Source organism: Ochotona princeps, chromosome 20, assembly GCF_030435755.1.
Source record: "Ochotona princeps isolate mOchPri1 chromosome 20, mOchPri1.hap1, whole genome shotgun sequence".
NCBI lineage: Eukaryota > Metazoa > Chordata > Mammalia > Lagomorpha > Ochotonidae > Ochotona > Ochotona princeps.
Genome location: NC_080851.1, coordinates 37261531 through 37333619, shown reverse-complemented (window position 1 = coordinate 37333619; position 72089 = coordinate 37261531). Strand labels below are relative to the sequence as shown.

Genomic DNA, 72089 nt, shown 5'->3' with positions numbered 1-72089 from the left:
ATTAATACCTCATCCTTGATTTTACTTGAGTGTACTGTTCAATTTTTACTTAACTATTCCACTGAGTCCTGACTTTCAGCGTCAGAATAAGGTGGTCTTGGTTTTTGTTTTGTCAAGCCAATGTCCACTATTAATGACTCTTCCAAAATTCTTCTCAGGGCTAATTAATTCTCAGGCTCCGTCCCTGAGTTTAAACAGTTAAATGACAAGACCTATGTAGTCAGTTTCCTTTACACCCCTCTTGTTTCTTTCAGTCTGATAAGAAATGCTTTAAAAATAACACTTTTGATCTTGCTCAACTTTCATCAGAGTTCGTGGCTTCCTGGTGGACAAATCCACCCCATCTCTTAGCCCTGCCCTCTGTGGTGCTGTCCACAGAACCATCATGGAAGTCCGGCACAGCGCAAGGTTGAGGTTCAGTTGCCAAGCTCTTTGAAAAACATCTGTCCCTTTCTTTTGCTTTCTCACGCTCTTCATCTCTGTCACAAATAAAAACTTGATTTCAGTTCGGACTTACTATGTCCAATGCACCTTCCGCTGCAAAAGCGGCTCAAAAATCAGTGACACAATAGAGAAGCAGTTGTGTATTGGCTAATGTTCCAAGTCAATCGTATGACAAGAAAAAAAAAGAAGTCCTGATATGTAATGTTTACTGGTTTTCCTGGTTGGATAACTCTCACTATGGCCAATGTCTCACTGAATGGGAATTTACAATCAGGTGTGCACCACTGGCACACCTGAGAGAAGCCGGGTCATGCTGTTGTACCTCAATCTCATGTGCATGTTTTCCAAGCAGCAGGTGGCCGTGGGAAACACGCCAGCATGCGCTTCCACCATCCCTACAATCCCGAAACAGCACATTTTCTTGCTGCACAGTTAGGAATGAGGTTTTTCAAACTCCTTAAAGTCTCCTTTTTTTCAAGTCTCCTTAAACTGTGGCAGTTAGTTATATGCTAATTTAACATGTGGTAACTTCGAGAAAATCAAATTTTATAACCAGTAGATATCCTACATGTTAAAACTGATGTATTTATTGATGTTTGTCCAAATGTAAAATTTATGTATTGGAAACATTGTAGGATTTTTTTTCACTGATAAGAGCTATTGGAATTACATGAAATGCTTCTGTGAATATAAAGTCGCTGAGAAACATGAGCTTCTAATATTGTATCAATACCTTTTTCAATTTGAAGCATTTATTAATCATTTGTGCGCTGAATTATTTTGTTGGGAAATGATTTGTGGCTTGCTGCTTTATATTGCAATGCTGTGTCTATAAAATTCAGCACCTGTTAACACTGATAGGGAGAATATCAGAACTTGAATTAAATTTGAATGGAAGCTTGGATGCAGTTTGAGATCTTTAGTTTATTACTATAAGTGTATATATTCCTGGTACGGAGGCAATTTCCATTGTACAGACCAAAATGGCAACTTCTTTTTGCAGCTTTTATAGAAATTTTCCAGTTGCAATATGTTCTGGTTTAAATTTCCCTGACTCAAATAAATATAGACACAAGTGCAGTGAAATATAAGATTCCAGAAATGTGAACTTGCTTGCTCTCCAGTGGAAAGTTACACACAGATGCGGAATAGATTCTCTGCCTTTAGGCTTCCATCCTTAATAAATTAATAGGTAATATAAATAAATAGCATGTAAAAGCTTAGATTGCACACCACGGAAAGTTACGATTTCATCAATTTAAAAAGGCAAATGAATAAAACTGTAAATGTTCAAAAACTTCACATGAGGATTTAAGGTTTAAAGCTTGATTACTGTGTTTTCTTTTATCATAGTTTAGAGTAAATGAATAAATAGTTGTGAAATTTTTCATAGACAATAAGTCACATAATATCCCTAAAACATAAAAATAACCTACCACTTATTTAATATAGTATTAAAGATCCAGGTCTTGATAAAACAGTATAAAACATAGTTAATTAGCAACAAAAATGTGTACATACTAAGTCCTAAACGCTACTCAATTTAAACAAAAGCTATTACTAATGAACTGATGTTTGTTCATATTGTGAAAAATCTTCATATTATCAGAAGTAACTGCATTAAAATAATATAATTTCTAAAACATATTAGCACATTAGAATTTTATCTAGTTTGCTTAATACTTTGTATTATCATATTCAGAAATACTGATGTCATCTTAAATGACCTTCTACCAAATAAGAAACATGAAAGAGACAAAGTGGAAAATGTCCAGTGTAAATTTTAAAGCTTAATGTCAATCTACTTTAAACTCTTTGATAAATTCACAAAAGGCAAATTCTTCATTTTCTTTCTCGTTCCCACTCATCACCAACTTGACTTCCATGCCAGGACTGTGAGCACATCACACTTATCAGTTGCTAAAGCTGCAGAGGAAAAAGACTGGCCCTTTGTATCAGCTGTAGCCGGGAGTTTGCTTAATGTTCACAGTGAAGACCGCCAACTCCTATAATCTGGTGGCTCCTTCCAACTCTCCTAGCAATTTTCTCCCACATTTAGTGCCCATAAGCCTCATCAACCAACTGTGGTCTTTACTCAAACAAGCTAGAATCTTTGGGCGTGTTTTCATATTCAAATTTTAGGAATAAAGAATATACCACAAGATAAATTGTTCAGGAAGGAAAGTGGTATAGAATCTGTCCATCGCATTCATGACTCCTCTTACTCTGTACGCAGCTTGGTAAGTACAATGTTATTGTTTCCAACTTAGAGACAAAGATCTAGGTTCACGGACACTTTCTAATAATGAAGCAATATTTTATCACTATGCATCTTCCTTAGAGGGTTAAAAACAGAGGTCATTTGGTTCCTGATTGTGCCTTTTCTGCACTTACAAACAGCCAAGCATCACTATAGAAGAATCATAATTTTAAAAAATTATGGATCTGAATACTAGGTTCAAATATTTGGTGTCATCCCACATGTTTATTGATTTCATAATATAACTCTCCCAATAATTTCTAGTAAAAGATAAAAATATTACATATAAAAGTTTTAGTACATCAGAAGTACATTTCAAGCATATTATTTTAAAAGAGTTATCTATTTTACATAAATGGAGAATTAAAGAGGAAGGGACACAGAGAAAGAATCTTCCATCACTGGTTCACTCCCCAACTAGCCACAGGTCCGGAACTGTGTTGGTTGGAAGACAGGAACCAGGAGCTTCTTCTGTGTGCAGGTCCCAAGGACCTTTTCCAGGCCATTATCATGGAGCTAGATTGGAAGTGTAGCAGTTGGACACAGACCAGTTCCCACATGGGATGCAAGTGTGATGGGCAGATGATTAGCCACCATGTCAGCACAAGGCATGTTATTATTTTTTCAATTTTTCATGATACATTTGCGCAGGCTCAGGGATTTCCCCTCCCACCCACCGTATCCCCATTCTCCCCATCATCTCTCCTCCTCTACTGTTTGCCAACATATTGTTACAATAGCACAGTCATTGAACAACAGTCATAAGCACATTAGTCTGCTGTGCAGGTGTATCCTGACATTGTACGTATAGACAATGGTAGAAAGTCCAGCATCCCATTGTCAAGATATAGTTGACTCATTGGGAGTAGAGATGTACTACCCTGTATTAATCTTCACTTCTTGGTATAGTAGTATCCTTTATGCAGATCCTCTAGATAAATATATGTATATATATGTATCCCTACGTATATGTTGACCCTGTATTTTGCATGAAGATTGCCTTTTATCAGAGAGAACATATATTTGTTCGTTTGGGATTAGCTTATTTCACTGATCATAATGATTTTCAGTTGGGACCATGTTGTTACAAATGGTAGAATTTTCATTCTTTTAATTCTTTTCATTCTTTTAATGGCTGAGTTGTAATCTGTAGTGTAGATGTAGCACAGTTTCTTTATCCATTCCTCTTTGCTATAGTAGATTGTGCTGCTATAAAAACAGGATTATAGATTATTTTCTCATACACATTTTATTTTCTTTGAATGAGTTACCAGGAGTGCAATAGCTGGGTCACACAGCAGGTCAATTTTAAGCTGTCTTAGCACTCTCCATACTGACTTCCATAGTGGTGGTCTAGGCTACATTCCTACAAAGATTGAAGTAAGGTACCCTTCTCCCCACATCCATGTCAGCAGGTGTTACTAGTGGAGTTCTGAATGAAGGCAAATCTCACTGGAGTTAGGTAGAATCTCAATGCAGTTTTTATTGTGTTTTCCTGATAGCTAGGGAGCCTCAGCATTTTGTCATGCCTATTAGCCACTTGAATTGGTTCTTTTGAAAACTGCTCATTTCTTTGTCCATTTCTTCACAGGATTGTTTGCTTTGCTCTCATTGAGTTTCTGAAGCTCTTTGGATGTACTGGATATTAGTCCTCCATCTTTTTGTAGTATGAGAAGTTTCTCTCCCACTCTGTCACTTGCTTCTTCACTTTGTTAACTTTGCTGTACCGAAGCTCCCTCGATTGATGTATTCCTCCTCCCAACCTTGCTCATCCTCTTCACCTTCTTTAATCACATGATGTTTTGGAGAAAATAATCATGTATGTAACAATAAACTACTAATTTATTAAGTTCTGTTCATCATTGCTCTGTTTGCTCTATCAGCATAAAAAATTCATGATATCATTTTCCTGCTAGAAGAGCGTATTTTGAATATATCCAAAGATCTTTAATGGCTTTGAGAGACATTTTTAATTTTATGACTTGTGATGGGAAGCAGTCTTGCACCCACACACCAGCAACCCATATAAGAAGCAGTTTGAGTCCCAGCTGCTCTGCTTCTGATCCAGCACCCTCTTAGTGCAGCTGAGAAAGCAGCAGAGGCCAGCCCAAGCACTTTTGCTGATCCCTGCATCCCCATAGACCTACTGGAAGAAGTTCCCTTCTGCCTTATGACATGCCCAGGCCTGGACTTGGCAGCCATTTTGGAATTAAGCCAGTGCTAAATTAAGCATTGTGTTAATCTTTAACTTTATGCCTAATCCTGGTGATGTTTGAACAATACACAAAATAGAATCGTAGGTGATTATATTCTTTGTGAGTGGCTTATTTTCTCCAACTTCAGTTTGTGGTTTCCATTCACACCATATGGTACTTCATTAGTATATAGAACTCCATCATGTAAATATAAATATCACCATTGACTTCCCCACGCTATGTAATGGCTGTGTTGTTCAAAGTTTGGGATGTTTTGCCAATACTTTGTGCATTGTCTCATATTTTAGTGTCCTATCAGCACATTTATAACAAGTGAAATTGTTGTAATGTATATCAGTCCTGCAAACAAAGCAGAATTTTCCATTGAGTTTAAAGTGTACATGTACTGGTCAGTGCTTCTTGATTACCTGTGAGTGCAAAGAGTTAAAGGCACCATAAACAATGATGTGAACCCTCATCAGGGTACTCCTAGGAGCTGAAAAACAACAGCTGCAGAAATTATCCTTTCCCCAGAACCTGGCAAGTCTGCTGGAAAGCGGAGTGGGATGACGTCAGAGGGGGTAGTGTCAGGGACCACTCCACTTCATGTTGAAGGGCCAATAACTGCGCCATGCTGACTTTAGATTCTGTAGTTTTGTGTTAATGATAGGTGGGAAATTGCAAAAAAAAATAAATAAATAATAAGGCGCTAAGACACTGGATGGCAAACACCACACATTGAAGCATTTCCTGCTAATGCCCACTCTGGAAAGCAGTAACTGGTGTCTTAGTTTTCTGTGTCGTGTCTTCCGGCATGGGAGCCGCACACTGAGTTCCTGATGTCAAGCTGCAGGTGGGCTGGATGTGTCAGTCATGCAAGGAATGACCCAGCAGATAAAAAGTATTTCTCTCTCTCTCTCTCTCCCTCTCCCTCTCTCTAACATACATTCTGAAACCAGCTTTCTTGAAATACACTCAGCATGCAATAGGTGAATCATATGGGAAAAGCAATTGCCATGATGAGCAAATCTCACCCTCTGCTGCCTTGATTATTTGCCATCCCTCCTGGTCAGGTCTTTCAATTTCCTTTCAATTTCTTTTCCTTGCAATTTCAGTTTCTCCTGTTCTGGTGGCTACTTTTTCTGGAAGTCCATGAATGCCATACATGGCCTGTATTTTGTTGTGACCATCTTTCTTTAATTCAGCATACTTAATGTTCATGGACATTTTTATTCTACATATATCATAAACTCCATATTATCTTGTTTTCTGTTGAAGTAATGTATTATCAAGTAATACATTTAAATATTTTCAAAACTCCGTAAATTTCCAGGGAACTGTCATTTCTTTGAATGATCTACATGTATTTTCTTTTGCGTCTGGTACTTCCTTTAATATCTCCCGTCATGCATACTGTTAATTGTGACTCTTGTCAGCTTTTTTTACTTTTGAAAACTGCCTTAGCTTTACTCTTAAGGGTATAATTGCTGAATAACAAATTGCAGATTTTCAGTGGTTTTTTTTAATTTTAGGATTTTAATGACTTTACTATTTTGAATTGTCTTCATGAGAAATTTGTTCATCTCTTATTCCTTATAATGTGTCATACGAAAGATTTAAATGCTATAATTATTTTCCCCAAACTTAGATGATCTCATTTTCATTTGTTTGGAGACTTTATTCTCATATTTTTTGTAGATTGAGCATTAAGTTTGAAAGTTTTAGAAAACTGAAATTTTTTAGCAACTGACAGCAGAACACTTCAGTTGCTTTTCTGTCACTTGTATTGTTTCTTATCTTTCCAAGAAATCTATGTATATACAATTGGAATGTTATATAACTGACATATCTCTGTTAATAGGCTTATCTGTATGTGAGTTTGGATAGCTCTTCTCACAATGTCATCTTGTTATAAATAATATCTATTATTCTTTCCTTGACTCCTTTTTGTTTCACAAATCATCATAATTTCACCTTTCCATACATAGTTTTGAATTTCTATAAAAAACCCTAGATTCATTTTGTAAGAGTGTAGTTGGAAACATTTAAGTCATTTAATGCCTTATTTTAAGAATCTTTATGAAGGCAAGAGTAGCACATGAATCGATGGTTAATTTGTTCCTTGTGATTTAGGGAACCTTCTTTACTGGCCCATCCAATAGTCCATGGGTTAAAAACGTTTTTACTTTAATTTGGCTAACAGAACCCTGTATTACTCTCGACTCTATTTAAATCCCTAGTATGGTTCCTTCTAATCTTTCTAGTGATTCTTAACTTTGGTTTTCCTCACTTGCCTACTCTGACCAGCAATACCCGAGGTGCCTTCTTACAGTCTGTGGAATCCTCCTGTGAGAGTATCTGCTCTCCCTAATCTCTGGCTCAGCCCAGAGAGCCAATAGGCTTGACCTGGATTCCTCAAGCTTAACAGTCAGCTCTGAAGAACCAAAGCAGAGGCACGCAACAAGGTTTTCTGCCCTTTACGTCAGGGATCGGTTGGGCTTCATTGTATGATGACCAACATCTTGAAAACAATTCCAGGAGGGAAATCCAGTCTTCGCTGTCACTTTATCTTGGTCATAAGCATGCCTTGGCACAACTCACACTTCAAATGTTCCATAGGTAGTTTGCATGTTGTGCTCGCACACTTTTCAGATGTCTATATATGCTGTGCCTTGGGTTGGAATCTTTCCTACAGTTAATGAAATGCTCATAGGATTTTATGAGATGACATGGTACAGGATGTATAAAGTTCCTGGACTTGTGCTTAAAATTCAGTCACCATTCAATATATATTACTTTCTGTAGCGGATCATTGAGTTTAAAAAAGCAGGTATAACTTGGCCAAACTATCTTAGGATCTGGGTGTTGGATTCCTCTGTGCTGGTAATCACATGATTTAATCTAAATCCCTGGAACTGGGATTGTGGCACCGTGAGTAAAACTACCACCTGTAGTGCCTGCATCCCATATGGACATTGCTGCAAGTCCTGACTGATCCACTTCCCAGCCAACTTCCGGATAGCACGCCTGGAGAAGCAGTGGAAGGTGACAAGCATCTGGGCCCCAGCACTCACATGGAAGAACTGCACGAAGCTCCTGGTTCCTGCCATCATCCTGGCCAGCCCTGGCCATGTCAGGAAAGTAGACCAATGTATAAGAGATTTCTCTATGTTTCTGTCTCTCTTTCTCTCTGAAACTTTGCCTTTCTAATAAATAAATAAATCTTTAAATAATAATAATAATAATAAAGCTGGCACAAAGCTAGTCTGCTTTTTTATTATTATTACATTGCACTATGTGACACAGTTTCATAGGCTCTGGGATTCCCTCAACCCCTCCCCGTACCCTCCACCCATGGTGGATTCCTCCACCTTGTTGCAGTATTGCAGTTCAAATCCAATCACGATTCTTCCATTGCAAGCATGTACCATGCATAGACTCCAGCGTCTTATTGTCCAGATAAATCCAATAGTTTCTTGGGGATACCATCTCTGGTCTGAAGGTAGAACTGGCAGAATATCATCCCAACCAATTAAAAGCTCCAACATAACATCAACGACAATTTGCAACATTATGGAATTAATTGACATGGTACTGAGTAACCAATATGTTAAAAAAAATGCAAGTTCTTAACCACATCCTGTGACTGCTTCATTGATATTTCAACTTTAGTTTATATACAACCAGTTTCTATACACCTTAAAATGGCTATAGGGTACTATTCAGATATCTCATGTCTATTTTCATTTTAGTATTTAGCAGTTTATAGTGTTGAAGCATAATTTTGTTGAACTTGGCAGATTTTAGGATAGTCTAAACTGGCTTATAACTCTGACAAGGCATATGTCAACAATTGAGGTACAGAACAGTTTTAGGAGGTAGGTGCAGAGAAATCTTCAGTACCCTAGTGAGGAGTAACTAATCTTTGTGTCCTACCTAGTAAGGTATATGTGAATCCATGCTGATCGTTTCCTGTCTGGTTCTAAGCTTTCCTTGTAATTCTCTGTCTATTCTAAATTTTTTTGTTGTTGTTTTTGTTTGCTTTTTTTTTTGGGGGGGGGGCCTCCAGCGCGAGCCTGATGGACATTACAAGAAAGGGTGGAGATTCAAAGTTGGAACCAAGCAAGGACCAGAGCAAAATCCTCTCCCTAGTCCTGAAGGAAGTTTACTGTTCTTCTGTTTCTGCAGACCGCTCAGTGCTCCTGGCTGTTGTTCCAATGACCTTGGATCCTGTGAGGAAGGATTTGGACTTCTTGCATCCCATGTGGTGGATCCAAGTGAGAGTGGATGATCTCAGAGTTCTCGGCCTCCGAAGGCACTCCAATTCCCCATGGTCTCCTTGGCAGTTGGGATGTAGTCCTTGGTGCCGTTACTATAAAATAATTTTTAAATTGTATAAATTCCTGAAGTCTTCTTTCATCAGTTCAATGCCCTACAAGGATGATACACTCACAGTCAAGTTCTCCTGAAAATTGGAACTGTTTTGTCCGCACATGATGTTCTCAATCTTTTCTGGGGGCTTTTAAATGCCCATTTTCCCCAGAATAGCCTCTTTAACATAGAAGGTCTTTGAAATGAGGCCCTAAATGGACATTCAGGGAGAGGTTTATTTATTTATTTATTATTTTTTTAATTTCACCTAGCCCAGAAAGTTTTCCCCCAAAATGCTGTTAATGGAGAAGTTCCTTAAAACAAACAAACAACAACAACAACAAAATCTAGACCAAAGTGAAATAACACTTAGCGTATCCACAGCCTGGGTTTGAATTCCAGCAGTTGAAGGAGCAGTTGGTGAGGAATTATGTAAATGGTTTTCACACGTGGAGACCAGGATTGGATTCCCAGCTCCTGTAAAATGGGAAGTGAACCTGCAGGTGGGAGATCTGTCAATCTGGCTGTGTGCATGCCTCTCCAATAAAATGTAGAGTAAAAAACTACAGTATTACAAACATGTTGATATTATAAATACAGATATAAATATTCTGAGCTATTGAAATATGCCATGTGGTTCCCATGCCTGAGACACGTTTTGTATTTTTTGTGGTGCTCGAAACAGCTTTGACTCAGAACATTTAACTCTGAAACTACGCATAAATCCCACCACTCCAGAACACAAGCTCTTTGAGCTATAACCCCAGCACTTCAGTTAACTATGGCCTTACAAAATTGCTTTGTAAATACCAGCTGCAGGTAGAGAGCCCTTAAGCCCATCTATTAGAGATGCTAAATGTCATAGTGCATAATTCATCAATGCTGATAGCCCTCAGCACAGATCTGAGGGAATTAACCTGTACAGCCAAACTATTTATCACATCACAATACATAAAATGCACTTTTAATTAATAAATGCACAATCTGTTGCTTTTGTGGATGTGGCTGATCAATCCTTTTTTATCTTCTTGCTACAGTTTGGGTCCTTTTAATGGGTTTTAATGGGTTTTCTGTACGCTAACAGCTGAGTTTATGCACGGACTTCCTGGAACAGTTTCTAAACTTTGTGACCTAATCTCATAGCCTCTCTTGCTGTTTGTTGCACAGAGATACCAGCATGGAAAGAGCATGCTTCTGGGGGCTCTGAAATGGTGTTCATTACTCTTGAGCTGACCTCGCAATCACCAACCTATCTAAAAGTCATAAAGTCTGTATAATGCAGTTCCCATCAATACCCCAAGTCTACGAAGGTCTGAGTTAATAGCGTACATGAGCAACATGCTTTAATGTTCAGTGGCTCTTCAGGGAAAGTGAAACAAACAGAGACCGCAGGAAAACGTTTATACAGATGTTACCCAAGTATCCAGGTTATTACTTAACCAATTAAGGCAACTACTAAATTGGATTGTCTGTTTACATTTGGCATCAAATCAAATTTAGCAAATTTGATCAGACTGAATGACTGCCTCTTGCAGATTTACAAATAGGATGTGTGTTGAGGAGTTTTGTTTTTTATTTTATGTATAAACTCAACACTTGACACTTCCATATCACAAATATGCCCATCTCCAATTTTAAAATGAGTTAAGATGAACATGAAATACTTATGTGAGTTACCTGTTTTTAATGCGCTATCATCCTAATAGTCTCTGAAGCATGTCTGGCTCATGATTCATAAACTTCTGGGGAAAAAAATTCAGCTTTTCCTTCCTGCAGACATCCTACATTTTACTAAAAGGGTGGACAATGAGAAGGGGAGACTCCTTCAGTCACAATCACGTTGCCAGAGGCATTTGGTTTCATAAGGAGAATATTTCTTCTCATAGTGCCCTATCATGTACTTCTGCCTCACTACTTCAGTTTTCAAATCCAAATACCAAGGAACACAGAGCATCCTGCGATGAGCTCCATTTTCCAGATTAATGCACCTGAGAAACATTTTCCCTTATTTAATATCCCTTACTCATTTCCTCTCCTGTTATAGGGCTAGCACAGCTGTTTATCTGGCAATTATCTTTGAATCTATTAGTGAAAATGTCTGAATTAATCATAAAAGACAAGAGCATCACAGAGTCACTGTGCTATGAATAAAGGCTTTGTTGTGTTCTTTCTGTCATTTTCACTGGTTCCATATGGCAGCTTTGGTTTCTTGATACTGTAAACTAAAAACTTGTTTCCAATAACGAAATCCCATATGGGTTTAATAGGATCTATCATTTGCTCCCAGTAAGCATCCCATTTACCCTAGCAATTCAAGTGTCCTTAGTTTCATATACAGAATCTTTGTAGGCAAAAATTAAATTGGGTAACTGGGAATTTGGTAACCGTGCATAATCCATCCAATATTTAGATCAGTTGTAATAAAATATATTTCATTCAATTTAGTGAATACTTGCTTGTGCCTCTTCAGTGCATGTGTTGTGGATAATAAAAAACATGAGGGGTGATGAGAGGAGATCAGACTTGCAGTTTGGCACTTAGACACATAAAAATAGGGCTGTATGTACACTGCCCAAGATAAGCATACACACTAGATTGGATCATTGGTCAAGTCATTCAACTCATGACCATCAGCATGTATGAAGTTAAATTTAGGCAAACGGCAGACACGTCTTCTAAACTTATTATATCCTTGAGAGTGAAGCATCTACTCTGTGTAACAGAAACAAAGTTGTAAATCATTCCTGGAGCTCACGTGGCATCACGGTGACAAGATCAAGTACTGTGGTACAAAACATGAGGGACCCATAACATCACCAGACCCAGCTTCATGTATACAGATAGCTTGAAATCTACTTCACCTGCTAAGGTGTAATGGGTTGACTGAAAATCAAATGAGCAGTCTCCAGTATTATCCTCTCCCAAAGAGGCAATCTAGTACCACCCCAGGGGTCCAAAAAGGAAGAGACTCACTCTTTAGACCCAATGTTGTACTTGGTCCCATCTCACTCCAAAGGCCTGAGTAGCAAGAGCAGGTTCAGGGTTGAAGAGTCTTCTATGGGCTCAACTGTTGGCAAACAGGAACTAAGCAATGGTCACCACCTGAAGGGTCCTAATGCAGAGGCAAAGTGGACAGAGACAACCACCCGTCTTCTCACATTACCTTGATTGCACATATTTGCTTTTCATAGCCACCTCAGAATCGCTCTGCTTCTATGTAGGTTTGATTGATAAATGTATCTGTGCACCTGTTGCTAACAGCAAATTTGGAATGACTTACAGATGTTAGAGTAGTTGCACTCTAGGGACTGAAGCTGACATGCAGCCCTATCCGGAGAGGACCCTGGCTGCCTTCAGGTCCATCAGTTAGCAGAGATGAAGAGTAGGACAAGCAGGACAAGAACAAGGGGCCCACACCCCCTGGGCTGGAAGGAAAGCTATGAGAGATGAGTTATTTAAAAGAGTCAGGCAAACTCGGATTCCAACATGGACTCTCACTGACCAGCTGTGTCTTTTTAAACAATTTGCTTAACCTTGCCTTTTCATTTGCAGTCAAATGAGAGCAATTTTACCTACTGTATCCAGGATTACACATACTTTTTCCAAGGATACACTCTGAGTACAAATACACTGGCATCATACTCATCCCCAAGTCATGCATTCATACTCTAAATAGTGGTTGAACACAAGATATTTGCATTCTGAATACGATGAGTGAAATATTTGCACCTTGATTTTTCTATTCATATGAAGCCATATTTTCCCAATTTGAACCAATTTACATATGTGCAACAGCTACCCGGATTCTGTGGCACTTATTTCAAGACAGACATCAGTGCCTTCAGCCTTCTGGAAACCCACCTTCACACTCAACAACTAGTGGTAGTGCCTTCCTTCTCAGCACTCCAGGATAAAGTATTCTTGTAATCTCTTCTAAACTCTAAACTTGTGATGAGGATCTGGACACCAAACTAAAAAGTTTCTGTAATTAAAAGAACAATTCGAGATAGTTTTAATGAGGTATTGAGAAGGCTTGAAACTAAAATCCCAAAGTGGCTATATAAACAAACATATCTAATAATGTAATGAATATATATAAAATCCCTCTCCTGTTGGATTAATTCTGAAGGCTGAAAGAGTCATGCTTCTCTAATGACTTCAATGGATATTAGCACAGCTGAAGACAGAATCAGGGGCTTCGTTTTCTCACCTGTGGCAGTGCATTTGGTTTAGCTAACCAGCTATGAGGTGTACGCCTTTCTAAAAGACAAGATAAAGAAACAGAATTTTATCGTAAATTTGGCTCTACACTGAATTCCAAAGACAATACACATGCAAGTCCTGAGTACAATGGAAAGTTAAATCATTTTAAGCTTCCATTGTAAATACACTTCTAAAGAAGCTATGTCCACTAAACACAATGTTCGATGGATTCAACTTCACGATGTGCTTCCTGTGAGGTGGTGTTGCTTTTCTCCGATCCAAAGAACTGCTTCATAATTCCTTCAGGAGCTGTTGCCTCGAGACTGATGATAGCCAGGTATCAATATTGACTTTGTAAATTCTATTTATTAAAAAGTGCTGTTTAAATTCCATCAAGAGAAATATATAGGTTTCAAAATTTGTTATGCCCTGGTTTTAAAGGAGTGAATTCGATTACTACAGAAGAAAATAGGTACAAACCAGAAAAGATTCATTGGAGTACGTTTCTAATCAAATTATAAATGCTTACATTATTAACTGGAAAGTGTGGATTAAGATTACTAGATGAACCCTCCCTGGTAAATCAATATGAATTAGAAATAATCACGGTCAGACAACTAAACCCAGGTCTGTACTGCTGAGAAAAGGGTTTGCCCAAGCGACAGATCAGGGCTACAACCTCTCACGCTATTGGGTGATGTTTACCATATGTCCCATGATTGATAGTCAGATTTAATGAGTTCTTACAAGCAATTAAATAATCAAGAGTTCCTGCTGTTACATGGCATAGCTTGATAGAACAGTGACAAATGAGAGAATATCTGCAACCTAATCAAAGGGACATATTTCCTTGGGAACAAAATAATATTATCCACCAGTGCAATCAAAGGACAAAAGAACACAGAAAGGACACCAAGAGAATGAGATAAATTATGTCCTCGTTTCATTATTCTGACTCATGGCTTCCATTGATTGGGGCCTAGAAAATCAGGAGGAAAATTAAGCTTGTTAAATATGCCTTATTATAATGTTGTTGGGGTGGTACCTAACTAATATATGTGTGTGTTTATACATATATATTCAGTTACACACACAAAGCCACACGTATATATATGCTAACTCCTAAAAAAGAGGTCAGTGTGAATAATCTCACAGGACAATGTGTTATTCTTCAGCTCTCCTAGGTAAACACATCAAAAATAAAGACTAACATACATGCCAGGCAGTTCAAAGCCCCCTTACTTGGTTCTCCTCAGGTCTTCAATATTGAATGTTATTGTACTATCCTGCTGGGTGCTTAAGCCAGGTAAATGCAACACAACTTTGCTTTTCTCAGTTCATCTCTAAGTGTAAAGTTACAATGAAATGATTTCTTGCCTTTGAGGATTCTCTATTTCAGTATTATTTCTCCACAGTCATTTCTCTGAAGTTTCAACCAAAACGTCGCCAATGAATATAGTATTTCATAATATAATTGCATTTTTTTCTCATACTATTCAGAAAATAGAGGTTCCTATTTTATTAACTTTCAATAAGCCACACATTTTATGTTCATTGGCGACACCCACATAGACTGTATTTTATGCTTCTCATGTTTGACTTCTTAAAAATTAAGTACGTTAAGTTAAATAATTATAGAAAATGGTTATTGCAAACTTATAAACTCATTGCTGTCAGGGTACATTTCACTACTTAATCTAAAGAAGACATTCCAAACATCTACTGTCATCCTCTTTTGGAAAACTGAGACATAAATGAGGGTGGAGAAGGGCTTGGTTACAAAGCAGAGGAGTTCCATTTGGTAAGACAATCTAAAACGAGATCTACCTCTCACCCATTCCCTGTGTGGCTCTGGGCAATAATTGCACCTCTGAGCCTCAGCTTCTCCATCCAGAAAGGAGGAGAAATGGCTTGGATGAGCAAACATTATCATCTATTGACTTATTTAAATGTGCATTGGTGTGCGGCATGTAGATTTACTGCTTAAATGAGGACTATATCTAAGTAAGTCATAGGTTAGTGAGTTGATGCCCTATCTGTATGCCTTAGCTTCAGCTAGCTAATACAAAGTGAGAAAACCAGAAACAATAACAACAAAACACACACCACACAAGGAAGGATGAGCCCTCTAAGCTGATGGTAAGACTGTTACTATGGAACCTGCTCCCAAAGCTGTTCCAGTGCACTGACATGTATGAATCAGTGAAGTCAGATTTGACTGCTGCAGGAGGAATCCTAAAGACCTCGGATGTGGGTGATGCAGTGTCCTTTCTTCTAAGAGCAGTTATCTGGGTTAGTGATTGGGTACAATGAAGGCAAAGCAGACAACAAATCCTATAAAACCAAAGATGCTAGTTCCTTCCTGAAGATGACGGAGAGCAACAGAAGACCTGTGATCTTTTCCCTTAAGAGAAAACCTCAAATTCAGTCATGCAATTAGAAGTCTCTGGCAGCGGATTCTCACTAGAGGTGGCAGGGACCTACCTAAGTACAATAGTGATGATGAAGAACAGAGATTAAAGCTTTAAGAATTGGTGTGCCATCGTGGTGCAATGGGTAAAGCTACTGCTTGCAATGCTGGAATCCCATAGGGATACCAGTTTGCATCCTGACTGCACCACTTGTAATACAGATACCTGCTGATAGTGTGTGAAAAGCAGCAGAAGACAGCTGAAGCCCCTGCTTTCCATATGGGGGATCAAAAAGAAGCTACTGGCTCCTGGCTTCAAACTGCAACCAGCATTAGTTGTTGCAGCCATTTGAAGAGTGAACCCATGGATAGAAAAGGTCTTTCTCTGTCCCCACCTTTCTCAGGAACTCTTTCAAGTAAACAAAGGAATCCTTTTTTTAAAAAATTAAGTAACAAAATATCATGCCCCCCTTCCATCCCTTACATGTAGATTGGTCAGGTTAAGTGAGTTAAGGAATTTGAGAGGAAAAAAAATCTTTAAGAGAGAAAATAATGCAAGCCTGAAAATATTGAACTTCTATGAAATCCTAGAAAACATCTAGTGAAGACTGGATGTTGGCCAATCATAGACGAGATCTCAGTCAGAGATATATGGATGTCAGATGAGCATAAGAGTAAATGTAATTGGGACTGGCACAGTGGCTCAGTAGTCAAATCCTTACTTCGCATGTGCCAGGATCCCATATGGACATTAGTTCATGTCCTAGCTGCTCCATTTCCCAGTCAGCTCCCTGCTTGTGGCCTGGCAAAGCAGTAGAAGATGACCCAAAGCCTTGGATCCTGAATCTTGTGGGAGACCCAGAGGAAGCTCCTGGTTCCTGGCTTCGGATCAGCTTGACTCCAGCCATTGTGGTCACTTGGGTAGTGAACTAGTGGATGGAAGACCTTTATGTCTGTCTCTCCTTCTCTCTGTAAATCTGCCTTTCCAATAAAAATAAATCCTTTTTTAAAAAAAAGAGCAAATGAGATTATTAGCATGAAGTAGATTTAGAAAGACAGCATGACCAACGATAAAAGTGCCACAATATTTGATTGTGAAAGAAATGGTACAAGGAATAGGCAGTCATTGGCAGGTAAGAGGAGGGTCTCGAAAGATTGATTTTCTGGAAGTCTGAGGAACAGTGAAGAGGAAACAGAAAGATGATGTCCTACAGTGAGTATTAGCCTCTTGGTTGCTTGGCCATGAGTAACTTTCCCAGTCACTGTGAAGAACCCATTGCTGTGTGACCTTTCTGTGACACTGGCATGGAGATTTTCCCCAGTAGACATGGCACCCCTAAATCTTCAGCACTCATGTGTGCACGCTTAGGTGAAAGCTCAGGGGAACTGAATGTCCCCCAGGCTCACCTTGGTATACCTAAAGCTTCGGCACACATGTGCGCACAATTAGGAGAAAGTTTGGGGGGACTGAATGTCCTCAGAGCTCACCTTGACCCATGGGAGACAGGAGCTGCTGAACACACTGTTTCCCTTTCCTCATTTTGATGAACTGCCTGGCAAACAGTGCTTTGTAAGAATTCTCAGGAGATATCATCGAGAGACTGAGCCAACAGTACTTTGTAACTGAGCAGTGGTTAGGTGAACTTTCTAGCTCTGCCTTCTCCCTAGAGCAGGTCCTAGTGATGGGGAAGGAGGAGCAACAAACCTTTGCTAGGGGGTGTGCATTACTGAGAAAGGTGGCTAAGACAAGCACATATCATTGTTATTAACAAAGGATGTGGGCCCAGCAAAATGGCTCAGGAGCTAGATATTCACCTTGTAGGCACCGGGATCCCATATGGGTTTGGTTTGTGTCTTGGCTGCTTCACTTCCCTCCAGCTCCCTCTTTGTGGCCTGGGAAAGCAGTGTGGATGACCCAAAGATCTGGACCCTGCATCCACATGGGAGTCCAGAAAGAAGCTCTTGCCTTCTGGCTTTGACCACTTGGGGAGTGAACCAGTGGTTGGAAGATCTTTTTCTCTGTCTCTCCTTACCTCTGTTAATCTGCCTTTCCAATAAAAGTACATATTAAAAAAATAACAGTGCAAGAATATAATTAGATACCACAAAATGAAGTTGTAATTACTTTTTAATGTGTATTTATTTACATTTACTAGAAAAGCAAAGATACAGAAAGAGACAGATTGGGAGAGAAATCTTACACTTATGGTTCACTACCCACATGGCTGCAACAATCAGAGTCAGGCCAGTCCAAAGCCAGGAGCCAGGAGCTCTTGGACCTCTCTTGTGGATGAATGGGTGTAAGGACTTAGATCATCCCTTGCTGATTTCCCAATCCATTAGCAGGAAGTGGAACAGTGAGACTTGAACTGGCCCCCACAAGGGATGGCAACATCATAGGCAGAGGATTAGTCTGATACACCACCATCCTTTATTTTTTAAATGAATATGAATACTATGACTCAATCAGAGTAATCACTGTACATGTGACCTACTATTTCAAAGGAATCTGAATAAATAACAGTATCATTCATAATGGTCACTCAAACGGAAAGGACAACAAGGAGGAAAATCACAACATGCTTGCTGAGATAAAACTCCAGTTTCTGTAAGGAGAGCATGCCACCACGCGTAAGTGCGTTAAGACTGAAAGGTGCTTGCCATAGCCTCTGACTTGGCAAGACCTCAGCCAAGGTTCTACACTCAAGGCTGTAGATCAAGTTCAGATGACACAGACAGAGGGGTGTTGTGCTGTTATAGGAAGAAAACAAACATAAAAATCATCCACTCTCCAGTGGGCATCTGTAGGTTTCTAGAAGGAGGATTATATGTATCAAAGCTATCTGGTTGGAACTACTTAGTCTGATTATAATGAGTAGAAGAGTTGTTAATGTTTTCTAGTACAAAGGCTTTCACAAAACCTGTAAGTATAGGAATAGGTGCTAATCAGCACTCATTTTTCTTTAAAATGGAAACCAGTAATTTTTCCATGTATAACTTAAACACATGTTTTTTCTTGTCTCAGATATTAGCTACCAGCAAGATCTTGTCACCCTAGGGAAATTTTAAAGTTAGTATGATGAGCATACAGCCATGCAGACACCAAATGGGCAGTCTGCAAACCAGAAATTGAAACCTTTCTTCTACCAATTTTACCAAATACATGAAACTTGAGTGTTACCAATATGCTAACATCAGTAATCAACATATTCACAAAATTCAAATAATCACAAAATAAAGCAAACATTCTCACCATTGTCAAGCTTGCACTGGATAAACAATATTAAATATTGGCCTTTGGTCTACTACAATAGTAGTAGTATGTGACTAATTTTAAAACTATAGGAAATACTTTTTCTAATCAAATATTTTTTTCCAAATACTTTATTGAACGTTCCACTCTGTCGGACTTCTTACAATACCAGAAGTAATAGACTGGAGTAGATTAAGTGCATATTTAAAGTACAGCAATAATCTCTTTAAATGCAAAAGCATAGAAAGACTCTCAAGAGAGAAGGTAGTGATTCTTACAGAACTAAAATAAGATCCAATGAGTCCACATAAAAATATGAGCGTTTTCAGTGAGGTCATTCCAAAGAAGATATTAGCTGAAGCTGTAAAATGCCAAGATAAAGGATTGGGAGAGCTTCAGTAAGAAGAAAAGCACCCTAAATTGCACAATCTTCCAGAGACCTTTCTCACAGTTAAAGAAGAGCAATGCAGAGATCAACAGCTGGAAATGATGAATGAAAGGCAAAAATCCTAAAGTTCAAGCGCTAAACCCTGAATCTCTCAGGATCAGAAAGTTCACAAAATCACACACCTCATTAAGTTCTACACAGATTGCAAAGCCAGCTATAATGTAAACCCAGGCAGACAGTCTGTCTCAATATTATTACAGGAAGGGTTGGTTAAATTAATAGCTTCTCATTGATTAAAAAATCTTGCATTTTGCATGTTCTTAAGTTGGTTCCCACCATTACCTTTCAATAAAAGAATGAGTCTTTGGAGAAATGTGGTTATATTGAGCTACTAAATTACAAAGGTAGGCAAAAGATGATGTTTACAATATCCTGTCATTGTTTCCTGTCATAAAATGCTAACTGCTTGAAAAGATGTTTGCTTCTATATATTCCAAGTGATTTTTTTTAATGCTTAGAATCTCCTATTGCTATAAACATAATGATTCTGTAATGATAGCTAAGCATAAACTATTATTACTCCATCATAATTTTCCAGGCAGGGCATCATCTTAGTGTTCTGACATTATATGTGACAAGGCCATTGGGACTTGGTCCCTTCGTTATCACTGTGTGTTAAGAGATGTTACCAGGCTGTCAGTCTGCTTCTCTCCCCGCAGTCACATCGTCCATTTCTGCTTCTGCTCAGTTAACGAAGCATGCTAGTTACACGAACTACACACAACAACTGTGGTATGGGTATGGGTTCCTACTCATGTCTTAATGTCTGTTCAGCAGAAACTTAAAATTTTTAATACCCACAATTACTCATTCTGCTTTTTCCCTTGAAGGTTATCAGGAAGTAATTTACCTTGGGTAGTGTCAAAAGTCTTGGAATGCCTCTCTTCCCTGTGTGCACCCAAGTTCTTTTAAATTTCAAACCACAACTGAAGAAGGAATGATCCTGCCAATGAAGCTGGTAGTACTGGTCTCTGATTAACCCCTTTGAACTAGGCAGACACAAGATCCATCTGTTGGCTTAGAAACAATATTAAATTGCATGGTTATTTTGCCACCTAGTTATTTTTAAAATAATTTTTAATATATGTCATATTACATAATTAATATGATGGCACTTAAGAGTCTATATAATTCCATTTTGCGTTTCACATCTCTATATATTTGTAAATCTTTAAACAGTTGGAAGTACAATCCTTTAAGAAACACTTAAATTTCTGTACAATATATTTCTTAATTACAACTATTGATACTCATTGCTGAAAGTTATATATGAAATATGTATTTATAAAAAGTTGTGTTTAAGTAGTTTATACTCTACTGTGATTAGAGATATTTAAATTGTGGAAAAGTCGGTAAAGAGAAAATACTTTGGTGTCACGAGGTCTGTGTATTTGTCCTTATGCACAATTATACCAGAAGTTCCGCTGCTGAAGGACTAAGCTGTTGTTACATTACAGGGAAGAACAGCGAAGGGAAGAGCGTGGCGGAGGTTGAAAGCGGAAGGTCAAACCCTGAGCCTAAGGAACTGAATCATGAAAAATAAAGAATTTATAATTTAACAATCATAAAAAAATTTAAAAAGAAACTATTGTGTTTTTCTTTTATCATTTTTTTATTAATTATTTTGCATTATGTGACAGTTTCATAGGCTCTGGGAATCCCCCTCCCCCTCCCCACGCCCCTCCCTCCTGGTGGATTCCTCCACCTTGATGCAGTATTACAGTTCAAATTCAATCAAGATTCTTTCCTTGCAAACATATACCAAGCATGGAGTCCAGCTACTTGTTGTCCAGATGGGTTGAACAGTTTCTTGGGGAGACCATTTCTGGTCCAAAGTTAGAGCTGGTAGAATATCATCCCAGTCAACTATTGTGTTTTAAACACTGTTTTTTTTTTTAGTTTAAATTTCAGAAACTATAATTGTATTTTCTAAAAATTCAGCTTCACCAGGGTCTGCACATTTGTCTGTAACTGAAAACTAGGATGTCAGAATTTCACATTTCTTCCTTTTGGAAAACTTGACCATGTGACATCTTTTCTTTTGTAGCCAAGTAATGAAAGTTTCACATGGTGAGAAAATGTATAAACTGATACCACTGGCTTACTGTGATGTCTCTGCATTTCATATTTTGGAATGAATACTGTTTCTTCAAATTTATAAAGCAATTGATGATTATGAGCAAGTATTTATTTTTCCAACCCAATAACAAAGTTTAAGGACAACTGTTACTGCTAAACAGGTGTTAGAGCACAGGCCAAACTCTACAGAACCAACAGCCTTGGGGGCCAGGTTGATTGTGTATTCAATTGGCTCTCTACAATGATGTTACGAAAATAAAAATAAAAACCGAAGAAGTCTACGAGGAGGGGGTAGACACAATTGCTCTGCCATGAACTTCAAGTCTGCTAGGTGGTACTGTTTTTCTGTTTTGATTTTTGTCAGCTTGTTTTTAGCTAAATCAAATTTTGTAGGTGGTGAACCTCGTTGTAGAACCTATTTCATGATGACATTTTCATATTGTAGAGCAAATTCAAACAAAATGCTCGAATTGGAAAAACAATGAATCCTTCAAATTTGACATTTACCAATTTAGTTTACCCAATACAGGATAAAATCAGTTGGAAGTGTTTATTACCTGCCTGCTTTAAGTCAATTGGCAAAGACAAAACGAGTAGAAAGCACCAAACACCTGATTAAGAATTACTTGATTTCTGCTTCTCCATAGTCGATTGCTGTTATGACTAAAATTATCCATGAAAGATAAAGAACTAGTGGACTACAGAAGGAAATACTGCTAGATAGATACATCTACATGTACGCATTTTTCCTTTCTGCACTACTGAATGTACGTGAGATACAAAAGCTTTCTTTAATTGGTTATTATTGACTATAATTATCAAATTAATTACTAAAAATAATATTCCGCTTTTCTCGATAGTGAATAACATTTTATATTCTCGTGCTAAGGACATCATAAGCTTGTATATTGCTATGGAAGGAATAACTCCTTCAATTAGACATGAAAATAATAGTGGATGAGTACAATATTTGTGAAAATTTCTCTCTATGCCTGTCAAAACACTTTGCTATAAATGTGATAATTAAAGCAATATAAACACTGCTTTGTGCTATAATTTGCATTGAAATAATAACAAAACAGTCACACATTAGAAGCTCACTGTGCAGTGAAAAGCACTTGCTCCTCACTAACCCAGCAGAAGCAGAAAGTGGACTACCCAAGGAGGACTGACTGAGAGATCTGCACGCAGTCACAAAGCTCACACAGGTACAAAGTGCAGCCAAACTGTGTTCTTGTTGCAAGTCAGTGCTTCGATCCTATAGAAAGAGGTATGATCAAACTCAAATGAAAAGGAAATTAAAAGGGAAAATATTCATATTGCATACAATGACAGGGAGTTATTAATATGTATTAAAGAAAGATGCAAAATCCCAATTGCAGGAAAATATATGGAATAATTAAAAGAGGGCAAGGGACATAAATAGATATTTCTCAAAAAAGATCTTAAAACAACAACAGATACATGAAAAAAAAAAGTTGAACATTGCTAACCCTCATCATGAAGGAAATACAGACCTAAACTACAGTGGGACATATTCACACACCAATCAGAATGGCTGTTACCATAATAAAGGTAAAAGTTGCAAGGATATGAAGAGAATCCTTCATATTGCTGGTGGAATTTAAACTGGTACAAACATTGTGGAAATAATGGAGGCTCAAACGAAGAGCAGAATGGACATATCATGTGGTTATCTCACCTTCAAGCATTCACCCTAAAGATTCCAAAGCAGTTCGTTGAAGACACATCTGTACTCCCATGATCATGTCAGCACTGTTTATGGCAGCTGGGTGGTGTCCATCAATATATTAATAGATAGAGAAAGGTAGCTCACGGCCTGGGGTGATGGCTCAGTTATTAAAATCCTCAGCTTGCAAGCTCCAGGATCCCATCTGGGCATCAGTTTCTGGCTGCTCCAATTCCCTTCTAGCCCCCTGTTTTTGGTCTAGGAAAGTAGTAAAGGATAGCCCAGGGCCTTAAGACCCAGTACCCACATGGGAAACCTAGAAGAAGCTCCTTGTTCCTTGCTGTCGATTGGGTCATCTTTATCCATTGCAGCCATTTGGGGAGTGAACCAGCAGATGGAAGACCTTTATATAGTTCTTATGGCTTTATATCACAAAATTCCATAGCCGTTTACTCTTGATTTGCTCATTATGCATACTACTAACGTATCAGAGTAAGTATGGGACACGAGTGTCAAATTAGTCTGATTCAGACATCAGTCGAGTCCTACCTGAAATGAGCTTGTCACATAGCAAGGGTTTCCAGGTTGAAGGGAAAATTCTTTCACTATGGAGCCACTCAACTCCATCACCACAATGCCTCTCTGTATGTAGGACACATTACCCACAGTCAGAAAGGACATGGCATGAGTTTAGTTTCATGAATTGTCTTCTGATTTTGTTTCCATTTCCAATTGTTCGCTTTGTTGGTATTTTTAAAATCCAGAAACTGAAAAAACATAAGCTGGGCTTAATTAAGGTACAATTTGTTATTTGCATATAAGTGCATATCCATGGAACCATCAGCCATCAAGTCAGTGAATGTGACTATAAAAGAGGTCTCCTAAAGCCCACTGATGGTCTCTCTACTTCCTGCAAGCCCATTCTCATTTCATCACACAGGAAATAGCTGATGTGCATAGGGTGGTTAACATTCTCTAAAAAGTCATATTTATGAACCAAAATACCACATATCATGTTGTCTGGCTCCTTTCTGATTTGTGCTTTATGTGTCAATAGTTAGTTTGGGGCTACATTTTATCCCATTGTATGAATTAAAACTGTTAAGTGTACTCACTTATTGGTAGACATTTGAGTTATTAGTCATTATTATGACAAATAAAACTGCTCTTAATATTCTTATAAAAATATTTGTCCCCAGGGTTTTTTTTTCCACTGGAGTCAACACATAGGAGTGAAATTCCTGTGTTAAATTATCAGTGTATGCTACTCTTTAATACACCATAAAAGAGTTTATAAAACATGGGTATTAGTTCACAGTCTTACCAAGGGCACTGGGCAGTTCCAGCTTTTCCACATCCTCATGCTACTAAATGTGTGGAGGTACTTCTTTGTGGTTCCAGTGGTTCTGAGCATTTTTCCTCTGTTTATTTGTCATCTGAACATCTCTGTTTAAGAACATACTTGAATGTCATGTCCATTTTGCTCTGACCTTGACTTTTTTTTATCATGGAGATATGAACATCCTTTACACCATTTGAATAAAATCCTTTCTCAAAAATGTGCAATTCTCTTCTCCCTATCTGGATCAGTTCTTGTGTTGTCCTAAATGTTTCAAATGAAAAGAAATACATCTAAAATTTGATGGATTTTCTTTTCCAGGGACTGGCACTGTGACAGCAGGCTAAGCCTCCACCTGTAGCTTTGAGCATCGCACATGGCAACCGGTCTATGTCAAGTGTGCCTGACTTCCAATCCAGCTCCTAGCTTATGGTCTAGGAAAGCAGTGGAGGATGGCTCAAGTCTTTGGGAGACTCACATGGGAGACGCAAAATAAGCCCCTGGCTCCAAGTGGCTCAGCTCCAGCTTTCGTGGCTACATGGAGAGTAAACCAGTGGAAGAGGAGATACTCTATTTCTCCCTCTCTCTCGGTCTTCTCCCTTTCTTTCTCTTCTTCTCTCCATGTCTCTCTGATTTTCAAATAAGATAAATCTTTTAAAAATGTTGATGGAGGGGGCCCAGCATGGTTGCAATAAAAATAATAAATAAAATTGGAAAAAGAAAGATGTTAATGGAGTGCAATTCTTCTATTTTTTAAAAAGATTGTGGTTTGCAAATTAATTCAAGATCAAGATCAAAATGTTTAGTTTTCTTTTTTTTTTTTAGTTTCAGATTTTGTTTAGGTCTGAGTAGTTGAATATTTGCACACTTGTGAGATTCTGGACCAAACTTTCTTTTTTTTTTAACTCAACATTAATTATTACTGAGGAGCTATCATTTCTTAAAATTGCTTGCCTTCAGTCAATAGAAAATGTATGTGTGTATCTACTTGGCATCTTACTCATGTTCAGCTTTCCTGTCTCTGCTGACACAACAATACAGTGGATATTAGAGCTTAAAAATCAAGTCTCAAATTAAATATTCAGATACTTTCTCCAAGTCTATTTTTATTCATATGTATCCATATGAAGGATAGCTTTCTTTTTATTTCTGATGATTGATTTTCTTATTAATTTTGGAAGCATCAAAGCAAAACTAAATGAAATTTAAAAAAATTACAAAAGATATGCAGAAAAGTTGACTTTGGCAAGAAAAACAAAGTTTATAAAACTCATACTAACAATAAAAAGAGGTGAAAAACTCTCAATAAGTAAAATTAGAAAAAGAGACTAAATCAATATCACTGAAGTATGAAAAGATCATAAGAACATACAACTAAAAACTACATGATAATAAACTGAGAAACCTCAAATGAATTGGTAAATTCCTTGGTCTGTGTCACCTACAAGAGGAACTGAAGACGATAGAGATGATCACGGTACACCCATAACAAACAATGAGGTTTACAGCAGTCATCTAAAGTCTTCCATCAAGGACCACTCCAGGACCTGATGGCCTTGCTTCTGAATTCTGAAAAAAAAAGGAAAAAAAATGTAAAAGGGGACTAGTTCCAACACTTTCAATCTATTGTGAAATACTGGACAGAATGGAATTCTTGCAAACTCTTTTTATGAAGCCAATATCACTCTGATACCAAAACAAAAGTACAGAAGTATTACATCTTCAATGAACAAATCTGCATAGATTCTCATTCACATACTAAAAAACCAAAACTAAAACCACACCCCAATCAAGTAGGACTTACAGACTGACAAAGGTTCTAAATCACATTGATAGGATTAAGGCATTCGCAACAGACAAAAAGCAAGCAGCTGATAAGACTTGACACAATTTCACGACAAAATAAAGAAAATCCTCCACAAACTATGTCAAGAAGCATCATTCCTTCAAAATTTATGTAGGGCATATATATCACAAGCAATACTCATATCAGCTTTCAACTTCAGCTCCTCAGATCTGGAACAAGGCAAGAATATCCATTTTCAGCATTCTTATTCAGTAGAGCTCCTTAGTTTTAGCAAGCGCACACAGGAAGGAAAAGTAAATAAAGAGCATCCAACTTGGGAAGGGCAAGTCAACTTACCAGGTCTGCATGTGCAAAAATACAGATAACCCACCAAACAGCTGCTGGGTTAACAAAATCAGTGACACAACAAACAAAAGAAGCATGCAAAAATATATGCAAAGGATGAATCCTGAAAGAGAAATCAAGAAACAAATCCCACTCAAAACAGTCACAAAAAATCATTTTAGAAACAGATATAATTGAAGAACCAAAAGATTGCCACAATGACAATTACAACATTGTTGAAAGATGTCACCAAAGACACACACACACACACACACACACACACACACAAATAGAAAGATATTCCTTGCTCACAGTTTGGAAGAATCACTATCACTCAAATATCTACATTGCTCAATGCAAATACCAATAACATTTTTACAGAATTTGGGAAACAATTCTAAAATTCATACAAAATCACACACAAAAAAACACTACAATAGTTAAAGCAACCCTGAGAGGTAAAAATCAAGCTGGAGGCATCACAAGATCTAACCTGAGAACAGCAATGCTAGCACGATTAGGTAAAAATTGACCTACAAGCACCAGGATCCAATATAGGTGCCAGTTCATGTCCCAACTGACCCACTTCCCACAGTTCCCTGCTTGTGCAGCCTGGGCAATCAATAGGGGAGGGCCCAAATCTGTGGGACCCTGCACCTGTATGCAGGACTCAGAAGAGGCTCCTGGCTCCTGGCTTTGGACCAGCTCAGCTCCAGCCGTTGCAAACAACTGAGGATTAAAAAGGTGGACAGAAGATCTGGCTCTCCTCTCTTTTAAAATCTGCCTTTCCAGTAAAACAAAAACGAAAACAAGACCCCCAAAACAAAAAAAAAAAAAACGACTTCAAAGCATACAACAGACCTGGTATTGGCATTAAAAACTGACATGCAGAATAGGGGAACAAAACCAAAAGCACAGAAAATAGTCTACATACACAAGTCAATTGATTTTGGACAAAAATGTTCAAACGACACAGCTGAATAAAGATAGCAATGCTGTCAAAATGTTGTACAAATGTAGCAGAATGAAGTAAGACTCATACTTCTCACCATATATACGTGTGTATATATACACAAAATCAACTCAAGACAGATCAAAGACCTAAATTTAAGATGTGAGACTATAAACTTATTGGAATGAAATGGAGGCCAAAACTCTCTAGGGCCTAGTGTGATGGCTTGATTGGCTAATCCTCACTTTACAAGTGCTGGGATTTCATATGGGTACCAGTTTTTGTCCTAGCTGTTCCACTTACCATCCAGCTCTCTGTATGTGGCCTGGGAAGGCAACGGAGACTGGCCAAAAGTTTTAGGTCCTATTATCCATGTGGAAGACCCTGAAGAATTTCCCAGCTCCTGGTTTCAGATCATCTCAGCTCTAGTTGTTGTGGCCACTTGGTGAATACACCTAGTGGATGGAAGATCTTTCTCTGTCTTTCCTCCTCTCCATAAAGCTGATCCATTTAATAAAAGTAAATCAATCTCATTTAAAAATTTAAAATATAAATTTAGTAAGCAAGACAAGGTAAGAAAACCTGGTGTGTGTTCTATCTTCATTGTGAGAGCTAAAATTTTTATTAAAGAAATCAAAAATAAAAACAAACAAAAATGAAAATAAGAAATGCCTATGTGGATCAGTACTGTTGCAATAACGGAGTTGTAAACTTTGGTTTATATTTTTGTTTAATCAGCGGAGCTGGTAGTGTGTTAAGACATCAACTGTGTTGCCAGCATTCCATCTGGACATTAGTTAAAAACCAGTTGCTCCACTTCTCATTCACCTTCCTGATAGGAGCCTGGGAGAACAGCAGATGGCCTAAGTGCTTGAACCCCTGCCACCTATCTCAGAGACTGAGATGAAGCTCTTGTAACCTGACTCCTGGCTTCAGCCAAACCCAGCCATTGTTGTTATGCAAAGGTAGAGAATATGCCAGCAGATGAAAGAGCTTTCTCTGTCTCTCTATGTATATATCTATCATTGTAACTCCAGCTTCCAAGTAAATAAGAACATCTTTTTAAAAATCCAGTAAACAATGTTACAGTCCTCTACTTTCAATGATCTAGGCTTACTTTCAAATTTATTAAATATGAGTGAAATGGCTGCTTTATCACTTACATTCTTTTATTAGATTTATTTATTTGAAATAGAGAGTTACAAAGAAAGAGAGACAGACATTATCCATCCATGGGCTGTACAACACGGGACTGAGTCAGACAGAAGCCAGGAGTCAAGAGCATCCTTCATGTCTTCCACAAGGATGTGGGGGTCCAATCACTTGAGCCGTTTTCTGCTGTTTTCCTAGGCACAGTGGTTGGAAACTGGATTAGAAGTGGAGCAGTGGTGAGAGAATCAAGGCGGAAGAAAAGGGTAAGTGCATGTTTAAGGAGACGGAGAAATATTAGCCAGGGGGAAGTAGAGGGAAATAGATAATAGGAGAGGACAGACTGACAGCAGAGGGGCACCTAGAGACAAATGGACATGGGAAAACAGCAGAAAAAAACGGTGTGGTGTTTCAATGACCAGGTACCCCAGCGATATCCAGCAAGCAGCAATCTGAACTACACCAGCGACCAGAATTCCACCACAATCATGTTGGAAGGGGAATTTACCGGGAGCTCAGGAGATGAATGCAGACAAAGAACTGCCTGTCCTGTTGGTCTGTTTGATTTGATCAGGAGCAGGGACAGAGCAGCAGATTCCAAATAGGCTGTGCAGAAACAGGTGCATTTCACAGCCTGGACTCGCACCAGGGTCTCATCAGATGCCATTTTGTGTAGGAAAGCAAAGATTATGCGACAGGAGCTCATCTCTGGTTCAGTGCATTGCAAGGATAAGACATCCTATAGGTTCCACCCAAAATAGGTCCAGGTATCCCCAGGACCTGAAAGGCAGTAGGTAAAAAACTCCAGCAGTGGCACATCAGGTGCCATTTTGTACAAATGTACATTTTATACATTTGTGCTAAAGATTTTTACACTCCAGGGACAACAGTGAGCTGCGCATGAGCTGAGCTGGGAGTGAACTCACTGAGCTCAGTGCATTGCACTAGTCCAACAGGAAAAAAAAAAATACCAACTTTGGCATCTTACAACTCAAAATAGATCCTAATGGCCACAGGTTCTGACAAGATCAGCACCATCAACAACCTAGCTATTTAGGACACCTGGTGTCTCCCTAATCCTGAAACTGCTCAAACGAAAGGTGGGGAAGGGTACAGACAATGGTGTAGCCACAGCAAGAGATCACAGAGGGGGAGAGTGGGGAGCCAGGAGCTGGGGTTCTGGAGACCTTGGCAGATGTCTAATGTAAGAGCCCAGATCTGAAACTCACTGGAGGGAGTGGCAAAAGTGACTGCAAACAAAGAACCACGTACCAACTACAATAAGTAGAATCAAATTATAGACCTGTGGGTGACACAGAAATCTGCTCCAAGGAGTATTTGCTATGGCACAATGAATATGACTAAATACTCCCCTGCGAGGGAGTAAAAAAAGCCTTTGCAACATCAGAGTTAATAAAGGAAGACATCGAGAAAATGGGGGATGCAGAATTCAGAAAACTCATTATAAAACTTTTTAACAGTAAGAAGCACATGCAGGAGTTCAAGGACTTAAAAGAATATGTCACACAGGAAATAGCAGCAATGAAAATCAAGTCAAACTATTGGAAATGAAGAAAGTAGTAGAGCAAATGAAAAATTTAGTGGAAAGTCTCAATAATAGAATGAAGGAGGCAGAAGAAAGAATCTCAGAATTGGAAGATATTTCCTGTCACCATGGGGAAACAATCCAAAAGCTGGAAGTGGAGCTGGGTCAAGCTAAAAAAGGTATTCAGGAATTAAGAGACACCATTAAAAGGCCAAATATAAGAGTTATGGTAGTTTCAGAAGGTGCTGGAAAAAAAGCTGGGTTGAAAATATACTTAATGAAATAACAAAGGAAAAATTCCCTAATCTGGAGGAAAAAATAGAATTGGAGCAGCTGGAAGCTGAAACAATGTCCATATGAGATGCTGGTGTTGCAAGCAGTGGCTTTATGTGCTAAGCTACAATGTATATATGAATATACATATATATGTATATATATACACATATATGTGTATTTTCTGACATAGCCAGAACCATTAGCTGAAGATGATCCCACTCTTCTAACCCAAGTACTGAAGAGAGGCAGATGGAAGACTGACAATTGCTACCCGCTGAAGGCAACACCCTAACCCTTTCCCACTCTTGCCACCTTGCCCAGTTGTAAGCAAAATGGAAGCCCAAGTGGAAGGAACAAGGGACCTGCCAATGGAAGCCATATTGGAGGAGGGGACATCAGCAGAGGCTGATGTCCCTGCCCTAGGACATCAGCAGAGGCTGGTGAGAACTTAAACATTCACCCCTTTCAACGTGCAGAGGGCTCCTGCTCTCTGGCGTAGTGTCTGAGCATATGGCTCAGAATCTTATCATAAAATACCCAGTGTCCTACAGCAATCCAGACAACAGGAAAAGCAAAACCAAATCAAAGGAACATGAGTGTGTAGACACACCCCGCTGGGACAGGTTTTGGAATTATTGCCCTGATTCTCAAGCTGTCATCCTAAGACTGCTTCAGAGAGCAAGCGAATGCCTTACCACAACACAGGGTTAGAATGACTCAACAAAAACAAAGGTTCAAGAAAAAAAATGAACACATTTTATCTTTTTTTTTTTGCACAAAAAAGCTTAATTTTTTTCTTTTTATTTAAAACATTTTGCGATGCATTAATATATAAATATATATGTACACATATGTATTCACAAGGTAGATATCTGAATATTAAACAGCATGAGATTCACAACAAAGCATGAAAACAAGATCAGAATAGTATATTACTATGTAAGAGTATAATTTGGTGAAGATAGCACTTATTACCATCTAAATGCTGACAGGGCACCCACACCACGCTGTTACAATTGAAAAGTACAACAACCAAAGTTCTTTAAAAAAAAGGGGGGGTGGGGGAGGACCAGCGGCATGACCTACCAGCTAAAGTCCTTGCCCTGAATGCGCCAGGATCCCATATGGGTGCCGGTTCTAATCCTGGCAGCTCCACTTTCCATCCAGCTCCCTGCTTGTGACCTGGGAAAGTAGTTGAGGACGGCCCAAAGCCTTGGGACCCTACACCCGCGTGGGAGACCTGGAGGAGGTTCCTGGCTCCTAGCTTTGGATCAGCACAACACCGGCCATTGCGGTTACTTGGGGAGTGAATCATCTGACGGAAGATCTTCCTCTTCGTCTCTCCTCCTCTCTGTATATCTGACTTTCCAATAAAAATAAATAAATCTTTTTTTTTTAAAAAAAAAAAAAAGCTAAATAGAAGAACGGAGCAAACGTGGGAAAGAATTGACAAATTTTCAGAGACAACACCAGAAACTGTCCAAGTCGAATAGCAAAGATGACACAGGATGGACTGGCACTGGGTTTCTCTGCAACTTCCCCCTCCAGAAAGTTTTTTCATTGAAATTATTCCTCAAAAATAAATCAGAAGAGTATTTCCTAGAAGACAGCTTCTCCAATAGTTCTTGTGAAATCACTTTTCTCCCATTCACAGACACCCTTTTACACTTGTGTGTGTGCATTCATACACATACACACACACACACACACACACACAGCCCACCCTATAAATCAGTCTAACAAACAAATAATTTCTCAGGAGTCTTAGGCAGCCAAATTACCAAGTTACAAGGAACCCAGCCCAAAGAGCACTCAAAAAGTGATGTATGCTTTGGACATTCAGAAGCCTCCATTTGGTCAACTCATACAGCATGGACTAAAGCTCTCGTGGGTACCATCAGCAACACTGGTCTCAGAGCAACAGCTCCAAACACTTCTGCCATGTTAAGATAATATACATTAGCAGAGATTAATGCATATAATAAATAAAAATATGTTGTGATAAGCGTATTTGTCATGAGTGGCTGGAGTGCCTCTTTCCCAGCAGCAGTAAATGATGGATAAAAGAAGCAAAGAGAGAACAGAAGGAGAGAAATGGCTATTATCCAGCTGGGGGAACAAGAACGAGCAATGGGGAGGCCAGGTGTGTTCCCAGTAACCTATTCTTTGCAATTGCGCTCAGAGCCAATTCGGCCAAGAATAAGTTCATTATGCAAACCAACTGCAAACACAATATCAATAAGAACTACACATGTGTTTTTGGAATTATTATGATGAAGACCTTGAGAGTAAATGCATTGGATGGTTAATCAGACAAGACCAACCAAAGAACACTGTGTAAGCTTTGCTAGACAGTCACTAGAGACTTCACTCCAAAACTGCTTGCCAAAGAATATTAGGGCATTCTCTGTCCAACTTTGCAGTTATACTAGTCAGCAAGCCAAAGATAAATACCACTTAAATATTATTTAGAAATGAAATGGCTACTAAAAAGGATATAGTTGCATGTTAAAGAGACACCAAACCATTTTGAGTCAACTAAGTTAGCTCTGGGAGCAAGAACAAATGGATGCAAATGTGAGACCTATTTTATTAGATCCATTCCTTTCACAGAGTTGTGTCTGGGAGTATGGGGAGGCCAACGGGGAGAGATGGAGCTGTCAAATTCCCTTCATAGATGTATTTCTCAATAGCACTTAAATTGGTTGATGCTGAAATACATCCAGTGAAAGAGCTTTCTAGGGTCAAAACACATGAACCCTGATTATTCATCGCAAAGGTGGATGGTCAGGGGAAGAAAACAAATGAAAGCAACAAACTTGTTGATAATAGAGCATGTGAGAGTTCAGAAGCATGAATACATTTGTTAACCCAAAAATAAGGAAGTTAATTCATGGTAGAGAAGAAGTGCCAAGAAGATACACAAATCTACGGACTGGTACATGAAATTGGCACCTTCAGTGAAAAACAAGAAAGAAGTAAATAAAAGTAGAATTTAGTATTACAATTTTTCTTCCAAAAATCCAATTAAGCTTTTAGAATGATTTAGTAAACGCATTCTAAAGTGAATTTCCTATTCATTAAGTTAGATATCTGATGCTTGGCAGCCCTGTCTTTTATTAGGGCTTTTTGGAGGGACAGAAACAATAGGATGGCTGGATGGATGAATAGACAAATGATAGATTAAACAAATGGATCACATTATCATGAAGAACGACAAGTTCCACAAGTGGCCATCTAAAAGATGGAGAAGAAGTGAAGTCGTTGGCATTGATCAGTCTGAGTACAAAGGCTTCAGGACCTGGGAAGTCGAGGGTACAATCCTCGGTCAGAGGTCTGAGAAACTGGGCTGGGGAGGGAGAAGCAGGAGGGACCTGCTTGTGCGCGTCCTCCAGTCTGAACATCTGGATTCCTATTGGCCAAGACAGAACAGGTTCTAGGGAAAAGTGGATGTGCCTTTCCTCTTGCTTCTTGTTCTACTGTCCACTCTATAGTGGGTAGAAGCAGACCTTCCTTACACTGCATATAGACTCAAATGTCAGGACTCATAATAATGTCTTATCCGCTGATCACCTCTAATGAACTAACATAATTTCACTCCTTGTGAACTTGGCACACAGAAGTTTCTCTTAAAAGAATACTTAATCTCTAAGTAGAGGCAACAATTTTACGTTTGTCTGATATGGTGCAGCTTTCCTGTATACAACTTAAAATATGAATCTCTACTCAAGGAGCGGGGGTAAGATGCTTGAAGTGAGGTTTATTCTTCTCTTGATATCCCCACATGTACACAGTATGGCATAAAAGTGACAATAATACTGATATAATTGCAGTGCATCTTACGTTGCATGATGAAAAAACCCTAAAGGAAATAAATTGATATTTTGTAATAACATAAGACAATAACTTCTACTATTCTGTATGACTTTTGGCTTCGATCAAAAACTACCAACACAGAACGCCAAGAGTCCTTGTGCTCAGGTAGCAATAAGTAAAACTGTAGAGGAGAATCAAGTTTTGTAGAGTTCCTAGAAAATCATCTACTACTTTTTTTTTTAATTGAGGTATATACAATATGCAACCATCAAACAAATGATCACTTTTCAACTCCGCTTTTCCAGCTTTTTCGGTGAAAATCATAATAGTTGTAACCTGCAGACAACCTACTGTGCTATGGGACATGAGAATTTATCTGTTTTGGGGTATTTCTGTCCAAACTTGTTCTAAGTTAAAAATCAAGATACAGCGAGAGTGCGTTGCGCAGAAAGGAAGGAAAGAGATGGATGTGAAATAAAGGACTCTGGACTGAAAATTCTCACATGAAGCATGTCAGAACGCAAGTGTATGAAAAAGAATGGCAAGAAAGGATCTAAATGACAACTGTTTTCTTAGGGATGGGTGTGTATGGATAAACTAGGTACAGGGGTATCTCCAAAATGCTCAGACAACATGGAATAAAAACGTGATGCCAAAAAATGAAACTATTGCAAGTATATAGAGATTCCTGAAAATGCTTACAGAAAAATAATACTTTTGTTTTTAAAGAATTTGGCAGATTTCACTGTTTTTACACCAGAATACTGTATTTTTATTCGATTTTCAAAGAACTTTTAGAAGTATTCTCATATTGCTATGTGACTACAGCCCTCTGCTTCTTTAGTAAAAGATCCTACATATGTATATAATTGAGCATTTCTATGGTTTATGTATTTTTAAATAGGCATATCTGTCTATGGGGTATATATTTCAAAGTGCATTTCAATATATATAAAATAAATATATGTACATGTCATATATATCTGCATATATCTGTATAGAGATCTATAGCTATGTATCTGTATCAAATATATATGCAGTATATGTGTTTATATTATATATACATGTCATATCTCTATATACACATATACACATGTATGTATGTATGTATACACAAAATATATTTATATGCATGTCATATATCTATATTGACCTATTTCTACCTATATATCTATATCAAAAAGAGTGAATGGCTATTTACTAAATTTAACTTACCAGTCTACTTCATTACCAGTAGAAGAATTTTTGAGGAAAGTGATGTAAATGGTCCTCCTTCAAGTTCAGTTCCAAAGTCTGCAGAAAACAAGCAGTGCAGCTGTACCAAAGCACTTGCCGAGGAGGAAGAGAGCAGAGTCATACGTGTTCCGATTCCTCACGCTGGATGGGCAGTGCCGCATGTTCACATGTGTGTCACCTTCCGGTTGCTCCTGGAGCCTGTGGCCTTCGTGGCGTAAGCCCAAGGGGGAAGGAGACAGGCGTATGGGGCAGATGGGAATGTGATGGCTCTCCAGGCTCCAAAATCTGTTCAATTGGCCCATTCCAAGTAAAGGCTTCTGTGATGTCATAAAGTGCACCCAAGTGAGCAAAGGGGTGGAGTAAAAGCGACACACCCCTGGGCAGTGGACATTGCTCCCCTCCTGGCGTACAATGAAGAAAAGGTGACAATTTCCACCTAACGTAACACAGGCTCTGTACTCTGTCACTGTGTTAGGATAACACGGCAAATCTTCCACATTAAAAAGACAATAAGGAATGTACGAAATTCTTTTGATCAACGTTTGTGCCATTATTATTTAGCAAGCATATGCCTGTGTGGCCAGATTTCTGATCTGACAAGTGGATAATAACACTGTGTGTGCTGGTTGGAGATGAAAGATATTTTATCACGCAGGAAGTGGCATAAATGAAGGAAAAATACTTTACACACTCATCCTTAAAGTGACTTAATGTGATTCACACGCTGTGAAGAACCTGCTAAAGATTGCAGGCTTTTGACCCTCTTGAAATCAGGCATTGTGAGGGTTTTGTTCTCCTAGCCACATTTCTTTATAGAATTACATGAGCATGCAGGTTTTACATATTTGGTTCTTTCTAAAGCTAGTTCATTCAAATATCTTCACAGAATAAATAGGAGTGATGTGTGTATTTATAAATCCATAGACACGGAAAAACATTAAAAAGTTCCTAAATCCATTCACAACCACAGCGATGAATGAAATATAATTATTTAATGCTTCCATCAAAAAATCTGAAAGTCAATAATAAAGTTAGTAGTCGCACTCATTAATTTTTAAATTTTGTCCTACTTGACAAAAATTGAGTCTCAAAAGATTTTTCTCTTCGCTACTTTCAGACAAAAATGTTTTGAGGTAGGTGTTGGAAAATCTTGAACTCTTGGAAAGCCCTGGGCCAATTTGTTAGCGTTTTCATTCCTTCTGTTACAGAAGCTCCCAGGAAAACCTTCTGACTGCATGAGGCAGTGTCAAGCTATAACCCCAGGTCTGGCTGACTCCCATCAACACTTATTCTCCCCCCACTGAGTCACGTGTTTGGCAGATGAATGGATGTTTCTTCATTTCTCCCACGTACACAGAGTTCTCATGGGTGTCCTCAGAACATTCTAGGCACGGAGCCCCCACCGACCATAGCCAACTCCAGTTGACCATTTCCTCCTTCTCCTTGCACCCCATCGCCCTACCCTCCTTATAATCAATTCCCAACGTCCCCAAGGATAGCTTTGGTCTCATTGCTTTCCCACTCCCACATTGCTACCACAACATTCCAGATCATCACAGACAAATGATTTTTTTTTTTAACATATTTTATTATTATACCTCAAATGATCTTTGCACGCTGGAGTCTGTCTCATAGTCTGTTTCTGGGGAAGTTCTAGCTTAAATCAGTACACACACACACACACACACACACACACACACACATACTTGGCAACTCTCCTTCTTCCAATTCACACCTCCCTGGTTTTCCTTGCTCAGTGCCCTGATGTGTCTTGGCATCCTTTTGGATCTTGTGAGGAACGGTGGGTTCTTGTGGTCACCCTAAGCTCTCTTTCTGTTCAAACTTGCACTCATTAGTTTAGATAGACTCTGTTGGTTGTCTCTAGAGAGTCGATCCCTGGAAATGCTCACATGATGAGCTCATGTGCTGTCACAGGACCTGGGCTGTGTTCAATGGTATAAAACTGTGACCATGAAATGTTAGTTACTTTTTAATATTTGGTGTGGAAAGTTTGGTGGTAAGATGGGATATTTAGCTTAAAGGCAAGGCATGGCTCAGGAATGATCCCTTAGTCTGCCTTTTTGCTAAACTCTATGGGATTCTGGCCCCTTCCTCTCTCACAGCAGATCACGATGGGTTTCTTGAGGCCTGAGCTTCTTCCCGGCTGAGCCCTGGCTATTGTGGCTGTTTTGGGAATAAACCAGCAGATGCAACAGCTTGCTCTCACACTGCCTCTCATGTTCGCTCTGACACTGTGCCTCTCAAATTGATAAATAAAATTTATTCTCTATTTTTAAAAAGAATTATTGATTTTAAAAAGCAAATAATGCCAGTATACATCTCAAAGATGGACTCCCAATGAAACTGATACATCTAGACAATGGGATGCTGGACTGTCTGACATTGTCTGTACCAGCAATGTCAGCGCACACTTAAATAACAGACTGATGGACTTATGACTGCCCATGAAGGACTATACCATTGTAATAATACGGGGTGGGAGTTTGGGGAGGGGGCACGGAAATCCCAGACCCTATGGAATTGTACCATTAAATTCAAACATTTTTTAAAAATATACACACTCAGACACACACACACAAAGAAATGGAGAAAGAGGAATAGTGAGTACTTTGAGGGTGTTAGTGATACTTTGCTCTTAATTTTGGTGTTGGTGATGCAGGTGACCAGATGACAAAAAGGTCACTGGTCTGAATACAATAGCACATTTATTGATATGTATACTACATTTTAATAAAATTTTTAAAACTGTTAAAAAAGCAAATAACATTTTAATTTGTGAATATCAGACCTATACATGTTATGCAATTACTATGTAATTTAGTACAATTTATACAATCAAAATTTTACCAAATTCAGTGATTTAACCACATGAAGATATTTCAGTGTACTACATATACAATGGTGATCTCACCATATCATAATACCCAATGATTTTATGGTCACTGTAATATATGTAAATTACTCCACAATGGCTATGCAGCATCGGTATCATATTTCTCACAAGTTATCTCATCAAGTGATTTTTGACTATATTGTTTTATTGGGCTTTGCTATCCTATTTCTATAGTAATATCAGAATTCGGTCTTGAATGGTTTCAGTTTTCCTTAGGTAAAATTAGTCCCCTCAGAGGACATGATCCACCATCCAGAACAATACTCATATTATTTTTTAAATGGATCACGAAAGTGTTCTTAGTTGAGTGGCCAAGAACTAGCTTCTGTGGCATATTCAGTGTGGTTAAGTGGCGGTAAAACATTGTCCCACTCCATCCGATGATCATTTGCTCAATGTGGCACAGTGCAAAGGCAGAGGATTAGACCAGGCATCGGCCTCGCTGCTGGCAGGAGAAATGCTGCTAGGTCACCAGCCTGAACTGTCCTCACCTCTCACCAGCACAGACACACATTGGAAATCACCGCAGAACTGTCAGCAGAGGGTCGGCTCCTGAAAGGCCTGGTGGAGCTCCATAAATAAAAACAGTACTTTGGGAAACTCCATGCCCTGAAAGCCAAAAGTTTCTGACACTCTCCCCCACTTCACTCTGGGCTCTTGGTCAGCTAAGTGGAAATCTACTTTCAAAACTAGGATTTGCTGTGAGTCCAAGCAGATATCATAAAGATTTTTGAGAAACCAAGCTCAAAACAGAAACAAGAGCGTTAACATAATTTACGGATCAGCAGGTTCCACCATTGAAAGTAATTTGCTGTGGCAAATGTCTTTATAAAATTAAACATGCACAAAAGGCAAATTTCACAACATTTTCTATATTCTTACTTTTGTCTCGAAGAAACTTCAGAAACTATTTCCCAGATACATTGTCCAAGCATCCTTCCTTGGTACTGGCAAATTCTCAATTATTTCCTTCTGATTATTGAGACAAAAATCAACGATCAGGGTGGGTTCTTTAGATTAAAGTCTCACTAGGATGTCTACATCCTGGATTCTCGCCTGGCTTGGCTCCCATCTCCCCTGCCATGACATTGCCTACAGAAGGAAATGGGTTGAGGACATATATCCCTCCCACCCACATGAACGTACAGATGGGGTTCCTGAACTGGGCCGCACCCAGCTGCAGCAGTTGCAGGCATTTGTGGAATGAATCACAAGATAGAAGATCTTTCTCTGTTTCTCTCTGTCCCTCTTTTCCTATCTCTTTCTGTCTATCGATCTGCCTGTGGGGCTTTTTGGCCTTTCAAATACATTTTTAAAAACAACTTTTTAAAAAGAAATCGACTACTACAGTGGATATGCAACAAGGTGGAATATTCCACATGGGGGGAGGGTGGGGGGAGGGTGGGGGGAGGGGTTGGGTGATTCCCAGTTCCAACGAAACTGTATCACATAATACAATGTAATCAATGAATAAAAAAACAATAAAAATAATAAAAAAAATGTAAATGGCTAAAAAAAAAAGAAAAGAAATCGACTACCATTTTATCAAAGGGGAGCAATGATTCACTTGGAACTCACTTTAAAGAGTTTATTCATCTGATATGTGAGTGGTGGGACATACAACGCAAATGATTACACGCACAATTTTATAGAGATAGCAAAATATGTATTATTCTACAAAGTTTTTGCTCGCTGATATCCACAGACCATTATTCTGTGATGGAAACTATTATGCGGATGGCCTGGGAGACATGTGGAAGGATTCTGTATTTCATTCCGTGTGTACCACAACTCCCCTCTCCAAACTTCCGCTGAGCTTCCAGATTCACTCCTGTAAGTCACATTTGTGAACATGCTTGTTCCTGGATCTGTGTCTTCTGAATTTTACCACTAGAATAAATTCATAGAGTTGTAAAGATTCTAAAACTATACTCATTTTACATTTGAATGCTGTGATTGAGGGTTGTCGGATAAGTTGCAACCATTTGAAGCCGTGTTAAAACCTTGACTGCAATCTTTCATATGTTTAGTTTAAAGCATTTTTCAATGCAAAAACAGAAAAATTGTAAATTTACTGTTATTCTACTTGGTACAGGTAATGTTGACACATTTCAATTTCTTATTTCTTTTTCTATGCATTCCATTTTTATGTGTTTATGCTTAATTTGTACTGGGATGTTAATCCTCTTACAAATGTTTAAAAATTGCAGGTTTGTTATAGAAACTTAAAAAATAACTAAATAAATAATTTAGAACTTTGTGTTTCAACCTTGTCAATACAATTGTATAAATAAATGCCCCTCAAAGTTTGTACACTTACACCATAATTATCAACAGCATCTGTATTTTACAGCATGTTTAGGGGAGTCATTCACACCAACTCCACAATGTTGAAAATATTCCTTAATATTTTTTCTTTCATGTTTGTTTCTACATTTCAGTTTTTACATTTAACCCCATGGTATCTGCATGAACCTGCTGCTTTTATGAAAGCAGTGAGAGCAGAGGGTGGAAATACTTAGCAAGTTGCAGAGTTGGTCTATTTCCTGAACATGATGCTTTTGCTAGGGGCTGGCATTGTGACACAACAGTTTAAGCCGCCACATGTGATGTATCCCATAGGAGCAACAATTTAAGTCCTGGCTGCTCAACTTCTAGTCCGGGTCCCCACTAACACACCTAGGAAGGCAGAAGAACGGGCTCCAGGTTTAAGCTTCTGCTACCCACTTAGGAGACCCAGAGGGAGCTCCAAGTTCTTGGCTTTTCTTTCTGTCTCACCCCGCCTGTACTCTGACACCCTGCACTTCAAGGAAATACATAATTTTTTTAAACTGTCATACTTCATCCTTGCCTCATTAATTTTAAATACTAGCCTTTTCAATTTCTAAGTTTTCATTTGTAAAAGGATCAATTGTGGCACTTCTTCACTCCAATTACTTTATGGGTTCATCCATTTTCCATTATCATACTCCTTTTCTGACTAGTTGTATGCATTATTTTTGAGGTATCTGGAAAGGCAAACTTCCTCTTATTTGCATCTGATTTCAATAATTTTAATAAGCATTACTCATTTGACATAATGGAAGGCATGATGACTCCTAGCATAAAATAACAATTTGAATATCTGATAAAATTCCATTTGTAGTTTATGAATCTTCACTCAGTAGGTGCTTTTTTAGAAATAAAATGTCTCTGAAAGATGAATTTGATTAAAATGGTTTAATTTATACTTTTGTAATTTATTTTGTAATTAAATCTCGATTGTCATTATTCAGGTATTGGCAAAATATTATTGCAAAATTATTAACAACCATACAGCTTTACAATACAAACACATTTTTCAGAATTCTTTTTCCAATTTTCTCTAAAAATCTGGCATGCTGGAAATTGATCAGCTGTGCAAATTTCCTTTCCTTTCAACAGAGTTTGAGTGTGGCTGGATGAAGCTGCCTTAGAAGAGCCATGGGGAAACTCTGCAGCACTTCAGCCTATGGCACACAGCGACAGAAGTTCTTAGGACAAAACCCGTGTGAAACAAAGCTTGCTCAGACAGACTATTTTGCCACACTCTCGAGCTGCCACATCAGAAACATTCAAAATACATGATAATGATGTGTTCAAGAAAAGGGTGGTAAAACTACTTTCCTAGTGGTCCAGGATGGTGACCACTCTTATCCAACACTAGCGGTAGGATGACACACGATCCTGTAAATAAAATGGACGAAAAATCAGAGCAACAGCATGCATGTCAAAACTGAATCCAGAGAGGAAGGAAATTGTGCTTGGGAACTTTTTTTTAAATCCAATCCACAAATATTTTGAGCATCAGAATAAATCAGAATAAATGGCTGGCCTCCCAAGGTCATTTCCTACCCAAAGACTACCTATTCTGAGAATTCATCGTTTTTTATAAAATATGAAACAGTCTCTTCTGTTACTTTCATACCCAAGAAATCTGTTTTCTAGTCTGTAACAATATGAAAACATGGCCACATTCCGATGAAATCTTCAGATTCATCTCTACCCGTCACAAGTAAAAACACATAAAAATGGCTGGTCGTTGATATGACGTGATGGCTGCATGGCAAGAATTGTCTGGTGACAAAAAGTTCCAGCTGAGTTGTTACAGGGAGGATCTGACCTCTGCTGGAAGAAGCACAGTTTGTCCTCAGGACTACTTGGGAACCTGAAAATCCCCCAGCTCTGGCGCTGCCCTCTTCGCTGTCCCTTCACTGGCTCTGCAACTGACCCATGCGATGAGAAGATACACCCTTCCTGAGACCCGGCTTCACTGTTGAGCGTTTCTGCTCTCTGGAGAGACCCTGATCTCTTGTCTATCCCAGCTTCGTCCTCACAGTGGTGGCCATGTAGTCCAGCCTGTCCCTGGGTAGACCCATGCAGCGACAGGCTGGGAGAAACTCTGTCACAAAAGAAGCAAGTCTGCCAACAGCTAACCACTTCAGAAACTGCAGGAAACTTTCACAGAAAAGTGATACTCCATGATATGGACAGGCAACACCAGTTACTCACCACGCTCTCAGCTTCAAACCTCTTACAAGCAAGGGTGAAGGGTGGAGCATAGTCTTTGAATTGAATTTTCAACCTAATGGGAGAAAAACAGCATTGGTTTAAAATGACAATTCATATCTACACAGATTTCATAAAGGATTCTAAAAATAATCTCCCACACAGTGGTTACCTGGTGCCATGTGTAACCACCCCATCAAAATGGCGAAATGAGGTATTTCCCTTATCAGTGTTGTGCAAAGAAACACATATAAGCTTTCTGAGTGTGACCATCTAATGGCTACTGCTTAAAGATGGAGAAAGCTCATAAAACTAACTGATTCTTCTATTTAAAACTTTTAAAATAGTAGATATGTGAAGAGGGCTTTTGTTTATTGGTCATAATACAAATATTACAAACATTAAGGCTGTATGAACACTTATTAAAAACTTCTTAGCCAGTGCAATAGGCTAACATCATAGAGTCCTTGATGTTTTCTTCAGTGTTGAGTGTGTAATCATTAGCGTGTCAACACATATAACAAAGACTCTTGTGCAAAGCTACTTCAAAGTAACCTCAACTCTATTTGGGGGACTCAATCCTGTCAGAGGTAAGACAGACACCTGAGAATGAGTAAGCGCGTGTCTGTCCTGAGGTGGGGCCATTGTCTTACAGGATAGACACATTGAAAGCATTTCACTGATATAGAATGCATTCTCCATACAGAGCCCTGATTTTCAGTGACCACAGTGAATTGTGCAGAAGAAACAAACGATGAGTCTATCATTCATGGTGACTGAGACTATCTTAGGGTGATGGTTCTTAAGTTAATCTGAATGTCTGGTACAATACCTTCTGATTGTGTATTCAATAAGTGAATTGGTGAGCATACACTCAATGATTATCACAATATTTATGGATGGTTTTCGAAATGTCACCTTTGTTATCCAGTATCCAAATGTGTTTTCATTTCAATATAAAAACATCAAAGAACCTGTGATAATAGATAAGCATCTCCCAAAAGACTCAATAATTACCTACAAAAGAAATGACATTGGCTCAATTTTTGTTGTTGCATTCAAATTTGATGAGATACCTAAAGGTGAATAAACTGTTTCACTGGCCACCTATGGTACCATATTACTTGGTAGTTCCAAAAGATTTTCTTCCACAAAATTCTATTTTTAGGAGTCAAAATTTTCCAGGCATGGCAAGTGGGAGTCACAAACTACACATTTTATTAACATTTGTGTTTTAGTTTCAGTTCAATTTACTTTTAGTTCAGGTGCAGTTTTATTTCACGCAATCAATGAGCTGGTATTAGCACAACATATGGATTACTTGTGCTAAAGATGAAAGTTTTGCCATAATAATTATTACAATAAAATGGTATTTTTTTAAGTAACCTAGAAGGCATGATCTAGTACCATGGAAAGGACACTATGGTGTCACTTTTCTAGCACATCAAGAAATCAACTACTTTCGTCAATCACATAAATCTTTCTGTTTTCCAAAGAGGTACCAATCGTTTTACCTTAATTTATTATTATTTATTTTTAAAATATGTCACATGGACAACAGAATTGCAGCCCTGTGCTGTTCTCTGTGAGATAAGAGGGGAAGTTGAATGAGTGAAAAGCCCCACCCTCCCTCCTGTGACTATGGGGAGGGAAGTGCAGTGGAGGATCGATGGTGCACCACTCACTCCTTGTTGCCAGGTCACAGAACACAGATGGTCCCCTGACTTTGTTCCGGGTTCCCGGATGGAGGAAGAATGTCCTGAACATGTTGACTGCATGAATAACCTCGATTGTTCTGAAATGGCGTTGGCTTCCTTGCACCACGTGTGAGGCACCACTTCCTGTACTCTCAAGCTGTCTGTGTCCATTTCAGTATGCCCATAACCTGAGATGCTTGGTGGAGAATTCGACCTATAGCATTGTTCAACTTGCTCTTCTTTCCATCTTTTGGTGAGGCACTCAAAGCAGAGAGGCTGATGTTCTGTTTTTCAAGTACATCCCAGAATGTTGTCCTTGCTTACACACTCAGCAATGGGTGAGGCCCAGTTGCACAGCATATGCTCTGAGACCAGACCAGACATTTGTGCTGTTCCCTGAGGTTAGGAGTTGGGTAGAGTAAACTCATCAATTCTTAACAACCCCTACTCAGTGGATCCCCAGACCTGGAGTGCACTAGCAGGCCCTGCAGCCTCGCTCAGATCGGCCCGCACTTAAACCCTAACTCATGTGCACTGGTGGGTGTTACAGCCTCATTAGGAAAACTTCCAAAAACCCCAACCAAGCCTTCCCCCAGACATAGTCCCCATGCCAGTAGGTGAACCCAGCCAGGCTCACCCTCAAACTCAGTCTTTATTGTGCTGGCAAGTGCAACCTAATGAGGAAGACCCCTGAGGACCTCGACCAGGCCAGCCCCCAGTCTCGGCTCTTGTTCATGCAAGAGAGTGCTTTAACCTAGACGAGGAGGCCCTCTGGCCTCTCATTTCTGATTCACCCCGTCTCAGCTCTGTTGACTAACCATGGGCACAGTGGTAGGTCTATGGAAACTTCCAGAAAGCATGGTATGTATGTGAAAAAACCCTCAGTGTTCCCCCATTCTTACACACCCCCAGTATCCAAGCCCCTAGCAATACATGCCCCCCATAAGCTTGTGGTGTCAGAGATGACAGTGAGGTGGGTGGCCGTAATTGGTGTGTGCCCATGATAGTACATTGGATACTCCCTTTCCCAGATATTTTAAAAGAAAAACAATAGACTAGTCAACTGTGCTGGTACACTAGAATGTTAACACAGAGTCCACATTAAGCAGACCCAGAATGTCTGCTGACTACTGGCAGCTTTTCTTCCGGTCGTGTAACACTTGCGTAGGTCCATAGGCAGGTGCCTATTGCTGGGGAGCAATCGTTTAGACAGATAGAGTTTAGAAATCAGGCACACTCATTTCTAAGAACTGAGATTCTGGCAATGATCCCATGAGACTCCAGTGGTCCAAGACGTTGCTAATGGTGGCTGCCTTCTTAGGTGCAAATGAAAGCCGCAGCATGAGAAAAGGACAGAAATAGTCCACCTGTCTAAACGACTCATTGAAAACCTCCTGGTTTCTCTGTTACAAACTCCAAACCGTCCATTTCTCAAAATCTTTTGCTAATGCTCTAATCCAGGCCACAAACATTTTTTTTTTAGTTTAAATATTTAAGTAGGCTACCAGCAAAGTGAATTTGTATTGTCAACCTATCAAAACAATTTTTAATGTCATTGTCAAAAACTTCAAACAATGTGTGAGAGTCCATGCCACATTGGATATTTTCCTCTCTGGAGGCCACCGATTGACCCCATTCTTGTCCTGAACATGTCACAGTCCTGCTAAGACTGGTGATAGAATCCAACACATCAGGAGAGTGTGTGAGTAAGAGCCAACCTTGAAGTAGACTTTGTGCTCCAAGCCTAGTTCCTCCACTTACTGACTGGAAAAGTTAGGCACATCAGGCAGCCCCTTAGGTACTCAGTTTCTTCATAGAGATTATAATGCATACTTGATGGAGTTTTATTAAGCTTAATAAATTAATCCCAAAAAGCACTAAAAACAATGCCAGTCAAATAGCAAGTACTTCATAATAAAATGCTTAGTAAAATAATTAAGGTTGGGGCTGGTTCTGGAGTTTGTAAGACTCAAGTCTACGGCACCAGCAGCCCATATGGGTACCAGTTCCAGTTCTAGTAGCTCTGCTTCCTGTCTAGCTCCTTGGTAATGTGCTGGGAAGCCCTGAAACATGGCCCCTAATTCTTGAGTCCATGATCCCATTTGGGAGATTGTGGGGAAGCCCTTGGTTCCTAGACTCAGACTGGTGCAGTTCCAACTGTTGCATCCATTGGGAATAAGGGGGTAGAAGATCTCTATGTGTGTCTCTCTCTTTCTCTTTCTACACATACATAAAATCTAACTATAAAAATCAATACATGAATCTCTTAAAATTAGTACTGTTTGTTACTTCTTCTAACTTTAATTTCTGTAAAACGGTGGTGAACTTCATTCATTTCCCCTTCCTCTCTCCCTTTCTCTTCTCTGTCCCTCTCATTCTGTAATGCTGTCTTTCAAATAAAGAAAGAAATATAAATCTTCCCACTCCTTTTTGGAAAAAAAAGAAACAAGAACAAACAAAAGACTCCGTAAATACATACAGAGAAGCAATTCTTTAAAAAAAAATGATTCGTGGTTATTTGCATGAAATGAGAGAGAGACAGAGATTCCTCTTGCTGGTTAATTCCCCATTGACCACAACCAGAGCTTTGCAAGGCTGAATCAGGGGCCAGGGACTCAATTAAGGCCTCCCAAGTGGAAGGTGGGGTCCAGCCATCTTCAACTTCCTTTGCAGGTGCATTGGCAAGACATTGGATCCAAGGCAGAACAGCAGGGTCTCAAAGCAGTACCACATGATGGAATGGGTTCATGCAAATGAGCTCCTTCACCCACTGCACCCTAGTGTGTTCCCCAGTACTCAGACTAGCACCTGTTTTCTGTTTCTTTACTTTGGAGGGTACATTTCCTTTGCTCCAACGCAGGAAGCCTTTTCCAACTACCAGGGCCCTCCCTTTGCAAAGCCCTGTGCCTAAATAGTTATAAAACACCTGTGTCATGCTAGTATTGAATCAAACGTTACTTTGATAGAAAGGGACCATCAGGGGGCCTGGCACCATCAGGGGACCTAGGCACAGTAGCCCAGTGGCTGAAGTCCTCACCTTGAACATGCCAGGATCCCATATGGGTGCTGGTTGTAACCCCAGTAACTCTACTGCCCATCCATCTCCCTGCTTGTGGCTTGGGAAAGCAGTGGAGGATGGCCCAAAGCCTTGAGACCCTGCACCCATGTAGGAGACCCAGAAGAAACTTTAGGCTCCTGGCTTCGGAGCAGTTTCTTGGGGAATAAATCATCGGACGGAAGGTCTTGCTATCTGCCTTTCCTCCTCTCTGTATATCTGACTTCATAATAAAAATAAATAAATGTTTTTTAAAAAGTGACCATCATACCTAAAATCGATTTCCCCTTCTTTTTCTTCCTTGATGACATTTATTACAGTCTATGATCAGTCCCTAAGTTGATTTAGTTACTTTAATATTGTATGTTTCCAGTCACTACAATAAAACCTCACAAGAGCACAGACTTTGCTTCTTCATTCTTCACTAAAATCTTGTCCAAACTTAACTTAGAGCCTGGTGCTCAGCACCCATCACATCAGCTCAATGGGATGGTGAGTGAGTTTGTTCAAACACCCGATAGCATAGCTGCTTCTCTGCTTTGAATACAAAGGAAGTGCGCAATACTTGAGTAGGTAAGAACTTACCCAAGGTCACACATATGGAGTCAAGAGCATGACCCAGGTTCATGCTGCCAAGCGTGCTACGATTAACAATTTTCTGTCAACCAGTCCACGTCTTTCAGAGGTTGACAAGTTCGGGAATCTTCCCCTCTTGCACCACTTCCCCATTTCATGTCACTTCAGGTCGTATTAGATCAGACCATCCAGGGGGAAGGCAATGACTTTCACGTTGGCTTGTTTCTGCTTTGAATTTTTGCAGACTCTGCTATGTAGTAAATGAGCAAATGGGAACTGGCAGATGAGGAAAGAGTATGCGTTCTCTGCCTTAGTTCCCGTGGGCTGGGGTTGGTCCGTACTCCCCTTCTGGAAAGAGCAAAGCTCTTTATTTTGTCTTTGAAGAGGCCCATCACTTATGCGGAGGCTCTGTTTAGATTACCAAGCGTATGCTGCCGAGAATGGGAAGAGTCAAGAATGTCAAGAACATTCTTGTTTAACATTAGGATTTCCTTATATAGACACACATTATTTTTAAAAAATTGAAACACAACAAACATAAATCTATTAGCATTTTTAAAACCAAAATAAGGGGCTGGGTGTGGTAGCCTTGCAGCTAACTTCCTCGAACTCATGCACTGGGATCCTATATAGGCACTGGTTTGTGTCCTGTGGCCCAGCTCCCCATCCTGCTCCCTCCTTGTGGCCTAGGAAAGCAATAAAGGATGGCCCAAAGCCTTGGGACCCTGCACCCATGTGGAAGACCCAGAGGAAGTTCCTGGTTCCTGGCTTCGGATCAGCTCAGCTCTGGCCATAGCAGCCACTTGGGGAGCAAATTATTGGATGGGAGATCTTTCTCTCTCTTCGGCTCTGTAAATCTGCCTTTCCAATAAAAATAAGTACATCATTTAAAAAAATAAAAACCAAAATAAATCCCATTTTGCCAGTATTATTTGAAATTCAAATGGAGTTAGTTACACATATGCACACACATTAACACAAGAAATTTTGTGGTTGCAAAACTGTGTTCTCATTTATTCAGTGGAACCAGTGTTGTGATGTAGGAGGCCAAGTTGCTGCCTGCAATGCCAGCATTCCATGTGGGCTCTGGTTAGACTTCCAGCTTCTACACTTCCAGTCCACCTTCTTGCTAATGTGCCTGGAAAAATGGCCCAATGTGCCCATCGAGGATATCTGAATGATGTTCCAGGTTCCTGAATTCAGCCTGGCCAAGCCCCAAGCATCATGGTCATTTGAGAAGTGAGCCAGCAGGTAGAAAATCTGTATCTCCCTCACTGTCGGCCTGTAAGTCTGCTTTTCAAATCAATGAAGTGTGTCTTTTGGGAGAATTTTTTTATTTGAATGGCAGGTTATGGGGTGAATGAGAAGCCAAGAGAGAGATTTTTCATTGTTGATTCACTCCCCAAATGGCCACGAAATGTCAGAGCTGAGCCTATCCAAATCCCAGAAGCAGGAACTTCTTCTGGGTCTCCCATGTGGGTGCAGGGGCCCATGGACTTGAGCCATCCTCCACTGTTTTCCCAGGCCATAAGCAGGGAACTAAAGCAGAAATGCAACAGCTGGGAAATGAACCAGTGCCCACATACGATGCCAGCAGCATGGACAGAGGACTAGCTTCCTAAAGCATTGCTAGCTACTCACATATTGGATAATAAAATTGTCCAATGAATGCACACTGCAGAAGTCAATAGCAAATTTTATTTTAAACTCAAACACTAGATGTATAGATGAATCGAAACAGTAGAATCTTTTTATTCAGACCAAACACTGAAAGCATTTTCATGATTAATAAAACTGCAATAACAAGTAGAAGAATCTGTTAGCCAAAATTCATAGAACCTTCATCTCAGGTTCTCTTTTTGTCTTATATTTGCTTCGAATGTTATCAACACATATTTGTGTGAATTTATGTGTACAATGCAATAATTCTACATGCATATCTATAATGTGTAATGATCAAACCATGATGATTGACATTTCCATCTACTCAGCATTTGTACCTGTGTGTGGGGACTGTTGGACCCTTCTAATAGAAATTGTTGTAGAACACAGCTATCCAACTGTGCTGTCAAACACTAGGACTGGACTAAATCCTCCCAGCCAGCTGTTTTTTGCCGCTCATTGACTGTCTCCACCTTCGCTCTTGCAGTCAACTCCCGTGAGGTCAGCTTTCACCGTGTCAGGGGGAGGCCCACTCCACCTGAGTCTGCACAGGAGCCTGGTGACCATGCAGCAGACATTGTGCAATCGGCTACTCACAAATGTTCAAAATAACTGGTAGATTGTCATGTTGATCTGAACTGAAATTGTTACGACTTAGTTTGAATCACTTCTATGCACTCAAAGTGGCCACAGACTTCGGAAGGATGCCCATTGTTAGATGTAGCAGATACGTCACTGAAACAAAGCAGCCTGAGTAAGCTCTCTGCCTACTACTTCCCTCACCTGCAACACAACATAATCACCATTACGGGTTCTTTTGAGTCCTTCATTAGGCAATCCATGGACAGCTTTTAACACAATTGCCACCATTTCCATTTTAAAATATAACCTGATTGAGAGAAATATGAATTCACTCACTTCAAGCGATTCAATAATTTTAACAACTACTCAGTGAGTACAACGCTACCACTTTGATCTGAAAGTTTTCAATTGATATTTAAAGTTTTATAAAAATGCAGGGGGCTTTTGTTGTGGAACAGCGGGTGAAGCTGCCATTTGCCCATTTTGGAACTGCAGTTCAAATCCAAGCTACAGCACATCTAATCCATTTCCTTGCTAACGCACTTGGCATAGCAAGAGCACAAGACGGCTCAAGTGTTTGGGCCCCTGCCATGTGCATGGGAGACCTGGATGGCTTTGATCTGGACCTTCTCTGGTCATTGCAGACAACTGGAGACTAAACCATCTGACGGAAGAGCCTTTTCTTGCTCTGTCCTCACTGTGTGAGTTTACCTTTCAAATAAATGAATGTCTTTTTTTTTAATCATCATTAGTGAGTTTAATGTTTGTGCATGCGTGTACTTATAGTTCAATCTCTTTAAGTACACCTGCTGAATCATTTGTTCAAGGTTCATAAATATTCCTACATTATAAGGCACGATCACTCTTATGTTATCATTACTGACTTATTGTACAGAGCAATGAGGTGGACCAGTACTGTGGTACAGCTGAGCCCCTGCTGTACCAGGAACTCCATGCGACTGCCACTTCTAGCTCATGTCCAGCTCCCTACTACTGTGCCTAAGGAAACAGCAGAACATTCTTCAAGTGCATGTACAAAAACTGAGGTAGCATTCATTTGTTGTTAGCTTCAGCCATGCCCAGTATCAGCCAACATGGTCATTTGGAGAATGAACCAGCAGATAAAAATTCCTCTCTCTGTTTTTTCTACAACTCTGCTTTTCAAACAAAAAAGAATATTGATAAAGAGACCTCAATGACGCTTTTCCAGAAAATAATGCAAGCTAGAAGTTCTGACAAATTCAAAATCTAATAGTTAAGCAAGGAGATTTCTACTCACTTCATCCATCACCGGTCCCCACTGCAGTACGATTTTACGATCTGCTTAAAGCTTTCTTGAAGTTTTCTTTATTTTAGATTTTTCTCCTGCTGTGGTCAGACTCAGCCATCATATATCAGATTGTTTTTCTCCAGTAAGAATTCCAATTATAACTTCTAATATGTTAAGTAAATACTAATTACACATTGAGAGCTAAATTCTGCACTTGAATTTAAACAAAGAATTTACAACTACTTCAATTAAACCTGAAAACCTATCAAATTTATTGCCATCAAAATTTAATGTGCAGAGCCATACAAATGCAAAAAAAAAAATCACCCCACTCTCCCTAGAAAGAAGCCATTTGGTAGGTATGATTTGATCTGGGTGCTTCTCTAGTGCCACTAAAAAGCACTCCAAGGCCATTTTTTGTATTTCACATTGAATCTCGGACGACAACTCAAGGGTAAAAAGGACTGACTTAGAGAAATTGAAATTTCCCGTCAGTGATGTCGATATCGAAACATTTTCCATTTACCTTCATGCCTCGAGGTCCCCTTACCCTCCCACAGAACTAGAAACTGCACAGACCACTGAAAGAAGCTGGATTTTTGCAGGAACCCAGGGCACAGGCAGCACAGGTTGGAGGGAATGTCAACTACCTCCATTGTACAGCTCCGGCAGCTGTGACGTCCTCTCCCACAGAGTCCTATCCGACAAGGAGCCGGTACCCAAAAGCACATTGAATGAAATTATTTCTATGTTTACTCTGCTTTGCTTTTTTTTCAAAAAACATTTTATGTTAGAATAGTTTTAAATTTACTAAGCAAAACTGGTGAGTTAGTGATACAGAGGTCTGATAGAGCCCACAGAATATACATTTAAAGAAAGTGAAAAGAGAAGTGAAAACACGCCTGCAGCGAAAACTTCTAGATTGGGAATTCTGTCAGCAGTGTTTATAAACAGGAAAAACCCTAACACCTTGCAGCTGATGGTGAAGAAGCCACATACAGTATATCTTTACCATCTAATATTGTTCAGCCACAACAATGAATGATATGCAAATATGTATTGTTTTGTAAATTTTAAGTGATAACAGCCAATCACAAAAGGATGCATGCATGATGAGTAAAGAATCCACAATAGAAGACCAGCTGTTGAATGTATCTTGACAATAAGATGCTGGACTCTGCCATTGCCCATGCCTACAATGTCAGCATACACTTAAATAGCAGAATGATGGGCTTATGATGGATCATGAAACACTATGCTATTGTAATGATACGGGGGAAATCAGTGGCAGTAGAGGGTGGGCTTGGAGTATGGGATGGGAAATCTTGAAGCCTATGAAACTGTATCACGGAATAATAATATAATTTAAATAGAAACTGAAGTCTATTACAGGTAATAAAAGTAAAACTGCACATATATGTGAAAATATTAAAATCATGAAATTGCACACTTTAGTGGAATTACCACATGTTAAATGAATTGTTTTCAACTAAAAGTATGTTAAATAAAAAGGATAAGAGGAAGTTACAAAGCAATGTAATACAAATCTTATTTATACAAATGGCCCTGGAGACTGAATATGGCACAAAATGTTGTGTTTGTGTGTGTGTGTTTAATGCAAGTGTTTAATTTAGTACTTGTTGCTAGCACTATTTTGTAGAAACCCAATATCTGAATTAATATTTTAATAGAGTTTCCATTCTGTAGTCCTCTATTTTAGACTAAAATCCATTGAAATTTTACTGGAAATGTTGAAATACCAAAAACATGGTCCAAAATGCTCTTCATACATAAATATCACTCATCATCTAGTTCTCTTCTGACTCTATTAAATTATCAGAGTCTGATAGTCTGATCAGTTACACCACACCATGCTATTTAAAGCTTGATTCCGGCAGGATTTTTTTTTCTTAATTTAGCATAATTTTAGACATTACAAAAATAGCTCTCTTGCAGCTCCCCTGCTGTGCCTTAAATTGTTGCCAAGGCTTTTTGTAATATGTTATCACTAGCGTAACATCCTTCCATAAATATTGCAGCCTTGATTGTAATGCCCCCAAAATAGCAGTGTGGTACAAAGGATATAGACAGAGGGAAAGTAAAAGAAGGGACCACCACTTGGTTTTGTGTCTTTTATATTCATCACTACTTCGTCACATCAAGCTTTCTCCCTTACTGCATATATTCTTGACATAAATGTCCCCTTGGAATCCCAGGATTTTTTTTTCAAGGCTAGAGATCTCCTACTGTTAAGCTCAATTCATAACTGGTACATTGTTTGGGAGAAAAATAATTTGCTGGATGTTTTGTCAAACCCTACTCACAGGTCTTCACTGAGCCTTGATGCAAATTGCTGAGAAAATGGAGCAGCCATGGATATTTTGTTTTATTCTAAAATGTGAATTTTTTGGATTATGAGGAAGTTTAGACCATGCGTGTGTCAGATTTTACACATCAAACTTGAACTACCTGCAATTCTACTCAAATAACTTTGAAAATAATCATTGGAAGTTTACTAAACTATTAAAATGTTATTGCTGAAAAAGAGGAATCCATTATTCTCAGTCCTAAATGACAAAAAAAAAAGGGAAAGTGGACTTGAACTGGGTGTATTAATCTACCCTCTGCTGCATCTAATAAATCCAGTTTGATTTAATCCCATTCTGACTGTCCAACTCTGAAGCAACACCACATGTGTGATAGCTGTTCTCTTTTGTGGAACAGGAGTAAGTGTTTTATGGTGACTACAAACCAATTTTTAATCTCCTCATAATAACTTACTCTAGTTCAGCACAATTATGGCACAAATATATTCCAAAAATATTTTGCTAAAAATCTAATCACCATGATTGTGCCACAACCTATATGTTTAACTTCATTTAAAAAATGACACTAATTAAAGCAAAATGATGGGTAGTAGGAAAATGAGATGGGGATGGAGAGTTGTAGCCCAACGGTTAAACTAACACATTCCTGTATCTGCATGCCTGGTTTAAGTCTCAGCTACTCTGTGCTTCTGGTCCAGCTTCCTGCTAATGTGCCTGAAGGAGAATGGATGATGGTCTGGTGCCTGGCTCCTGTCGCTCACATGAGAGACAACATGTCACCTGGTTCCCTGTGACCTGCCGGCAGAAATGGGGAGTAGGCCAGCAGGTGGAGGATAAGATTGAGGCTCACCAGGAGACATTCCTTGGCAAGAAGTCAGACCCAGTTGTGCCTGTGGCAGGCCCAGGAGGCCTAGCAGGTGTAGGAAACCAGGATATCCCCTCTCCAGAACACCAGGTGCTCCTTGGTGAGCTTGCCCAGCCAGCAGTGACAACCAGGACCACTCTCCACGGACAGCAGGAATGCAGCTTACCCAGGTGACCATCCTCGGAAGCCACAGAAGGGACTGAGCAGGAGACAAGCTTGCCCTATGCCCCTCCCAAGCCAAACCTGATGAGGTGGCAAAAGACTGGGAGCCAAATACCAGAAATAAAACTACTCAGAAATTATTGTTTTTAAAAGAAAGATCGCAAATCAACATCTTAAATGAAATTCTTACAGTACTAGTATAAAGAATTAACTAGACGCAAAGCTCTCTAAAGGAAAAAATAGCAAAACGCAGAGCATAAATAAGCAACATAGTAGGAAAACAATAAAGAAATGAAAGAAACCAAATTCAGTTATCTGGAAGGATCGACAAAACTGACGAACATTTGGATAGATTGGTTAGACAGAGACAGGAGAAAGAAAACAAGACACTAATTATTAAAATATGAAGTCAAATTAATGGCATTAATAAAAACTCCATGAAAGTAAAGTGTTATTCATAACACTAATCACTATGAAATAAATAGTATTATGAACAACACTATATGACAGCAAATAGGTAAAATGGACAAATTCTTAAAATTTGAATAATGAACTAATTATTATGAAGAAGAAAAATTATATTAGATAATTTTCAGCTAAATAAATATATTCAGCTTTTATGCATAGTTTCATATTCAAATATACAATATAATGCTACTATATATTCAGCATTTGTGTTTTCTATAAAATGTATATATTATGTAAATGCATGTAATATTGTAATATATATTACATTATGCATATATGGTATGTGTGCATACAGTAAATAGTATAATAAAATAACTGCATCATATATCACATTGCCATACACTATATATAATCATATATCATGTATGATGTATATGATTATACATCTATGCATAATATAATCATATTCTATAACTCATATGCTTTATATAATGTATTATGTAAAATACATTTTATGTATTCTTTTTAATTTACTTTATTCTATAACATATGATAAATAAGTATGTTATGATTATATTACGTATATGATGTTAATATTGTATATAATAATATATTACATATTCCTATTTGTTACCATCATAATATAGGTATATCTAATGTGATATATGTTTAATTATAAATATATATGCACTAACATGGATATGTATTCTGTACTGTAATGCAATCTGATATGTAATGTAATATGTACTGATGCATGTGTGATATGTATGTATGTCACATATGCTGTATATATTTTATATAACATTATGTGTGATATATTGATATTTGTATGATATGTTATATATAATATATTTAATATTCGGATTATATACACTTTATTTGAAAAGATATGACTTTATATTTGTGATACATTATATATATATGTTTATTTATTTATTTATGAGGGAAGGAAGGAAGATCCTACCCAGAGTGAGTTAGCATAACTGAGCCTCTCTGTGTTCCCATGGCAGGGAGTCTTTCCGAGCTGTTCCTGCGTTGTTTCTGAACAGCCTGAAGGTTCTTGGTCCTCTCTCCCCACAGTTGGACACAGAGTGGCTGTAGCAGCATCTTGCCAATTCCCAGATAAGCTTCTACAGCATAGAAGTCGCCTCTTCCTAGATGATGAAAGATCCCATGAGTAGCTGTGGCAGCACTTGATGCAATCGTCAATCAGTGCAAGCTGGGTCACACACTCCACCTGCCACCAAAAGGGAGACCAGACAAAATGAGGATGTAGGAGCGGTGCTTTCAACACAATTTCAGTTATTTTAAATGGTCGTGAGTAAGAACACAGCATTTGGGGAATGTTTTTCCAAGATAAAATGACACACAGCTTATGCCAGACAGACACTGGGCAAAAGAGGGCTGCTTCCCTATCCCTGATCCATCCAACATGGGGTTTCCCATATCCACCAATTATCCAAATGCAGAGGGAGTTGCTGAAGATTAACGTCAAAATTCTGTCTAGTCTCACATGCTGTCGGTATCTACTAGCCAGAAGAATTATAAAAGGATGTGGTTTGCCTCCCACAGCATAAATCTATACTCCCAAATATGTACATCATCAGGTTCTAAGACCCTCTGATAATTTCTCAGGGCAGAGAAATCCTAATTTGATCTTTTTAAAGGTATATTAAAGTTTTAGTAAGGTGAAAAATACATGATTAACTTCCAAAATTTACACATTTAGTTTAGGATACACATATTTCCTACTAAGCACCATAAGCCCTGCTAGGAGCCAAGTAGGGATTTTTTTTTTCACATTCAATTTTTTTAATTTTTTATGATACGGTTCCTGGGATTTCCCCAGCCATGCTGCACATTTCCCCACACATACTAATCTCCCCTATATTATTATTTTTTCACAGTCGCAAGACCATCATTCTGACATTGTAGGTATAGATAAGGGTAGAGTCCAGCATTCTGCTGTCAATACATTAAAGACTTTCATTGTGAATCCATCTTTTATTCAGGAGCAGAGATTCACAATACACTGTATCTCCACTTCTCCTCCGTATGCTAGTCTCCATCATACAGTCCTTCTAGATGAATAAATGTCCATACGTGTTTATTGATAAATAGATAATAGATCGATCTTGTATTTTTCTGAAGGACGCCTTGTATCAGAGAGAAAATATGGTATTTATCCTTCTGGGATCAGCTTATTTCACTGATCTTAATGGTGCTTAACTCCCCTTACAAAAAGCTTCAGAAACTCAATCAGAGCAAAATAAACAAATAGGCAAAGCAAATGAACAGATATTTTTAAAGAACATATTCAATAGACATATAGACATATGATACAATCCTCAGGCCCCACAGCTAATGGGGAAGCACAATAAAAACCAAATTGGGGCCGGCATCCTAGTGTAGTAGCTAAAGTCCTCACCTTGTATGTGCCCGGATTCCATATGGTCGTCGATTCTAATCCTGGCGGTCCCACTTCCCACCCAGCTCCCTGCTTGTGGCCTGGGAAAGCAGTTGAGGACAACCCAAAGCTTTGGGACCCTGCACCCACATAGGAGACCTGGAGGAGGTTCCAGGCTCCTGGCTTCGGACTGGCTCAGCGCTAGCTGTTGCAGTCGCTTCGGGAGTGAATCATCAAACAGAAGAGCTTGCTCTCTGTCTCTCCTCCTATCTGTATATTTGACTTTGCAATAAAAAAATTAATTAATTTAAAAAATTTTTTAAAAGAATGCACTTATGAAAGTTGGTCAGTATTTGCTCTAGTATCTGAACAAGAAAACAAGGATTGTTCTTGCCATTTAGGAATAAGAATTGTAACTACTGAGCAGCTCACAAAACTTCTCTCCTTCTTTGGCTGTCTTTCCAAAGCCATTTGTTAACACACACAGGGAGGCCTGTTTGCTTGGGGGTGGCCAATTACTCAGCTTCAAAGTTGGAGCTGCTCAGAGAAAAGCTCTGTGGATTGGAAGTAAGGGATACAATCCCTGAGCAAACAGTCTGCCTAAACAGGAGCTGGTCTACACTTCACATCAAGGGCAGGGCGATGTCCAGCTATGCCACCAGGCAGACATTCAGCTCTTGGGTAAGGTGCCTTTGAAAATAAGTGGGCTCGATGTTCGACCATGGGGCTCAGGTGAAAGGAGCCCTCTGCAGTGTGATGGCTGCGGAATGTACCCGAGCCAGGTCGGATCCAACACTCGGGACTTGGCCCATGGACCCCGTCGCCATGCTGTGAGTGAGTCCTGGCTGTTGGGAGGCCAGTGTGCCCAATGCGCTCCCGGCTCGGCTGGGTGTCCTACTGAGGCTCTCATACTCATGTAAACTTGACCCCCTCAAACACTGACATTGATTTTCAAAATTGAAGGCAACTGCTCAAAATAAACTCCCTGCTTTCAGATCGGCAAAATCGTTCTGGGAGTTAAATGAATATTTGATGGATAACTGAAATGCATGTGCATCAATGACGAAACACAGAACCTGCTCCAGAAGCAACACAAAGTATGGCCCCATGTGTGTAGAGGAGAAAAAGCGCATCCAGATCTAACTTTGAGTGCATTCTTCTTTATTAGCATAGACACAGAACTGACGACAATGGTGCTGATCACACACATGCACGTGTGGATGTATAGACTGAATATAGGTATCCTAAAAATCTGTCACTCAAACTGTTCCAAAATCCAAAATGTTTTAAAAATGAACATGACAAGTAGAAAAGTTCACCTCAAATCTCTGTGACAGAAGGGACACATCTTGAGTACACTAAAAGTACCACAAGAAATTACTTTCAGTTCATGTACATAAGATGTATATGAAAGATAAACGGATTTTGTATTCAGGTCTCCTTTTGAACTTGTTTCATTATTTATAGACGAATATCCCATCATTTGGAAAAATCTAAAATCCTAAATGTTGCTGGTCCCAAGCATTCAATCAAGTACGAAAGGCTGTACGTGTGTGTGTGTGTGTGTGTGTGTGTGTGTGTGTGTGGTGTATGATGATTTCAGATGAAGTTTTAATGTTGATTTCTAAACTGATTTTGAGATTTTTTTAGACAAAGAATGTTACTGTAAAAATTTTAAGAAAATATTTAAATGTGTAACATTCAGAGCCGGACTACACATGTGTCTAATCACACATAGAAAATCCATGACATTGACCTATCAATGTTCGTAGTGCTATACTTCCATACAAGGGAATGTACTGACATCTTCAGAGTGACATTAGAGCAAAAGAAAACACACTTAGCAATTTTGCTGCTACTTTAAGCAGTTCAAATCCCATGTCAATGAATGCTCAGTTGAGAATTAAAAGTTCAAATATTGATTTGCATAGGAAATTAGCAATTAAGTACCCATAAAATTAACTCGCACCTGCCAATTGATATACCAATTAAGTTGGCAGAAACCTTAGGAGAAACTTGTTGAAAATAAAGTTTCTGACATTATTTGACAATACTCCATGGTAGATGCTTGAAATGTGACATTTCTGAAGAAATACATGTGTAGCAATCATGCCAATTTCTCCTGTGAACATCCAACTCCAAAGAACTTGATGGACCGAAAGGTTCTCTGTCATTGTCTGAAAACCATCCCTAACGGGACCCACAAGTGAGTTTTCCTGAGAGAGACAATGATTGGATGCAGTAGGGCTAAGCATGAGACTTGGGGCTGTATGTTGCAAGCGTGTATCTGCAAACCCAGGGAGCCTGTGATAGCTTCTAATCACCGGGAGGCACGTGGCAAAAGAGGATTCCTCCACATCCTCCAAAGAGAACAGGCCCTGCCCACGTGTTTACATCAACCTTGAAGCCCTCAAATGTGCAAGAGAATGGATACTGGTGTGTAGAGCTGTCCAGTTCGTAACAATTTACCAAAGCAGTTCTAAGAAACGAATACATCACCCAGTCTTCCTTCCATCCCTGAGATTTCAATTCATGATGTAGGAGCTGGATAGGCTAGCCCAGAGTTAGATCTGCAAATCCAGATAAGCGGAAGCAGCTCCTCTTAGTACTGGACTTTTGAGAGTGTGAAATTCAGCTTGAACAGAACGTCCAGAACCTATTGCAGATCTTTTTTCAGCCAACTCTTCTTCCCTAGTTTACACACAATTCTCTGTCCCCTTCACATTTTGTCTTTCTTTGTATGGGGTGACACACACTCTCATGTCTCCATTTGGTATTTCTTGCTCTGCAGGACACAAGAGCCTGGATGATGAATTCATTAGTTTGTTACCAAGTTCATGACAGCACATATGTAGCCAGAGGTCTTGAATCCCAAAATGGCAGTAGGGGACTCAACCTCAGTTTCTGTCTTTTCGTATTTGGGAAAACTTCTTTAGAAAAATGGTGGACAGCTTACAAAGATTCTTCCCCCTCTGTTGTTGGACTTGGCATTTTTTTTTTCTTAAATGCAACTGTTTATGCTTTTGGTTTTTGCCTTGGTAATTATCAGGGGCCAACCTCCCACTCAGGCTACGAACACCATGCTTGAGTATGCACTATTTGGAAGCAATGCATTTATAGAGCCATGGGTTCATGTCTAAGAACCATAACTGCTACGTAGCACATGTTTCAGTCTGTTTTGTCCTCCATATTGTCTTCTGCTCTCACCACGTGGCTGCCTTCCTCTCCCCCCTCTGCTTACTAGAAAACGAAGCAAATCATATTTAAAATGGCATTAGAATTGTCCAGTGTGGAACAATAGTATTGCAGTTGAGAGGGTTTTTTCCTTTGCTTGTTTGGGGTTTTTTTGGTTTTTTGTTTTGTTTTGCTTTGATTTTGCTCTTTGGATTTGGCGTGTCCAATAGCAGAGGAGAGAAGGCAGGGCTTTCTAGCAGGTGCAATTAAACACAAAAGGGTGCAAGACTTCTTGGTGAGAGAGGTGGAGATGGCCCCACAGGGAAACCTGCCTGACCCCGTTGGTGGAGGGGAACAGTCTCTCTGTGACCTGCTGGAGCACAGGGAGTACTTCCTAAGCCTCATTGGGCCATGCCACAGCAGAATGAATGGGCGATACTTACCCATGATTTATACTTGGCTTCTCATTCCGTGTTAAAACCACAGAGCAAAAAAGTACAGAGGGCAGTTGAACGTGTGCTAGTCCTCTGCTTGGGAGGAATCTTATGCCACATGTAAAACAGGACGCTTCCTGATTTTGAAGGCAAAGAAAGGGGCTTGGGGGTCAACATGATGGCTCAGCTGGTTAATCCTTCATCTGCAAGCACCAGCATCCCACGTGGACACAGACTCATGCCCCAGCGGCTCCACTTCCCCCCCAGCTCCCTGCTTGTGTCCTGGAAAAGCAGTAGAGGATGGAACAAATCTTTGGGACACTGCACATACATGGGAGACCTGGGAGAAGCTCTGGGCTTTGGATCAGCTCAGCCTGGCCATTGCAGCCATTTAGGGAGTTACCCAGCAGGTGGAAGATCTTTGTCTCTCCTTCTCTCTTTAAAGCTGCCTTTCAAATAAAAAATAAATACATTTTTTAAAGACAAGAGAGTTAAAGATTGCCTTAGACCAAGTCTCCTTGCGCATCAAAGCCCAAGAGGGAGCAAATATTCCGTGACAACACACATACCCCTGTTAAATTATTGCAGTTAGTCATGGCTACTAAGAGACATTAGTTAACGAAATATCAACACTTAAGTACTTGTATGATCCCCTGACTCAGGATGGGAGAGGATGCAGGAGGCCCAAGGTCCTTCAATTTGCCTTCCATGTTGTGGCACAGCTTCTGCCCACACTGTGCCACCTGAAGCTCTCTTTACATGTTATTTGCGGTCACATCAATCCATTCATCCTGCCATCACTGTGCTGACTACTCCATGTCAAAACTATGATTGACGGTTTGTGAATTTCTCCCACAAGGCAGTGTCTTAGTCATTGCTTATTCCTGCTGCCTAAAAGCTCCAGAAACTTGTCAGAGTTTATGATTGTGTGGGACGAAAGTATCAGTCTGAATAAACACAAAATTTCAGTTCACAGACCAGGGATTACACAATCCACTGTGCTGCTTGAATCTGCACTAAGAGTGTGTTGCATCTTTTCTCAGAGCTCGACCAGAACCTGAACATAGAACATAGAAACTGCCCTCCACAAATGGAATTCCCAAGTCAGGAGTTAAGATGTGGCCTTTATCCTTACACAAGTAGCATCTTCCATTCTCCTTTGTCATCCAGAAACCCTAAAAAATTATGAAGGCCTGTTGTCAAGAAAGAACATACTAAACATAATCATATATGGAGAAAATTGTAAGAGAAACAAAAACAGATTGTATGCACCACGGTCCTTGCAAAGCAGACAGAAAGGCTCCATGCCAGAACCGCATGGACAGTTTATTGCACTGGTGTTTGCGTGTGGGGATACACTGTCTGATTTCTACTATTAAATTCTAGTGTTTCTGGTTTTTTGTGGAATTGTTTTTGGTATGGAGCTCTGTGACAAGTTGAACAATGCCATGCCATTTGTGTGCCACACAATGACTTTCTAGAGACACTTTGCAACAGAAGAGACCATACAGTTATTTTTTGAGAGCAAGAGTCTTTTCAGAGCTGATAAGCAGTATCTCTGAGTGAGACCAAGTGTATCTATTTCCTAGGATTGGGAACATTGAGAAGAACCAAGTGCCCAGTGAATTGACCACCAGGTGCAATCAAGGACACTCCAGCTTGCAGAATCTCAGTAGAAGCTGCTAACTGGGGGTTGGCGCGGTGGTGCAGTGGATTAAGCCACTGTCTATGATGCCAGTATCCCACGTGGGCTCATGTTACAGCTGTTCCACTTTTACTAATACACCTCGGCAAGTATGGTAGATGACCCCAGTATCTGTCGTGTGTGTGTGTGTGTGTCTTTAAAATAAATAAATAAATCTTTTTTAACAGACAGAAGGCAGTAAGGAAGCAAAGATCTAAAATCCTAAGATTCCACAGGAGGAAAATGTTCAAATATTAGGAGGCCGGTGGAGCTCTTGGTAACTTGTGCTTGTGGCCAATTGAATAAAGAGCTGCCTCCTTTCTAAGCTGATTACCTAAAAGGAGCAAGCGCTCATCCAGGACTCTGTACTGGCCCGTGCGTCTGGTGGTGAAGGCGTCCCTACCACATGGATGCAGCAGTTTCCCCCAGCCCTTTTCCCATGGGGCTCTTAGAGCGGAGAAAAACAGCTTGCCTTCTCTTGGAAAGTACCTGGTATGTGACAGCTTCCACATCCCTTTCCAGATGTAATAACTCTAGGGTTCTCACAGTGCGTTCTGCCTTTCTATGTTTATTACAAATAAGGCAGAGCTGGGGCTTAAAAGAACCCGAATGTGAGCACTGACTTTACCTTTCATCAACAATTATTTTGAAATGATTCGGAATAAAGGTGAATACGATCATGTTAACAAGTTGAAATGAAACCATACAAAAGTCTGTTTTGTACAAATGCAGAAGACAGGCGCACAGTACTGACCTGCCCGTAGTTGTTAACTAATGAAAGCTAGATTGAAGGGAGTAGGACAAGGCCAAGTTCCCCTGAAAACCTGAGAGCATCTCAGGCAGCCTGGGAATCAGCGAGCTTCCAGTCTCAAGTTCAAAGTAGAGGTGATGTACGGAGACAAGCAGTTCTTCTCATAGGAAAAGGAGCACAGCAATGATAAATGAGAGTTATAAACATCTAGAAATCCTCTGCCTCACCTAATTGGCAGTTCTCACAAGGGCTTTCATACTTTGTGTTGGTTGCTCTTTGCTCTTCTCTGTGTTGGAGTCCAAAGCAGTGGGAGAGTTTGAGAGGCTTGGGAAAGTTACTACATGTTAATTGTGTCGTGAATTCCTTTCAGGACGTTGATGAGTGATAAGCCTAGAGAAGAGGGTTGATGCCATTTACAGTTCCATAGTGGGTAATATGGTCCTGGGCATGCTTAAGGACCATCATCGCGGGCGGAGCTGTAAAGATCAGTTGTTGGGGACATTGCTGCCATCAGGCCATCAAAAACGACCTGTCATCACGCTCTCCAGGAGCCCCACTGCTCTGCCAAGGAAGGGTTTTCATTCCATTAGTGATTTTCAATTTCATACAAAGCAGAGCAGTTTGTTTTTCCCGGTTACTTGACCATAGCTCCTCTAGCAGGATAGAATATAATCAGTATTTATCCTATCAGCTCTTGCTTCAAGGACCAACCGTGCCACCTTGCTGAACTCCTCTTGCCATCCTGCTGGGAAGCACAGTTAACGCCCTTGAGCACTTAAGCATCATTGACTCAGTGGTAGCCAGGAAGGGAGAGGCCCAGGCCTGGCTTTAGGTCTTCCCCCACCCCCTGTCACTTTATAATTCCTGAGTCTGTGGTTTTAAAGGTTAACTGTGAGACATAGCAGTCCTTTCCTCTAAGAAAATGAATGGAATACTTGTTAACATAGTTTGTTGCTGAATTTGGCAATCATAAAAGTCTTTAAGGAATTCATCATGAGTGATCAGTGAAGAAAGTAGAAAGGCATTTAGTGATTTTTGTCGTGTTCAAACCATTATTTACGTAGAGGAACCAGTGCACTAAATTTCATTCACATCAAATCAAAGTATATGTAAACATTTTGCAAATTGCTTTAGATCACAGAATAATATGCAGTGCACCTAATCGATATCAAAAATGACATACTTTGCAAACGTGATCAATGAAACCAATAGTCCAGGAAATTTGGTAGTTACTGCAAACCACTGATAAATAAATTGAAGCCTAAAGAGTTTGACTTGCTAATGACTTTCTGGCTAACAGATGACAACGCAAGGATTAATTCCATAATGATGTAAATTTTTGCTGATGGTATGTTGGAGCTTTTAATTGATCGGGATGATACTCTGCTGGCTCTGTCTTCAGACCAGAGAGGGTATACCTAAGAAGCCGTTGAACTTGACTGGACAATAAGATGCTGGACTCTATGTTTGGTATATGCTTGCAATGGGGGAATCTCAACTGAACTTGAACTGTGGTTATGCAACAAGGTGGAGGAATCCACCATGGTGGGAGGGTTTGGGGAGGGGTGGGGAGAACCCAAGTACCTATGAAACTGTGTCACATAATACAATGTAATGAATTACTGAATTAAAAATGAATTAAAAATAATAAATTAAAAATAATAAATAAATACATAAATAAATAAATAAAAATTTAAAAAAATTTAAAAAAAATCCAAGCCTAGGAAACCCTTAGTCTTCCCACCAAAAATACTAACTCTTTGGCAAAAAGGCACAAGAAGAACTTCCATTTATATATCTTAACACTTCACCTAAGAATGGGCTCTTTCCAACACAAGGCCCACTGGATTCACTTAAGACCATTCAGCATTTCCCCTGGGTTCCAACTCTACATGTGCCACTCCCAATCCAAGAGCAATGCCATCACCCCCAAACCAACAAGACCCCCCTTGTCCTGTGTCTTTCCTGCCTTCCTGCAGGTCCTGACAGATCTAGAACAGCCCCTGAGGTGGCCCCATAATTTTTGTCACCTCTTGTCTCCTTTATTTTTTTATAAGATTTATATACTTTTATTGAAAAGTCAGATATACAGAAAGGAGGAGAGAGAGAAAAGAAGATCTTCCATCCATTGATTCACTCCCCAAATGGCCGCTACAGCCAGAGCTGCACCAATCCAAAGCCAAGAGCCAGGCACCTCTTCTGGGTCTCTCACACGGGACTGGCCTCCACTGCTTTCTCAGGCAACAAGCAGGGAGCTGGATGAGAAGTGGGCCTCCGGGTTACAAACTGGCACCCAGGATCTCAGGCATGCAAGGCGAGGATTTTAGCTGCTAGGCTACCGCACCAGGCCAGTCTCCTATTTTTGTTCTTGCATGGTGTCCAAATCTCAGGAAACTTATTTTGTTGTTGAATTTTATTATCCATTTATTTTCATTTTATTTGAAAAGCAGAGAGACACGGAGAGAAGACACAGATGGAATGAGATCTTCTATCCAAAGGTTCAGTCTTCAGGAGCTGGGTGGGGCTAGGCACGAGCCAAGAGCCTCGAGCTGAAAGCAAGTCTCCCATAGAAGTTAAGACTTTCCTACCCGAGTGACAAGGCGGTCATCTACGACTGCCCAGGGTGCACATTGGAAGGGAGCTAAACCACAAGCAGACAAGCCAAGATTCAAACCCTGTACCCTGATGCGAGATGCAGATGTTTCATGCAATGGAGCCGCTGTGCCAACTTCCTGCCCCTGAGAGTTTTAAAGATACAAAACAGGATGCGGGAACTTCAGAATATCAAGATCCTTCAACATACATTTTAAAGCAGACTGGTGAACATATTGTAAGATTGACATGTGAAATAGACGCGATTAGAGTTCCAAAGATGAATGCTAATGGACGCATCGTCCAAACTGATACCAAAAAGCACCTGCCAGTCCAATCCAATCCAATGGCTGATCACGAAACGGAGAAATACTTAGCAAACGAGAACTAGCAGAAACCCTCCTCAATAAAAATCAAGGCATTCATAAACAACGCACGGTGACAACTGACAAGCACATGTGACTTGATTGCTTAAAGTGACCGCTACTCAACTAGCAGATTTAAATAAAAGTTTGAAATCAGTTTCCTTGTGAGTGGGAAACATCTCCCCATAATGGTGATGTGGCTGCTTCCTTCTCCCTCCCACCCCCGGCCCATTTGGACTCTTTTACTAACGTCCTGCCTCCTCCTTCCCAACCTCTCATCCTCTTCTTCCCATCATCTACTCCTCAGAATTCCAAGCTTGAGGATTATGATACAGCCACTGTAAATGTTACGTATACAGTGTTATCAGCATGAATCTGGCAGATTGAAATTTCTTCTAGACAATTGTGTGCGCTTTGTGAAAATGCTAAATAGCGTGCAGTCACACGGACAGGAGCTGGTTGCCAGCGTGAGGAGTTAGATGACTGTGGAAACTACAGAGGCTGGTGTGTTCACCAGACGGGCGGCTACCCCGGTGCAACCAGATAGCAAAGGAACACTGGGACTGCATAGAAACTGGGTCTGCAGGCAAGAATGTCTGTTACCTCTAATGTCGACAACTTAGGAACTGCCCTTCTAGTTAATTCAAGAAAAAAAATGAATGTCAGAGACAGAAATTCTCCATCCTCTGTTTCATTCCCCAGAAGACCACAAGCGCTCTGAATGAGCCCCATCCAACCCAAAAGCTTCAACTAGGTTTCCCGCAGGCGCTTGCGCAATGCATGGCTGCTGTCTCAGGATGCACATTAACAGGAAGCTGGAGCTGACACTCCCACCCAAGCCCTTCGATATAATAATTCTGCAAGATGGAAGGCTGGCAATTGGGGCCAGCATGATGGTGTAGCATCCTAAGCCTCTGCCTGCAGTGCCGGCAACCCATATGGGCTCCCGCTTGAATCCCAGTCACTCGGCTTCCCACCAAACTCCTTGTTTATGACCTAGGAACACAGTCGACACTGTCCCAAGTCGTTAGGCCCTGGGACCCATGTGGGAGACATGGAAGAAGCTCCTGGCTCACAGCTTTAGAACAGCCAAGCTCTGGTTGTTGCAGCCACTTGAGGAGTAAACCAGCAGCTGAAAGACCTCTCTGTCTCTCCTTCTTCATAATTCTGAAATTCTAGTGAAAATAAAGAATGCTGTAAAATGCTGGAAATTTGGAAATAGCAAAGAAGGATTGTGGGAAATCGGCAAGGTCAAAGCTTTGTGCGAGCATTTGAAAGCGCTAAGCAGGTAAAACAAACCATGTGGCCGTTTGGTCAAGGGGGAATTTGGAGCAACAGAAACCTGGGGAGTTTTTTCTTTTGATCTTATGAGTTACAAGGTATGACTGAAGTCTCAGAGACGTTACAGACACCAAAACCTTGCTGTACTTGTGTACACTGCATTGAGTTTAATCAGTCTGCACTGCTCTTTTCGTATAACCTAATTTTATTGGTCTTAGTTCTGTTTTATTCACTTATATTTTTTCACCTGTTCATATATATATATATATATACACATATATATACATATATGTATGTATGTATGTATTTGGCAAAGCACAGGAAAGCTGTGGAATCATTTTCAACTTTTGGACTAAAATGTTTCAAGAAGTCAAAATTTTTGAGACCTATGAGGGCTGTGACCTGTGCGGAGTTCAAAGAAGGATTACAAACAAAGCCATAGATAAGATGATGCTAAACATCGTACTTAGCATCCAATGAGAGCTCAGCATGAACTCACGAACAGCAGTCGGCACTGTCAGGTAATGCATACTCACTATCCCATTGGGGAACAGGCTCAAGTCCTGACTACTGCCCCGGTCAGGCTCCTTGCTGATGGACCTGGGAAAGCAGCAGAGGATGGGCCAAATCCCTTGGCACCTGCATCCATACAAGAGACCCAGAGGATGCTCCTGGCTCCTGACTTTGGACCAGCTCAGTACGAGTCATTGTAGCCTTTTGGGGAGTGAATAAACAGGTGCAGATATGCTGTTTCCCCTGTCTCTGCAACTCTACATTTCAAACAAATAAATCAGTCATTTTTTTTAAAAAATGGAGCAACAGAGTATAATTCTGTTAATTTATGACCCAAATGCCTGGGTATTACAGTCAAGGATGGCTATCCTGAAGAGGCAACCCGAATTTCAACATGTGTGTTTTCATGGTTAAAGGGCATTTAAGAGCTATCACAAGGTGGAGATGTATTTTTTCATTTGGGGCCGTTGTAGCAGTTAGTGAGCTGCATTGTGGAAGCAGAGTTCACGTATTTACGTGCATTTAATGTTAAGGAAACCAGTGGGTCTGTTGAGAGCGAAGAATGTGTAGCGATGATTTGGGTTTCTGCTGGCCCAGAGGCATAAAGCATTCTAAAATGTGGGATAGACCAGTAGGACCCATAGAAAGAGGGTGAGTTTTATACATGAGCAAGCATTTCCCTAACTGTGTGCTTATCTAATGAAAGTGGTTGGGAAGAGAGCATTCAGTTTGGGCTCACTGTTTAGATAGTAGCAGACAATATTTTTAACTATCATGACGTAAAATACCATATTATGAAGACATTAGACACTATAGGGTCTACAATTCCCGTTATTAGTGAAGTTAAGGTTGGATCTGGCATTTCTTGAGGCAGTATTGACTCATTTAAAAGCAAAATAGTATTATATGTAAGGTCCCTCACACAGAGAGTAACAAAGCAAATGTGTGAGCCTTTTGACACCATCAAAACTTCAGTCACCCGAAGAAAGAGGCGAGGAATCCCACAAAATTCACTGATGTTTTTCTAAGATCTTTCGGTTTATCTATCAAATCATTCTCATCTTCTCTCAATCCTGTGTAAGCACTAGAATTCCCTTTCTGGTTTATGCTGAAATGTTAAACTGAGATCTTTGTACATGGCTTTCTGCTTGACATCCTACAATGGACTGCCACTAAATGTTTTTTTTTTTTAAAGCCCTGCTTCCGGCTGGAGAAACTAAATATTTTGTAAATCACATCACAGAATAAATGTAAACAGCTGAGAACAAACCTGTGGAACACACGTACCCAGTGGCTTTGAAGCTTGCTATTTGTTCCTTCAGCAATACCTAGTAGTGCACAAACAGTTCTGTATTAGATTATTTGTCGATGTTATTTTATGAAGAAATTTAATAAAATTTACTTCTCTGCAATCCATCGAGCACTTCCTAACTTAATTGTCATATTCTGCATTTCCTGAGATTTACAATTAAAATTGTGATGAGGCAGACGGAGTATTCCTCTTGTGACAAGACAGGTTATTAGCATTTTACCAAAATAACGTGAAATTTTCACTTGCACATTAAAAATTCTGTTAAAAATCAATATCACTCATCTGCTAGTATCTATATTGATATATGTAAAGTTTGAATGTTTTTCAACTCCGTTTCTATTCATGCTCATCACAGAAAAAAAAAAGACAGTTCAATTTCTATTTATGCCCATGCCAGACCCAGTTAATAAAAAATAATGGCTCTGACATTTTATATTTTCCAAGGATGATCAAATAAGGAATGGTCTCCAGACCAGAGTAAACATTCATTGTGATTAAGAAATGTTCAGTCTTCCTTATATTATTGTCACTAGTTACCAATATTACTTCCTAAATCTTTAAGACTACATCATTATGGCAACTAACCACATTTTAGGCCATTGTTTTGTAAGCATAAGTATAATTGGCAAAAGGATGAATACAAATGGAACTACATGGCAACACTGTTTTTGTGTGATAACTATGTTTTTTGTGAATTAAAAACAGTATAGAAGCAAAAAATCAAGGATTTATTCTTACTGTATTTTTTTTTAGATAAATTTAAGTATTGGTTACATTGTTCCACTGCATTTTAAAAGATAAGCTACTCCTTACTGACCAAGGATGGACTACAGTCTATCTCTTTTCATGCCTTTTGTCCTGTGTTCTCCTGTTTTGCAGAATATAGTGAGAATTAATAAATGTGTTTACTTGGATGAGTCAGCAGATTTGGGCTTTACTAGGTTTTTGGTTTGGTTTGGTTTGGTTTTGAAAGAAGGATTTCATTGTTTTTATTGGAAAGACAGATTCACAGAGAGAAGACAGGGAGAAATATTTTCCACTTGATGGTTCACTCCCCACATGGTTGCAAAGGTGAGAGCTGAGCCAACCTAAAGCCAGGAGTCAAAAGCTTCTTCTGGGTCTCCCACACAGGAGCAGCATCCCAAGGCTTTGGGCTGTCCTCTACTGCTTTCCCAGGCCACAAGCAGGGAGCTGGACAGGAAGTGAGGCAGCCAGGACAGACACTGGTACCCATATGGGATGCTGATGATTGAGAACGGAGGATTAGCCAATTGAGCCATGGCACCTGGCCTAGGAGATTGTGTATGGATAGTAAATGAGATAGTCACCTTGAAGAACCATTTGTTTGTTCCTTTTTTCCACATTTTCAATAGTTTCTGGCTAGGTTTCAAATATTGGCCTTGATCACAGGCTGAGTCAGGATTGATAGTGCTGGGGTGAGTGCTGTGATGCAACGGGTTCATCCCACATCTCACACCAGAGTTTCATTGGAGCTTCTGCTCCAGCTGTAAAAGATGGTCACAAGACCTAGAGGAAGTTTCTGCCTCCTGGCCTCAGCCTGGCCCAGCTTCAGCTGTTGAAAGTGAACCTGCAGGTGGAAGATATCTGTTCCTTCCTTTCTCTGACACTCTACTTTTGAGAGAACCAATAAATACTTACATTTCTTAATCACAAGAATCATAAATCAGAATGTTATGAATGAATAAAGTTACAAAAGGAAGAATATTTGGGGG

At 39.6% G+C, this 72089-nt stretch overlaps 1 long non-coding RNA gene across 1 annotated transcript; it reads right to left on the bottom strand.

The window, feature by feature from the left end:
• Positions 1-13555: 13555 nt before the first annotated feature.
• On the bottom strand, positions 13556-23457 carry LOC131482790 (uncharacterized). Its single transcript, XR_009247285.1, has 3 exons — positions 23366-23457; positions 20435-20601; positions 13556-13611 (listed from the first exon to the last, which is right to left on the bottom strand). It is a non-coding gene; the product is annotated as an uncharacterized LOC131482790 (long non-coding RNA).
• Positions 23458-72089: the final 48632 nt, after the last annotated feature.